Source organism: Canis aureus, chromosome 16 (assembly GCF_053574225.1).
Source record: "Canis aureus isolate CA01 chromosome 16, VMU_Caureus_v.1.0, whole genome shotgun sequence".
Classification (NCBI taxonomy): domain Eukaryota; kingdom Metazoa; phylum Chordata; class Mammalia; order Carnivora; family Canidae; genus Canis; species Canis aureus.
The window spans coordinates 67,672,104-67,744,192 of NC_135626.1; positions in this window are offsets into that span (position 1 = coordinate 67,672,104).

The window sequence follows — 72,089 nt, forward strand, 5'->3', positions numbered from 1 at the left end:
ACCTAGCTACACTCCTATTGAAGAAGGATGTTGGAAATCGCTGTATTCAACTCAGATACACGGGAGTTCAGGCCCAATGGTTTCACATGCTTTTCCCACAACCTATCCCAGCCACTAACATAAGGAGGTTAGCAGGTAGGTCTACAGTCAGGCAGGGTGCGGGAGGGTTCTGCCCTGTCCTCAGCTCTCACAGGGAAGCATGCCTAGAAGCCAGCTCTCAACTAGCTGCATTCTTATGACAGTGTGAAGGTAGCAGTATTCTGAGTAAGGAGGTTCCCAGATTACCACTCTACTGCACCTGGAGATACCCTCCAGGTCTGCATTGTTAACTTGCGTCTCAGAGGCCTCTGGCAAAAGTCTCTGGTGAAGACGTGGGAAACCTACTCTGCAGGCAGTGTGGAACTGTGAGGGACTGAGGGTGAGCTCAACTCTCAGCAGTAAGATGATTTTGGACAAGGCGTTCATCTACCTTCTCACATATGGAACTTAGTATGTAGCACCAGTCTACCCCAGGAATTACTGGGAAAGCGCTGGATTGAGCTTGGAGGCACTAGTCTTGTGTGCCGGGAGATTCCAGTTACCTCTCCCAACACTTCGGTGAAGCAGCGAGCCTAGGCCTTTTGGAAGCGAAAGGTAGCTGCTGGCAGGAGGTAGGGTTACAGGCCATAAGCTCAACTCTCAGAAGTGGGTATGCATGGGAGGCAGATGTCTGCTACCCACTCGTACATGCGAGTGGGAACCTAGCTACACTCTGATGAAGAAGGACTTTGGAAATCGCTGTATTCAACTCAGATACACGTGGCTTCAGGGACAACGATTCCACATGCTTTTCGCACAACCTTTCCCTGCCACTAACATGAGGACGTTAGCAGCTCCTTCTACAGTCAAGCAGGATGCGGGAGGGTTGTGCCCTGTCCTTAGCTCTCACAGGGAAGCATGCCTTGAAGCCAGCTGTCAACTAGCTGCATTCTTATGGCAGGGTGAAGGTAGCAGTATTCTGAGACAGGAGGTTCCCAGATTACCACTCTACTGCACCTGGAGATACCCTCCAGGTCTACGTTGTTAACTTGAGTCTCAGAAGCCTCTGGCAAACGTCTCTGGTGAAGACGTGCGAACCTCACTCTGCAGGCAGTGTGGAACTGTGAGGGACTGAGGGCGAGCTCAACTCTCAGAAGTAAGATGTTTTTGGACAAGGCGTTCAAGTACCTACTCACGTATGGAACTTAGTACGTATCACCAGTCTACCCCAGGAATTACTAGGAAATCGCTTGATTGAGCTTGGAGGCACTCGTCTTGTGTGCCGGGAGATTCCAGTTACCTCTCACAACACTTGCGTCAAGCTGCGAGCCTAGGCCTTTTGGAAGCAAAAGGTAGCGGCAGGCAGGATATAGGGTTACAGGCCATAAGCTCAACTCTCAGAAGTGTGTATGCATGGGAGGCAGATGTCTGCTACCCACTCGGACATGGGAGTTGGAACCTAGCTACACTCCTATTGAAGAAGGATGTTGGAAATCGCTGTATTCAACTCAGATACACGGGAGTTCAGGCCCAATGCTTACACATGCTTTTCCCACAACCTATCCCAGCCACTAACATAAGGAGGTTAGCAGGTACGTCTACAGTCAGGCAGGGTGCGGGAGGGTTCTGCCCTGTCCTCAGCTCTCACAGGGAAGCATGCCTAGAAGCCAGCTCTCAACTAGCTGCATTCTTATGACAGTGTGAAGGTAGCAGTATTCTGAGTAAGGAGGTTCCCAGATTACCACTCTACTGCACCTGGAGATACCCTCCAGGTCTGCATTGTTAACTTGCGTCTCAGAAGCCTCTGGCAAAAGTCTCTGGTGAAGACGTGGGAAACCTACTCTGCAGGCAGTGTGGAACTGTGAGGGACTGAGGGTGAGCTCAACTCTCAGCAGTAAGATGATTTTGGACAAGGCGTTCAGCTACCTTCTCACATATGGAACTTAGTATGTAGCACCAGTCTACCCCAGGAATTACTGGGAAATCGCTGGATTGAGCTTGGAGGCACTAGTCTTGTGTGCCGGGAGATTCCAGTTACCTCTCCCAACACTTCGGTGAAGCAGCGAGCCTAGGCCTTTTGGAAGCGAAAGGTAGCTGCTGGCAGGAGGTAGGGTTACAGGCCATAAGCTCAACTCTCAGAAGTGGGTATGCATGGGAGGCAGATGTCTGCTACCCACTCGTACATGCGAGTGGGAACCTAGCTACACTCTGATGAAGAAGGACTTTGGAAATCGCTGTATTCAACTCAGATACACGTGGGTTCAGGCACAACGATTCCACATGCCTTTCGCACAACCTTTCCCTGCCACTAACATGAGGACGTTAGCAGCTCCTTCTACAGTCAAGCAGGATGCGGGAGGGTTGTGCCCTGTCCTTAGCTCTCACAGGGAAGCATGCCTTGAAGCCAGCTCTCAACTAGCTGCATACTTATGACAGTGTGAAGGTAGCAGTATTCAGAGTAAGGAGGTTCCCAGATTACCATTCTACTGCACCTGGAGATACCCTCCAGGTCTGCATTGTTAACTTGCGTCTCAGAAGCCTCTGGCAAACGACGCTGGTAAAGACGTGGGAAACCTACTCTGCAGGCAGTATGGAACTGTGAGGGACTGAGGGTGAGCTCAACTCTCAGCAGAAAGATGATTTTGGACAAGGCGTTCAAGTACCTACTCACGTATGGAACTTAGTATATAGCACCAGTCTACCCAAGGAATTACTGGGAAAGCGCTGCATTGAGCTTGGAGGCACTAGTCTTGTGTGCCGGGAGATTCCAGTTACCTCTCCCAACACTTGCGTCAAGCAGCGAGCCTAGGTCTTTTGGAAGCGAAAGGTAGCGGCAGGCAGGATGTAGGGTTACAGGCCATAAGCTCAACTCTCAGAAGTGTGTATGCATGGGAGGCAGATGTCTGCTACCCACTCGGACATGGGAGTTGGAACCTAGCTACACTCCTATTGAAGAAGGATGTTGGAAATCGCTGTATTCAACTCAGATACACGGGAGTTCAGGCCCAATGCTTACACATGCTTTTCCCACAACCTATCCCAGCCACTAACATAAGGAGGTTTGCAGGTACGTCTACAGTCAGGCAGGGTGCGGGAGGGTTCTGCCCTGTCCTCAGCTCTCACAGGGAAGCATGCCTAGAAGCCAGCTCTCAACTAGCTGCATTCTTATGACAGTGTGAAGGTAGCAGTATTCTGAGTAAGGAGGTTCCCAGATTACCACTCTACTGCACCTGGAGATACCCTCCAGGTCTGCATTGTTAACTTGCGTCTCAGAAGCGTCTGGCAAAAGTCTCTGGTGAAGACGTGCGAAACCTACTCTGCAGGCAGTGTGGAACTGTGAGGGACTGAGGGTGAGCTCAACTCTCAGCAGTAAGATGATTTTGGACAAGGCTTTCAGCTACCTTCTCACATATGGAACTTAGTATGTAGCACCAGTCTACCCCAGGAATTACTGGGAAAGCGCTGGATTGAGCTTGGAGGCACTAGTCTTGTGTGCCGGGAGATTCCAGTTACCTCTCCCAACACTTCGGTGAAGCAGCGAGCCTAGGCCTTTTGGAAGAGAAAGGTAGCTGCAGGCAGGAGGTAGGGTTACAGGCCATAAGCTCAACTCTCAGAAGTGGGTATGCATGGGAGGCAGATGTCTGCTACCCACTCGTACATGCGAGTGGGACCCTAGCTACACTCTGATGAAGAAGGACTTTGGAAATCGCTGTATTCAACTCAGATACACGTGGGTTCAGGCACAACGATTCCACATGCTTTTCGCACAACCTTTCCCTGCCACTAACATGAGGACGTTAGCAGCTCCTTCTACAGTCAAGCAGGATGCGGGAGGGTTGTGCTCTGTCCTTAGCTCTCACAGGGAAGCATGCCTTGAAGCCAGCTGTCAACTAGCTGCATTCTTATGGCAGGGTGAAGGTAGCAGTATTCTGAGACAGGAGGTTCCCAGATTACCACTCTACTGCACCTGGAGATACCCTCCAGGTCTGCATTGTTAACTTGCGTCTCAGAAGCCTCTGGCAAACGTCTCTGGTGAAGACGTGCGAAACTCACTCTGCAGGCAGTGTGGAACTGTGAGGGACTGAGGGTGAGCTCAACTCTCAGAAGTAAGATGTTTTTGGACAAGGCGTTCACCTACCTACTCACGTATGGAACTTAGTACGTAGCACCAGTCTACCCCAGGAATTACTAGGAAATCGCTTGATTGAGCTTGGAGGCACTCGTCTTGTGTGCCGGGAGATTCCAGTTACCTCTCCCAACACTTGCGTCAAGCAGCGAGCCTAGGCCTTTTGGAAGCGAAAGGTAGCGGCAGGCAGGATGTAGGGTTACAGGCCATAAGCTCAACTCTCAGAAGTGTGTATGCATGGGAGGCAGATGTCTGCTACCCACTCGGACATGGGAGTTGGAACCTAGCTACACTCCTATTGAAGAAGGATGTTGGATATCGCTGTATTCAACTCAGATACACGGGAGTTCAGGCCCAATGGTTTCACATGCTTTTCCCACAACCTATCCCAGCCACTAACATAAGGAGGTTAGCAGGTACGTCTACAGTCAGGCAGGGTGCGGGAGGGTTCTGCCCTGTCCTCAGCTCTCACAGGAAGCATGCCTAGAAGCCAGCTCTCAACTAGCTGCATTCTTATGACAGTGTGAAGGTAGCAGTATTCTGAGTAAGGAGGTTCCCAGATTACCACTCTACTGCACCTGGAGATACTCTCCAGGTCTGCATTGTTAACTTGCGTCTCAGAGGCCTCTGGCAAAAGTCTCTGGTGAATACGTGGGAAACCTACTCTGCAGGCAGTGTGGAACTGTGAGGGACTGAGGGTGAGCTCAACTCTCAGCAGTAAGATGATTTTGGACAAGGCGTTCAGCTACCTTCTCACATATGGAACTTAGTATGTAGCACCAGTCTACCCCAGGAATTACTGGGAAAGCGCTGGATTGAGCTTGGAGGCACTAGTCTTGTGTGCCGGGAGATTCCAGTTACCTCTCCCAACACTTCGGTGAAGCAGCGAGCCTAGGCCTTTTGGAAGCGAAAGGTAGCTGCTGGCAGGAGGTAGGGTTACAGGCCATAAGCTCAACTCTCAGAAGTGGGTATGCATGGGAGGCAGATGTCTGGTACCCACTCGTACATGCGAGTGGGAACCTAGCTACACTCTGATGAAGAAGGACTTTGGAAATCGCTGTATTCAACTCAGATACACGTGGCTTCAGGGACAACGATTCCACATGCTTTTCGCACAACCTTTCCCTGCCACTAACATGAGGACGTTAGCAGCTCCTTCTACACTCAAGCAGGATGCGGGAGGGTTGTGCCCTGTCCTTAGCTCTCACAGGGAAGCATGCCTTGAAGCCAGCTGTCAACTAGCTGCATTCTTATGGCAGGGTGAAGGTAGCAGTATTCTGAGACAGGAGGTTCCCAGATTACCACTCTACTGCACCTGGAGATACCCTCCAGGTCTGCATTGTTAACTTGCGTCTCAGAAGCCTCTGGCAAACGTCTCTGGTGAAGACGTGCGAACCTCACTCTGCAGGCAGTGTGGAACTGTGAGGGACTGAGGGCGAGCTCAACTCTCAGAAGTAAGATGTTTTTGGACAAGGCGTTCAAGTACCTACTCACGTATGGAACTTAGTATGTATCACCAGTCTACCCCAGGAATTACTAGGAAATCGCTTGATTGAGCTTGGAGGCACTCGTCTTGTGTGTCGGGAGATTCCAGTTACCTCTCCCAACACTTGCGTCAAGCAGCGAGCCTAGGCCTTTTGGAAGCGAAAGGTAGCGGCAGGCAGGATGTAGGGTTACAGGCCATAAGCTCAACTCTCAGGAGTGTGTATGCATGGGAGGCAGATGTCTACTACCCACTCGGACATGGGAGTTGGAACCTAGCTACACTCCTATTGAAGAAGGATGTTGGAAATCGCTGTATTCAACTCAGATACACGGGAGTTCAGGCCCAATGGTTTCACATGCTTTTCCAACAACCTATCCCAGCCACTAACATAAGGAGGTTAGCAGGTACGTCTACAGTCAGGCAGGGTGCGGGAGGGTTCTGCCCTGTCCTCAGCTCTCACAGGGAAGCATGCCTAGAAGCCAGCTCTCAACTAGCTGCATTCTTATGACAGTGTGAAGGTAGCAGTATTCTGAGTAAGGAGGTTCCCAGATTACCACTCTACTACACCTGGAGATACCCTCCAGGTCTGCATTGTTAACTTGCATCTCAGAAGCCGCTGGCAAAAGTCTCTGTTGAAGACGTGGGAAACCTACTCTGCAGGCAGTGTGGAACTGTGAGGGACTGAGGGTGAGCTCAACTCTCAGCAGTAAGATGATTTTGGACAAGGCGTTCAGCTACCTTCTCACTTATGGAACTTAGTATGTAGCACCAGTCTACCCCAGGAATTACTGGGAAAGCGCTGGATTGAGCTTGGAGGCACTAGTCTTGTGTGCCGGGAGATTCCAGTTACCTCTCCCAACACTTCGGTGAAGCAGCGAGCCTAGGCCTTTTGGAAGCGAAAGGTAGCTTCAGGCAGGAGGTAGGGTTATATGCCATAAGCTCAACTCTCAGAAGTGGGTATGCATGGGCGGCAGATGTCTGCTACCCACTCGTACATGCGAGTGGGAACCTAGCTACACTCTGATGAAGAAGGACTTTGGAAATCGCTGTATTCAACTCAGAAACACGTGGGTTCAGGCACAACGATTCCACATGCTTTTCGCACAACCTTTCCCTGCCACTAACATGAGGACGATAGCAGCTCCTTCTACAGTCAAGCAGGATGCGGGAGGGTTGTGCCCTGTCCTCATCTCTCACAGGGAAGCATGCCTTGAAGCCAGCTGTCAACTAGCTGCATTCTTATGGCAGGGTGAAGGTAGCAGTATTCTGAGACAGGAGGTTCCCAGATTACCACTCTACTGCACCTGGAGATACCCTCCAGGTCTGCATTGTTAACTTGCGTCTCAGAAGCCTCTGGCAAACGTCTCTGGTGAAGAAGTGGGAAACCTACTCTGCAGGCAGTGTGGAACTGTGAGGGACTGAGGGTGAGCTCAACTCTCAGAAGTAAGATGATTTTGGACAAGGCGTTCAGCTACCTTCTCACATATGGAACTTAGCATGTAGCACCAGTCTACCCCAGGAATTACTGGGAAGGGCTGGATTGAGCTTGGAGGCACTCGTCTTGTGTGCCGGGAGATTCCAGTTACCTCTCCCAACACTTGCGTCAAGCTGCGAGCCTAGGCCTTTTGGAAGCGAAAGGTAGCGGCAGGCAGGATGTAGGGTTACAGGCCATAAGCTCAATTCTCAGAAGTGTGTATGCATGGGAGGCAGATGTCTGCTACCCACTCGGACATGGGAGTTGGAACCTAGCTACACTCCTATTGAAGAAGGATGTTGGAAATCGCTGTATTCAACTCAGATACACGGGAGTTCAGGCCCAATGCTTACACATGCTTTTCCCACAACCTATCCCAGCCACTAACATAAGGAGGTTTGCAGGTACGTCTACAGTCAGGCAGGGTGCGGGAGGGTTCTGCCCTGTCCTCAGCTCTCACAGGGAAGCATGCCTAGAAGCCAGCTCTCAACTAGCTGCATTCTTATGACAGTGTGAAGGTAGCAGTATTCTGAGTAAGGAGGTTCCCAGATTACCACTCTACTGCACCTGGAGATACCCTCCAGGTCTGCATTGTTAACTTGCGTCTCAGAAGCGTCTGGCAAAAGTCTCTGGTGAAGACGTGGGAAACCTACTCTGCAGGCAGTGTGGAACTGTGAGGGACTGAGGGTGAGCTCAACTCTCAGCAATAAGATGATTTTGGACAAGGCGTTCAGCTACCTTCTCACATATGGAACTTAGTATGTAGCACCAGTCTACCCCAGGAATTACTGGGAAAGCGCTGGATTGAGCTTGGAGGCACTAGTCTTGTGTGCCGGGAGATTCCAGTTACCTCTCCCAACACTTCGGTGAAGCAGCGAGCCTAGGCCTTTTGGAAGAGAAAGGTAGCTGCAGGCAGGAGGTAGGGTTACAGGCCATAAGCTCAACTCTCAGAAGTGGGTATGCATGGGAGGCAGATGTCTGCTACCCACTCGTACATGCGAGTGGGACCCTAGCTACACTCTGATGAAGAAGGACTTTGGAAATCGCTGTATTCAACTCAGATACACGTGGGTTCAGGCACAACGATTCCACATGCTTTTCGCACAACCTTTCCCTGCCACTAACATGAGGACGTTAGCAGCTCCTTCTACAGTCAAGCAGGATGCGGGACGGTTGTGCCCTGTCCTTAGCTCTCACAGGGAAGCATGCCTTGAAGCCAGCTGTCAACTAGCTGCATTCTTATGACAGTGTGAAGGTAGCAGTATTCTGAGTAAGGAGGTTCCCAGATTACCACTCTACTGCACCTGGAGATACCCTCCAGGTCTGCATTGTTAACTTGCGTCTCAGAAGCGTCTGGCAAAAGTCTCTGGTGAAGACGTGGGAAACCTACTCTGCAGGCAGTGTGGAACTGTGAGGGACTGAGGGTGAGCTCAACTCTCAGCAGTAAGATGATTTTGGACAAGGCGTTCTGCTACCTTCTCACATATGGAACTTAGTATGTAGCACCAGTCTACCCCAGGAATTACTGGGAAAGCGCTGGATTGAGCTTGGAGGCACTAGTCTTGTGTGCCGGGAGATTCCAGTTACCTCTCCCAACACTTCGGTGAAGCAGCGAGCCTAGGCCTTTTGGAAGAGAAAGGTAGATGCAGGCAGGAGGTAGGGTTACAGGCCATAAGCTCAACTCTCAGAAGTGGGTATGCATGGGAGGCAGATGTCTGCTACCCACTCGTACATGCGAGTGGGACCCTAGCTACACTCTGATGAAGAAGGACTTTGGAAATCGCTGTATTCAACTCAGATACACGTGGGTTCAGGCACAACGATTCCACATGCTTTTCGCACAACCTTTCCCTGCCACTAACATGAGGACGTTAGCAGCTCCTTCTACAGTCAAGGAGGATGCGGGAGGGTTGTGCTCTGTCCTTAGCTCTCACAGGGAAGCATGCCTTGAAGCCAGCTGTCAACTAGCTGCATTCTCATGGCAGGGTGAAGGTAGCAGTATTCTGAGACAGGAGGTTCCCAGATTACCACTCTACTGCACCTGGAGATACCCTCCAGGTCTGCATTGTTAACTTGCGTCTCAGAAGCCTCTGGCAAACGTCTCTGGTGAAGACGTGCGAAACTCACTCTGCAGGCAGTGTGGAACTGTGAGGGACTGAGGGTGAGCTCAACTCTCAGAAGTAAGATGTTTTTGGACAAGGCGTTCACCTACCTACTCACGTATGGAACTTAGTAAGTAGCACCAGTCTACCCCAGGAATTACTAGGAAATCGCTTGATTGAGCTTGGAGGCACTCGTCTTGTGTGCCGGGAGATTCCAGTTACCTCTCCCAACACTTGCGTCAAGCAGCGAGCCTAGGCCTTTTGGAAGCGAAAGGTAGCGGCAGGCAGGATGTAGGGTTACAGGCCATAAGCTCAACTCTCAGAAGTGTGTATGCATGGGAGGCAGATGTCTGCTACCCACTCGGACATGGGAGTTGGAACCTAGCTACACTCCTATTGAAGAAGGATGTTGGAAATCGCTGTATTCAACTCAGATACACGGGAGTTCAGGCCCAATGGTTTCACATGCTTTTCCCACAACCTATCCCAGCCACTAACATAAGGAGGTTAGCAGGTACGTCTACAGTCAGGCAGGGTGCGGGAGGGTTCTGCCCTGTCCTCAGCTCTCACAGGGAAGCATGCCTAGAAGCCAGCTCTCAACTAGCTGCATTCTTATGACAGTGTGAAGGTAGCAGTATTCTGAGTAAGGAGGTTCCCAGATTACCACTCTACTGCACCTGGAGATACTCTCCAGGTCTGCATTGTTAACTTGCGTCTCAGAGGCCTCTGGCAAAAGTCTCTGGTGAATACGTGGGAAACCTACTCTGCAGGCAGTGTGGAACTGTGAGGGACTGAGGGTGAGCTCAACTCTCAGCAGTAAGATGATTTTGGACAAGGCGTTCAGCTACCTTCTCATATATGGAACTTAGTATGTAGCACCAGTCTACCCCAGGAATTACTGGGAAAGCGCTGGATTGAGCTTGGAGGCACTAGTCTTGTGTGCCGGGAGATTCCAGTTACCTCTCCCAACACTTCGGTGAAGCAACGAGCCTAGGCCTTTTGGAAGCGAAAGGTAGCTGCAGGCAGGAGGTAGGGTTACAGGCCATAAGCTCAACTCTCAGAAGTGGGTATGCATGGGAGGCAGATGTCTGCTACCCACTCGTACATGCGAGTGGGAACGTAGCTATACTCTGATGAAGAAGGACTTTGGAAATCGCTGTATTCAACTCAGATACACGTGGCTTCAGGCACAACGATTCCACATGCTTTTCGCACAACCTTTCCCTGCCACTAACATGAGGACGTTAGCAGCTCCTTCTACAGTCAAGCAGGATGCGGGAGGGTTGTGCCCTGTCCTCAGCTCTCACAGGGAAGCATGCCTTGAAGCCAGCTGTCAACTAGCTGCATTCTTATGGCAGGGTGAAGGTAGCAGTATTCTGAGACAGGAGGTTCCCAGATTACCACTCTACTGCACCTGGAGATACCCTCCAGGTCTGCATTGTTAACTTGCGTCTCAGAAGCCTCTGGCAAACGTCTCTGGTGAAGACGTGCGAAACTCACTCTGCAGGCAGTGTGGAACTGTGAGGGACTGAGGGTGAGCTCAACTCTCAGAAGTAAGATGTTTTTGGACAAGGCGTTCAACTACCTACTCACGTATGGAACTTAGTACGTAGCACCAATCTACCCCAGGAATTACTAGGAAATCGCTTGATTGAGCTTGGAGGCACTCGTCTTGTGTGTCGGGAGATTCCAGTTACCTCTCCCAACACTTGCGTCAAGCAGCGAGCCTAGGCCTTTTGGAAGCGAAAGGTAGCGGCAGGCAGGATGTAGGGTTACAGGCCATAAGCTCAACTCTCAGAAGTGTGTATGCATGGGAGGCAGATGTCTGCTACCCACTCGGACATGGGAGTTGGAACCTAGCTACACTCCTATTGAAGAAGGATGTTGGAAATCGCTGTATTCAACTCAGATACACGGGAGTTCAGGCCCAATGGTTTCACATGCTTTTCCCACAACCTATCCCAGCCACTAACATAAGGAGGTTAGCAGGTACGTCTACAGTCAGGCAGGGTGCGGGAGGGTTCTGCCCTGTCCTCAGCTCTCACAGGGAAGCATGCCTAGAAGCCAGCTCTCAACTAGCTGCATTCTTATGACAGTGTGAAGGTAGCAGTATTCTGAGTAAGGAGGTTCCCAGATTACCACTCTACTGCACCTGGAGATACCCTCCAGGTCTGCATTGTTAACTTGCGTCTCAGAGGCCTCTGGCAAAAGTCTCTGGTGAAGACGTGGGAAACCTACTCTGCAGGCAGTGTGGAACTGTGAGGGACTGAGGGTGAGCTCAACTCTCAGCAGTAAGATGATTTTGGACAAGGCGTTCAGCTACCTTCTCACATATGGAACTTAGTATGTAGCACCAGTCTACCCCAGGAATTACTGGGAAATCGCTGGATTGAGCTTGGAGGCACTAGTCTTGTGTGCCGGGAGATTCCAGTTACCTCTCCCAACACTTCGGTGAAACAGCGAGCCTAGGCCTTTTGGAAGCGAAAGGTAGCTGCAGGCAGGAGGTAGGGTTACAGGCCATAAGCTCAACATCAGAAGTGGGTATGCATGGGAGGCAGATGTCTGCTACCCACTCGTACATGCGAGTGGGAACCTAGCTACACTCTGATGAAGAAGGACTTTGGAAATCGCTGTATTCAACTCAGATACACGTGGGTTCAGGCACAAAGATTCCACATGCCTTTCGCACAACCTTTCCCTGCCACTAACATGAGGACGTTAGCAGCTCCTTCTACAGTCAAGCAGGATGCGGGAGGGTTGTGCCCTGTCCTTAGCTCTCACAGGGAAGCATGCCTTGAAGCCAGCTCTCAACTAGCTGCATTCTTATGACAGTGTGAAGGTAGCAGTATTCAGAGTAAGGAGGTTCCCAGATTACCATTCTACTGCACCTGGAGATACCCTCCAGGTCTGCATTGTTAACTTGCGTCTCAGAAGCCTCTGGCAAACGACGCTGGTAAAGACGTGGGAAACCTACTCTGCAGGCAGTATGGAACTGTGAGGGACTGAGGGTGAGCTCAGCTCTCAGCAGAAAGATGATTTTGGACAAGGCGTTCAAGTACCTACTCACGTATGGAACTTAGTATATAGCACCAGTCTACCCCAGGAATTACTGGGAAAGCGCTGCATTGAGCTTGGAGGCACTAGTCTTGTGTGCCGGGAGATTCCAGTTACCTCTCCCAACACTTCGGTGAAGCAGCGAGCCTAGGCCTTTTGGAAGCGAAAGGTAGCTGCAGGCAGGAGGTAGGGTTACAGGCCATAAGCTCAACTCTCAGAAGTGGGTATGCATGGGAGGCAGATGTCTGCTACCCACTCGTACATGCGAGTGGGAACCTAGCTACACTCTGATGAAGAAGGACTTTGGAAATCGCTGTATTCAACTCAGATACACGTGGCTTCAGGCACAACGATTCCACATGCTTTTCGCACAACCTTTCCCTGCCACTAACATGAGGACGTTAGCAGCTCCTTCTACAGTCAAGCAGGATGCGGGAGGGTTGTGCCCTGTCCTCAGCTCTCACAGGGAAGCATGCCTTGAAGCCAGCTGTCAACTAGCTGCATTCTTATGGCAGGGTGAAGGTAGCAGTATTCTGAGACAGGAGGTTCCCAGATTACCACTCTACTGCACCTGGAGATACCCTCCAGGTCTGCATTGTTAACTTGCGTCTCAGAAGCCTCTGGCAAACGTCTCTGGTGAAGACGTGCGAAACTCACTCTGCAGGCAGTGTGGAACTGTGAGGGACTGAGGGTGAGCTCAACTCTCAGAAGTAAGATGTTTTTGGACAAGGCGTTCAACTACCTACTCACGTATGGAACTTAGTACGTAGCACCAGTCTACCCCAGGAATTACTAGGAAATCGCTTGATTGAGCTTGGAGGCACTAGTCTTGTGTGCCGGGAGATTCCAGTTACCTCTCCCAACACTTGCGTCAAGCAGCGAGCCTAGGCCTTTTGGAAGCGAAAGGTAGCGGCAGGCAGGATGTAGGGTTACAGGCCATAAGCTCAACTCTCAGAAGTGTGTATGCATGGGAGGCAGATGTCTGCTACCCACTCGGACATGGGAGTTGGAACCTAGCTACACTCCTATTGAAGAAGAATATTGGAAATCGCTGTATTCAACTCAGATACACGGGAGTTCAGGCCCAATGGTTTCACATGCTTTTCCCACAACCTATCCCAGCCACTAACATAAGGAGGTTAGCAGGTACGTCTACAGTCAGGCAGGGTGCGGGAGGGTTCTGCCCTGTCCTCAGCTCTCACAGGGAAGCATGCCTAGAAGCCAGCTCTCAACTAGCTGCATTCTTATGACAGTGTGAAGGTAGCAGTATTCTGACTAAGGAGGTTCCCAGATTACCACTCTACTGCACCTGGAGATACTCTCCAGGTCTGCATTGTTAACTTGCGTCTCAGAGGCCTCTGGCAAAAGTCTCTGGTGAAGACGTGGGAAACCTACTCTGCAGGCAGTGTGGAACTGTGAGGGACTGAGGGTGAGCTCAACTCTCAGCAGTAAGATGATTTTGGACAAAGCGTTCAGCTACCTTCTCACATATGGAACTTAGCATGTAGCACCAGTCTACCCCAGGAATTACTGGGAAGCGCTGGATTGAGCTTGGAGGCACTCGTCTTGTGTGCCGGGAGATTCCAGTTACCTCTCCCAACACTTGCGTCAAGCTGCGAGCCTAGGCCTTTTGGAAGCGAAAGGTAGCGGCAGGCAGGATGTAGGGTTACAGGCCATAAGCTCAACTCTCAGAAGTGTGTATGCATGGGAGGCAGATGTCTGCTACCCACTCGGACATGGGAGTTGGAACCTAGCTACACTCCTATTGAAGAAGGATGTTGGAAATCGCTGTATTCAACTCAGATACACGGGAGTTCATGCCCAATGCTTACACATGCTTTTCCCACAACCTATCCCAGCCACTAACATAAGGAGGTTTGCAGGTACGTCTACAGTCAGGCAGGGTGCGGGAGGGTTCTGCCCTGTCCTCAGCTCTCACAGGGAAGCATGCCTAGAAGCCAGCTCTCAACTAGCTGCATTCTTATGACAGTGTGAAGGTAGCAGTATTCTGAGTAAGGAGGTTCCCAGATTACCACTCTACTGCACCTGGAGATACCCTCCAGGTCTGCATTGTTAACTTGCGTCTCAGAAGCGTCTGGCAAAAGTCTCTGGTGAAGACGTGGGAAACCTACTCTGCAGGCAGTGTGGAACTGTGAGGGACTGAGGGTGAGCTCAACTCTCAGCAGTAAGATGATTTTGGACAAGGCGTTCAGCTACCTTCTCACATATGGAACTTAGTATGTAGCACCAGTCTACCCCAGGAATTACTGGGAAAGCGCTGGATTGAGCTTGGAGGCACTAGTCTTGTGTGCCGGGAGATTCCAGTTACCTCTCCCAACACTTCGGTTTAGCAGCGAGCCTAGGCCTTTTGGAAGAGAAAGGTAGATGCAGGCAGGAGGTAGGGTTACAGGCCATAAGCTCAACTCTCAGAAGTGGGTATGCATGGGAGGCAGATGTCTGCTACCCACTCGTACATGCGAGTGGGACCCTAGCTACACTCTGATGAAGAAGGACTTTGGAAATCGCTGTATTCAACTCAGATACACGTGGGTTCAGGCACAACGATTCCACATGCTTTTCGCACAACCTTTCCCTGCCACTAACATGAGGACGTTAGCAGCTCCTTCTACAGTCAAGCAGGATGCGGGAGGGTTGTGCTCTGTCCTTAGCTCTCACAGGGAAGCATGCCTTGAAGCCAGCTGTCAACTAGCTGCATTCTTATGGCAGGGTGAAGGTAGCAGTATTCTGAGACAGGAGGTTCCCAGATTACCACTCTACTGCACCTGGAGATACCCTCCAGGTCTGCATTGTTAACTTGGGTCTCAGAAGCCTCTGGCAAACGTCTCTGGTGAAGACGTGCGAAACTCACTCTGCAGGCAGTGTGGAACTGTGAGGGACTGAGGGTGAGCTCAACTCTCAGAAGTAAGATGTTTTTGGACAAGGCGTTCAACTACCTACTCACGTATGGAACTTTGTACGTAGCACCAGTCTACCCCAGGAATTACTAGGAAATCGCTTGATTGAGCTTGGAGGCACTTGTCTTGTGTGTCGGGAGATTCCAGTTACCTCTCCCAACACTTGCGTCAAGCAGCGAGCCTAGGCCTTTTGGAAGCGAAAGGTAGCGGCAGGCAGGATGTAGGGTTACAGGCCATAAGCTCAACTCTCAGAAGTGTGTATGCATGGGAGGCAGATGTCTGCTACCCACTCGGACATGGGAGTTGGAACCTAGCTACACTCCTATTGAAGAAGGATGTTGGAAATCGCTGTATTCAACTCAGATACACGGGAGTTCAGGCCCAATGGTTTCACATGCTTTTCCCACAACCTATCCCAGCCACTAACATAAGGAGGTTAGCAGGTACGTCTACAGTCAGGCAGGGTGCGGGAGGGTTCTGCCCTGTCCTCAGCTCTCACAGGGAAGCATGCCTAGAAGCCAGCTCTCAACTAGCTGCATTCTTATGACAGTGTGAAGGTAGCAGTATTCTGAGTAAGGAGGTTCCCAGATTACCACTCTACTGCACCTGGAGATACCCTCCAGGTCTGCATTGTTAACTTGCGTCTCAGAGGCCTCTGGCAAAAGTCTCTGTTGAAGACGTGGGAAACCTACTCTGCAGGCAGTGTGGAACTGTGAGGGACTGAGGGTGAGCTCAACTCTCAGCAGTAAGATGATTTTGGACAAGGCGTTCAGCTACCTTCTCACATATGGAACTTAGTATGTAGCACCAGTCTACCCCAGGAATTACTGGGAAATCGCTGGATTGAGCTTGGAGGCACTAGTCTTGTGTGCCGGGAGATTCCAGTTACCTCTCCCAACACTTCGGTGAAGCAGCGATCCTAGGCCTTTTGGAAGCGAAAGGTAGCTGCAGGCAGGAGGTAGGGTTACAGGCCATAAGCTCAACTCTCAGAAGTGGGTATGCATGGGAGGCAGATGTCTGCTACCCACTCGTACATGCGAGTGGGAACCTAGCTACACTCTGATGAAGAAGGACTTTGGAAATCGCTGTATTCAACTCAGATACACGTGGCTTCAGGCACAACGATTCCACATGCTTTTCGCACAACATTTCCCTGCCACTAACATGAGGACGTTAGCAGCTCCTTCTACAGTCAAGCAGGATGCGGGAGGGTTGTGCCCTGTCCTCAGCTCTCACAGGGAAGCATGCCTTGAAGCCAGCTGTCAACTAGCTGCATTCTTATGGCAGGGTGAAGGTAGCAGTATTCTGAGACAGGAGGTTCCCAGATTACCACTCTACTGCACCTGGAGATACCCTCCAGGTCTGCATTGTTAACTTGCGTCTCAGAAGCCTCTGGCAAACGTCTGTGGTGAAGACGTGCGAAACTCACTCTGCAGGCAGTGTGGAACTGTGAGGGACTGAGGGTGAGCTCAACTCTCAGAAGTAAGATGTTTTTGGACAAGGCGTTCAACTACCTACTCACGTATGGAACTTAGTACGTAGCACCAGTCTACCCCAGGAATTACTAGGAAATCGCTTGATTGAGCTTGGAGGCACTAGTCTTGTGTGCCGGGAGATTCCAGTTACCTCTCCCAACACTTGCGTCAAGCAGCGAGCCTAGGCCTTTTGGAAGCGAAAGGTAGCGGCAGGCAGGATGTAGGGTTACAGGCCATAAGCTCAACTCTCAGAAGTGTGTATGCATGGGAGGCAGATGTCTGCTACCCACTCGGACATGGGAGTTGGAACCTAGCTACACTCCTATTGAAGAAGAATATTGGAAATCGCTGTATTCAACTCAGATACACGGGAGTTCAGGCCCAATGGTTTCACATGCTTTTCCCACAACCTATCCCAGCCACTAACATAAGGAGGTTAGCAGGTACGTCTACAGTCAGGCAGGGTGCGGGAGGGTTCTGCCCTGTCCTCAGCTCTCACAGGGAAGCATGCCTAGAAGCCAGCTCTCAACTAGCTGCATTCTTATGACAGTGTGAAGGTAGCAGTATTCTGACTAAGGAGGTTCCCAGATTACCACTCTACTGCACCTGGAGATACTCTCCAGGTCTGCATTGTTAACTTGCGTCTCAGAGGCCTCTGGCAAAAGTCTCTGGTGAAGAAGTGGGAAACCTACTCTGCAGGCAGTGTGGAACTGTGAGGGACTGAGGGTGAGCTCAACTCTCAGCAGTAAGATGATTTTGGACAAGGCGTTCAGCTACCTTCTCACATATGGAACTTAGCATGTAGCACCAGTCTACCCCAGGAATTACTGGGAAGCGCTGGATTGAGCTTGGAGGCACTCGTCTTGTGTGCCGGGAGATTCCAGTTACCTCTCCCAACACTTGCGTCAAGCTGCGAGCCTAGGCCTTTTGGAAGCGAAAGGTAGCGGCAGGCAGGATGTAGGGTTACAGGCCATAAGCTCAACTCTCAGAAGTGTGTATGCATGGGAGGCAGATGTCTGCTACCCACTCGGACATGGGAGTTGGAACCTAGCTACACTCCTATTGAAGAAGGATGTTGGAAATCGCTGTATTCAACTCAGATACACGGGAGTTCATGCCCAATGCTTACACATGCTTTTCCCACAACCTATCCCAGCCACTAACATAAGGAGGTTTGCAGGTACGTCTACAGTCAGGCAGGGTGCGGGAGGGTTCTGCCCTGTCCTCAGCTCTCACAGGGAAGCATGCCTAGAAGCCAGCTCTCAACTAGCTGCATTCTTATGACAGTGTGAAGGTAGCAGTATTCTGACTAAGGAGGTTCCCAGATTACCACTCTACTGCACCTGGAGATACCCTCCAGGTCTGCATTGTTAACTTGCGTCTCAGAAGCGTCTGGCAAAAGTCTCTGGTGAAGACGTGGGAAACCTACTCTGCAGGCAGTGTGGAACTGTGAGGGACTGAGGGTGAGCTCAACTCTCAGCAGTAAGATGATTTAGGACAAGGCGTTCAGCTACCTTCTCACCTATGGAACTTAGTATGTAGCACCAGTCTACCCCAGGAATTACTGGGAAAGCGCTGGATTGAGCTTGGAGGCACTAGTCTTGTGTGCCGGGAGATTCCAGTTACCTCTCCCAACACTTCGGTTTAGCAGCGAGCCTAGGCCTTTTGGAAGAGAAAGGTAGATGCAGGCAGGAGGTAGGGTTACAGGCCATAAGCTCAACTCTCAGAAGTGGGTATGCATGGGAGGCAGATGTCTGCTACCCACTCGTACATGCGAGTGGGACCCTAGCTACACTCTGATGAAGAAGGACTTTGGAAATCGCTGTATTCAACTCAGATACACGTGGGTTCAGGCACAACGATTCCACATGCTTTTCGCACAACCTTTCCCTGCCACTAACATGAGGACGTTAGCAGCTCCTTCTACAGTCAAGCAGGATGCGGGAGGGTTGTGCTCTGTCCTTAGCTCTCACAGGGAAGCATGCCTTGAAGCCAGCTGTCAACTAGCTGCATTCTTATGGCAGGGTGAAGGTAGCAGTATTCTGAGACAGGAGGTTCCCAGATTACCACTCTACTGCACCTGGAGATACCCTCCAGGTCTGCATTGTTAACTTGCGTCTCAGAAGCCTCTGGCAAACGTCTCTGGTGAAGACGTGCGAAACTCACTCTGCAGGCAGTGTGGAACTGTGAGGGACTGAGGGTGAGCTCAACTCTCAGAAGTAAGATGTTTTTGGACAAGGCGTTCACCTACCTACTCACGTATGGAACTTAGTACGTAGCACCAGTCTACCCCAGGAATTACTAGGAAATCGCTTGATTGAGCTTGGAGGCACTCGTCTTGTGTGCCGGGAGATTCCAGTTACCTCTCCCAACACTTGCGTCAAGCAGCGAGCCTAGGCCTTTTGGAAGCGAAAGGTAGCGGCAGGCAGGATGTAGGGTTACAGGCCATAAGCTCAACTCTCAGAAGTGTGTATGCATGGGAGGCAGATGTCTGCTACCCACTCGGACATGGGAGTTGGAACCTAGCTACACTCCTATTGAAGAAGGATGTTGGAAATCGCTGTATTCAACTCAGATACACGGGAGTTCAGGCCCAATGGTTTCACATGCTTTTCCCACAACCTATCCCAGCCACTAACATAAGGAGGTTAGCAGGTACGTCTACAGTGAGGCAGGGTGCGGGAGGGTTCTGCCCTGTCCTCAGCTCTCACAGGGAAGCATGCCTAGAAGCCAGCTCTCAACTAGCTGCATTCTTATGACAGTGTGAAGGTAGCAGTATTCTGAGTAAGGAGGTTCCCAGATTACCACTCTACTGCACCTGGAGATACTCTCCAGGTCTGCATTGTTAACTTGCGTCTCAGAAGCCTCTGGCAAAAGTCTCTGGTGAATACGTGGGAAAACTACTCTGCAGGCAGTGTGGAACTGTGAGGGACTGAGGGTGAGCTCAACTCTCAGCAGTAAGATGATTTGGGACAAGGCGTTCAGCTACCTTCTCACAAATGGAACTTAGTATGTAGCACCAGTCTACCCCAGGAATTACTGGGAAAGCGCTGGATTGAGCTTGGAGGCACTAGTCTTGTGTGCCGGGAGATTCCAGTTACCTCTCCCAACTCTTCGGTGAAGCAACGAGCCTAGGCCTTTTGGAAGCGAAAGGTAGCTGCAGGCAGGAGGTAGGGTTACAGGCCATAAGCTCAACTCTCAGAAGTGGGTATGCATGGGAGGCAGATGTCTGCTACCCACTCGTACATGCGAGTGGGAACGAAGCTATACTCTGATGAAGAAGGACTTTGGAAATCGCTGTATTCAACTCAGATACACGTGGCTTCAGGCACAACGATTCCACATGCTTTTCGCACAACCTTTCCCTGCCACTAACATGAGGACGTTAGCAGCTCCTTCTACAGTCAAGCAGGATGCGGGAGGGTTGTGCCCTGTCCTCAGCTCTCACAGGGAAGCATGCCTTGAAGCCAGCTGTCAACTAGCTGCATTCTTATGGCAGGGTGAAGGTAGCAGTATTCTGAGACAGGAGGTTCCCAGATTACCACTCTACTGCACCTGGAGATACCCTCCAGGTCTGCATTGTTAACTTGCGTCTCAGAAGCCTCTGGCAAACGTCTCTGGTGAAGACGTGCGAAACTCACTCTGCAGGCAGTGTGGAACTGTGAGGGACTGAGGGTGAGCTCAACTCTCAGAAGTAAGATGTTTTTGGACAAGGCGTTCAACTACCTACTCACGTATGGAACTTAGTACGTAGCACCAGTCTACCCCAGGAATTACTAGGAAATCGCTTGATTGAGCTTGGAGGCACTCGTCTTGTGTGTCGGGAGATTCCAGTTACCTCTCCCAACACTTGAGTCAAGCAGCGAGCCTAGGCCTTTTGGAAGCGAAAGGTAGCGGCAGGCAGGATGTAGGGTTACAGGCCATAAGCTCAACTCTCAGAAGTGTGTATGCATGGGAGGCAGATGTCTGCTACCCACTCGGACATGGGAGTTGGAACCTAGCTACACTCCTATTGAAGAAGGATGTTGGAAATCGCTGTATTCAACTCAGATACACGGGAGTTCAGGCCCAATGGTTTCACATGCTTTTCCCACAACCTATCCCAGCCACTAACATAAGGAGGTTAGCAGGTACGTCTACAGTCAGGCAGGGTGCGGGAGGGTTCTGCCCTGTCCTCAGCTCTCACAGGGAAGCATGCCTAGAAGCCAGCTCTCAACTAGCTGCATTCTTATGACAGTGTGAAGGTAGCAGTATTCTGAGTAAGGAGGTTCCCAGATTACCACTCTACTGCACCTGGAGATACCCTCCAGGTCTGCATTGTTAACTTGCGTCTCAGAGGCCTCTGGCAAAAGTCTCTGGTGAAGACGTGGGAAACCTACTCTGCAGGCAGTGTGGAACTGTGAGGGACTGAGGGTGAGCTCAACTCTCAGCAGTAAGATGATTTTGGACAAGGCGTTCAGCTACCTTCTCACATATGGAACTTAGTATGTAGCACCAGTCTACCCCAGGAATTACTGGGAAATCGCTGGATTGAGCTTGGAGGCACTAGTCTTGTGTGCCGGGAGATTCCAGTTACCTCTCCCAACACTTCGGTGAAGCAGCGAGCCTAGGCCTTTTGGAAGCGAAAGGTAGCTGCAGGCAGGAGGTAGGGTTACAGGCCATAAGCTCAACATCAGAAGTGGGTATGCATGGGAGGCAGATGTCTGCTACCCACTCGTACATGCGAGTGGGAACCTAGCTACACTCTGATGAAGAAGGACTTGGAAATCGCTGTATTCAACTCAGATACACGTGGGTTCAGGCACAACGATTCCACATGCCTTTCGCACAACCTTTCCCTGCCACTAACATGAGGACGTTAGCAGCTCCTTCTACAGTCAAGCAGGATGCGGGAGGGTTGTGCCCTGTCCTTAGCTCTCACAGGGAAGCATGCCTTGAAGCCAGCTGTCAACTAGCTGCATTCTTATGGCAGGGTGAAGGTAGCAGTATTCTGAGACAGGAGGTTCCCAGATTACCACTCTACTGCACCTGGAGATACCCTCCAGGTCTGCATTGTTAACTTGCGTCTCAGAAGCCTCTGGCAAACGTCTCTGGTGAAGACGTGCGAAACTCACTCTGCAGGCAGTGTGGAACTGTGAGGGACTGAGGGTGAGCTCAACTCTCAGAAGTAAGATGTTTTTGGACAAGGCGTTCAACTACCTACTCACGTATGGAACTTAGTACGTAGCACCAGTCTACCCCAGGAATTACTAGGAAATCGCTTGATTGAGCTTGGAGGCACTCGTCTTGTGTGTCGGGAGATTCCAGTTACCTCTCCCAACACTTGCGTCAAGCAGCGAGCCTAGGCCTTTTGGAAGCGAAAGGTAGCGGCAGGCAGGATGTAGGGTTACAGGCCATAAGCTCAACTCTCAGGAGTGTGTATGCATGGGAGGCAGATGTCTACTACCCACTCGGACATGGGAGTTGGAACCTAGCTACACTCCTATTGAAGAAGGATGTTGGAAATCGCTGTATTCAACTCAGATACACGGGAGTTCAGGCCCAATGGTTTCACATGCTTTTCCAACAACCTATCCCAGCCACTAACATAAGGAGGTTAGCAGGTACGTCTACAGTCAGGCAGGGTGCGGGAGGGTTCTGCCCTGTCCTCAGCTCTCACAGGGAAGCATGCCTAGAAGCCAGCTCTCAACTAGCTGCATTCTTATGACAGTGTGAAGGTAGCAGTATTCTGAGTAAGGAGGTTCCCAGATTACCACTCTACTGCACCTGGAGATACCATCCAGGTCTGCATTGTTAACTTGCGTCTCAGAGGCCTCTGGCAAAAGTCTCTGGTGAAGACGTGGGAAACCTACTCTGCAGGCAGTGTGGAACTGTGAGGGACTGAGGGTGAGCTCAACTCTCAGCAGTAAGATGATTTTGGACAAGGCGTTCAGCTACCTTCTCACATATGGAACTTAGTATGTAGCACCAGTCTACCCCAGGAATTACTGGGAAAGCGCTGGATTGAGCTTGGAGGCACTAGTCTTGTGTGCCGGGAGATTCCAGTTACCTCTCCCAACACTTCGGTGAAGCAGCGATCCTAGGCCTTTTGGAAGCGAAAGGTAGCTGCAGGCAGGAGGTAGGGTTACAGGCCATAAGCTCAACTCTCAGAAGTGGGTATGCATGGGAGGCAGATGTCTGCTACCCACTCGTACATGCGAGTGGGAACCTAGCTACACTCTGATGAAGAAGGACTTTGGAAATCGCTGTATTCAACTCAGATACACGTGGCTTCAGGCACAACGATTCCACATGCTTTTCGCACAACATTTCCCTGCCACTAACATGAGGACGTTAGCAGCTCCTTCTACAGTCAAGCAGGATGCGGGAGGGTTGTGCCCTGTCCTCAGCTCTCACAGGGAAGCATGCCTTGAAGCCAGCTGTCAACTAGCTGCATTCTTATGGCAGGGTGAAGGTAGCAGTATTCTGAGACAGGAGGTTCCCAGATTACCACTCTACTGCACCTGGAGATACCCTCCAGGTCTGCATTGTTAACTTGCGTCTCAGAAGCCTCTGGCAAACGTCTCTGGTGAAGACGTGCGAAACTCACTCTGCAGGCAGTGTGGAACTGTGAGGGACTGAGGGTGAGCTCAACTCTCAGAAGTAAGATGTTTTTGGACAAGGCGTTCAACTACCTACTCACGTATGGAACTTAGTACGTAGCACCAGTCTACCCCAGGAATTACTAGGAAATCGCTTGATTGAGCTTGGAGGCACTAGTCTTGTGTGCCGGGAGATTCCAGTTACCTCTCCCAACACTTGCGTCAAGCAGCGAGCCTAGGCCTTTTGGAAGCGAAAGGTAGCGGCAGGCAGGATGTAGGGTTACAGGCCATAAGCTCAACTCTCAGAAGTGTGTATGCATGGGAGGCAGATGTCTGCTACCCACTCGGACATGGGAGTTGGAACCTAGCTACACTCCTATTGAAGAAGAATATTGGAAATCGCTGTATTCAACTCAGATACACGGGAGTTCAGGCCCAATGGTTTCACATGCTTTTCCCACAACCTATCCCAGCCACTAACATAAGGAGGTTAGCAGGTACGTCTACAGTCAGGCAGGGTGCGGGAGGGTTCTGCCCTGTCCTCAGCTCTCACAGGGAAGCATGCCTAGAAGCCAGCTCTCAACTAGCTGCATTCTTATGACAGTGTGAAGGTAGCAGTATTCTGACTAAGGAGGTTCCCAGATTACCACTCTACTGCACCTGGAGATACTCTCCAGGTCTGCATTGTTAACTTGCGTCTCAGAGGCCTCTGGCAAAAGTCTCTGGTGAAGAAGTGGGAAACCTACTCTGCAGGCAGTGTGGAACTGTGAGGGACTGAGGGTGAGCTCAACTCTCAGCAGTAAGATGATTTTGGACAAGGCGTTCAGCTACCTTCTCACATATGGAACTTAGCATGTAGCACCAGTCTACCCCAGGAATTACTGGGAAGCGCTGGATTGAGCTTGGAGGCACTCGTCTTGTGTGCCGGGAGATTCCAGTTACCTCTCCCAACACTTGCGTCAAGCTGCGAGCCTAGGCCTTTTGGAAGCGAAAGGTAGCGGCAGGCAGGATGTAGGGTTACAGGCCATAAGCTCAACTCTCAGAAGTGTGTATGCATGGGAGGCAGATGTCTGCTACCCACTCGGACATGGGAGTTGGAACCTAGCTACACTCCTATTGAAGAAGGATGTTGGAAATCGCTGTATTCAACTCAGATACACGGGAGTTCATGCCCAATGCTTACACATGCTTTTCCCACAACCTATCCCAGCCACTAACATAAGGAGGTTTGCAGGTACGTCTACAGTCAGGCAGGGTGCGGGAGGGTTCTGCCCTGTCCTCAGCTCTCACAGGGAAGCATGCCTAGAAGCCAGCTCTCAACTAGCTGCATTCTTATGACAGTGTGAAGGTAGCAGTATTCTGACTAAGGAGGTTCCGAGATTACCACTCTACTGCACCTGGAGATACCCTCCAGGTCTGCATTGTTAACTTGCGTCTCAGAAGCGTCTGGCAAAAGTCTCTGGTGAAGACGTGGGAAACCTACTCTGCAGGCAGTGTGGAACTGTGAGGGACTGAGGGTGAGCTCAACTCTCAGCAGTAAGATGATTTAGGACAAGGCGTTCAGCTACCTTCTCACATATGGAACTTAGTATGTAGCACCAGTCTACCCCAGGAATTACTGGGAAAGCGCTGGATTGAGCTTGGAGGCACTAGTCTTGTGTGCCGGGAGATTCCAGTTACCTCTCCCAACACTTCGGTTTAGCAGCGAGCCTAGGCCTTTTGGAAGAGAAAGGTAGATGCAGGCAGGAGGTAGGGTTACAGGCCATAAGCTCAACTCTCAGAAGTGGGTATGCATGGGAGGCAGATGTCTGCTACCCACTCGTACATGCGAGTGGGACCCTAGCTACACTCTGATGAAGAAGGACTTTGGAAATCGCTGTATTCAACTCAGATACACGTGGGTTCAGGCACAACGATTCCACATGCTTTTCGCACAACCTTTCCCTGCCACTAACATGAGGACGTTAGCAGCTCCTTCTACAGTCAAGCAGGATGCGGGAGGGTTGTCCTCTGTCCTTAGCTCTCACAGGGAAGCATGCCTTGAAGCCAGCTGTCAACTAGCTGCATTCTTATGGCAGGGTGAAGGTAGCAGTATTCTGAGACAGGAGGTTCCCAGATTACCACTCTACTGCACCTGGAGATACCCTCCAGGTCTGCATTGTTAACTTGCGTCTCAGAAGCCTCTGGCAAACGTCTCTGGTGAAGACGTGCGAAACTCACTCTGCAGGCAGTGTGGAACTGTGAGGGACTGAGGGTGAGCTCAACTCTCAGAAGTAAGATGTTTTTGGACAAGGCGTTCACCTACCTACTCACGTATGGAACTTAGTACGTAGCACCAGTCTACCCCAGGAATTACTAGGAAATCGCTTGATTGAGCTTGGAGGCACTCGTCTTGTGTGCCGGGAGATTCCAGTTACCTCTCCCAACACTTGCGTCAAGCAGCGAGCCTAGGCCTTTTGGAAGCGAAAGGTAGCGGCAGGCAGGATGTAGGGTTACAGGCCATAAGCTCAACTCTCAGAAGTGTGTATGCATGGGAGGCAGATGTCTGCTACCCACTCGGACATGGGAGTTGGAACCTAGCTACACTCCTATTGAAGAAGGATGTTGGAAATCGCTGTATTCAACTCAGATACACGGGAGTTCAGGCCCAATGGTTTCACATGCTTTTCCCACAACCTATCCCAGCCACTAACATAAGGAGGTTAGCAGGTACGTCTACAGTCAGGCAGGGTGCGGGAGGGTTCTGCCCTGTCCTCAGCTCTCACAGGGAAGCATGCCTAGAAGCCAGCTCTCAACTAGCTGCATTCTTATGACAGTGTGAAGGTAGCAGTATTCTGAGTAAGGAGGTTCCCAGATTACCACTCTACTGCACCTGGAGATACTCTCCAGGTCTGCATTGTTAACTTGCGTCTCAGAGGCCTCTGGCAAAAGTCTCTGGTGAATACGTGGGAAACCTACTCTGCAGGCAGTGTGGAACTGTGAGGGACTGAGGGTGAGCTCAACTCTCAGCAGTAAGATGATTTGGGACAAGGCGTTCAGCTACCTTCTCACAAATGGAACTTAGTATGTAGCACCAGTCTACCCCAGGAATTACTGGGAAAGCGCTGGATTGAGCTTGGAGGCACTAGTCTTGTGTGCCGGGAGATTCCAGTTACCTCTCCCAACTCTTCGGTGAAGCAACGAGCCTAGGCCTTTTGGAAGCGAAAGGTAGCTGCAGGCAGGAGGTAGGGTTACAGGCCATAAGCTCAACTCTCAGAAGTGGGTATGCATGGGAGGCAGATGTCTGCTACCCACTCGTACATGCGAGTGGGAACGTAGCTATACTCTGATGAAGAAGGACTTTGGAAATCGCTGTATTCAACTCAGATACACGTGGCTTCAGGCACAACGATTCCACATGCTTTTCGCACAACCTTTCCCTGCCACTAACATGAGGACGTTAGCAGCTCCTTCTACAGTCAAGCAGGATGCGGGAGGGTTGTGCCCTGTCCTCAGCTCTCACAGGGAAGCATGCCTTGAAGCCAGCTGTCAACTAGCTGCATTCTTATGGCAGGGTGAAGGTAGCAGTATTCTGAGACAGGAGGTTCCCAGATTACCACTCTACTGCACCTGGAGATACCCTCCAGGTCTGCATTGTTAACTTGCGTCTCAGAAGCCTCTGGCAAACGTCTCTGGTGAAGACGTGCGAAACTCACTCTGCAGGCAGTGTGGAACTGTGAGGGACTGAGGGTGAGCTCAACTCTCAGAAGTAAGATGTTTTTGGACAAGGCGTTCAACTACCTACTCACGTATGGAACTTAGTACGTAGCACCAGTCTACCCCAGGAATTACTAGGAAATCGCTTGATTGAGCTTGGAGGCACTCGTCTTGTGTGTCGGGAGATTCCAGTTACCTCTCCCAACACTTGAGTCAAGCAGCGAGCCTAGGCCTTTTGGAAGCGAAAGGTAGCGGCAGGCAGGATGTAGGGTTACAGGCCATAAGCTCAACTCTCAGAAGTGTGTATGCATGGGAGGCAGATGTCTGCTACCCACTCGGACATGGGAGTTGGAACCTAGCTACACTCCTATTGAAGAAGGATGTTGGAAATCGCTGTATTCAACTCAGATACACGGGAGTTCAGGCCCAATGGTTTCACATGCTTTTCCCACAACCTATCCCAGCCACTAACATAAGGAGGTTAGCAGGTACGTCTACAGTCAGGCAGGGTGCGGGAGGGTTCTGCCCTGTCCTCAGCTCTCACAGGGAAGCATGCCTAGAAGCCAGCTCTCAACTAGCTGCATTCTTATGACAGTGTGAAGGTAGCAGTATTCTGAGTAAGGAGGTTCCGAGATTACCACTCTACTGCACCTGGAGATACCCTCCAGGTCTGCATTGTTAACTTGCGTCTCAGAGGCCTCTGGCAAAAGTCTCTGTTGAAGACGTGGGAAACCTACTCTGCAGGCAGTGTGGAACTGTGAGGGACTGAGGGTGAGCTCAACTCTCAGCAGTAAGATGATTTTGGACAAGGCGTTCAGCTACCTTCTCACATATGGAACTTAGTATGTAGCACCAGTCTACCCCAGGAATTACTGGGAAATCGCTGGATTGAGCTTGGAGGCACTAGTCTTGTGTGCCGGGAGATTCCAGTTACCTCTCCCAACACTTCGGTGAAGCAGCGAGCCTAGGCCTTTTGGAAGCGAAAGGTAGCTGCAGGCAGGAGGTAGGGTTACAGGCCATAAGCTCAACATCAGAAGTGGGTATGCATGGGAGGCAGATGTCTGCTACCCACTCGTACATGCGAGTGGGAACCTAGCTACACTCTGATGAAGAAGGACTTGGAAATCGCTGTATTCAACTCAGATACACGTGGGTTCAGGCACAACGATTCCACATGCCTTTCGCACAACCTTTCCCTGCCACTAACATGAGGACGTTAGCAGCTCCTTCTACAGTCAAGCAGGATGCGGGAGGGTTGTGCCCTGTCCTTAGCTCTCACAGGGAAGCATGCCTTGAAGCCAGCTGTCAACTAGCTGCATTCTTATGGCAGGGTGAAGGTAGCAGTATTCTGAGACAGGAGGTTCCCAGATTACCACTCTACTGCACCTGGAGATACCCTCCAGGTCTGCATTGTTAACTTGCGTCTCAGAAGCCTCTGGCAAACGTCTCTGGTGAAGACGTGCGAAACTCACTCTGCAGGCAGTGTGGAACTGTGAGGGACTGAGGGTGAGCTCAACTCTCAGAAGTAAGATGTTTTTGGACAAGGCGTTCAAGTACCTACTCACGTATGGAACTTAGTACGTAGCACCAGTCTACCCCAGGAATTACTAGGAAATCGCTTGATTGAGCTTGGAGGCACTCGTCTTGTGTGTCGGGAGATTCCAGTTACCTCTCCCAACACTTGCGTCAAGCAGCGAGCCTAGGCCTTTTGGAAGCGAAAGGTAGCGGCAGGCAGGATGTAGGGTTACAGGCCATAAGCTCAACTCTCAGGAGTGTGTATGCATGGGAGGCAGATGTCTACTACCCACTCGGACATGGGAGTTGGAACCTAGCTACACTCCTATTGAAGAAGGATGTTGGAAATCGCTGTATTCAACTCAGATACACGGGAGTTCAGGCCCAATAGTTTCACATGCTTTTCCAACAACCTATCCCAGCCACTAACATAAGGAGGTTAGCAGGTACGTCTACAGTCAGGCAGGGTGCGGGAGGGTTCTGCCCTGTCCTCAGCTCTCACAGGGAAGCATGCCTAGAAGCCAGCTCTCAACTAGCTGCATTCTTATGACAGTGTGAAGGTAGCAGTATTCTGAGTAAGGAGGTTCCCAGATTACCACTCTACTGCACCTGGAGATACCATCCAGGTCTGCATTGTTAACTTGCGTCTCAGAGGCCTCTGGCAAAAGTCTCTGGTGAAGACGTGGGAAACCTACTCTGCAGGCAGTGTGGAACTGTGAGGGACTGAGGGTGAGCTCAACTCTCAGCAGTAAGATGATTTTGGACAAGGCGTTCAGCTACCTTCTCACATATGGAACTTAGTATGTAGCACCAGTCTACCCCAGGAATTACTGGGAAAGCGCTGGATTGAGCTTGGAGGCACTAGTCTTGTGTGCCGGGAGATTCCAGTTACCTCTCCCAACACTTCGGTGAAGCAGCGAGCCTAGGCCTTTTGGAAGCGAAAGGTAGCTGCAGGCAGGAGGTAGGGTTACAGGCCATAAGCTCAACATCAGAAGTGGGTATGCATGGGAGGCAGATGTCTGCTACCCACTCGTACATGCGAGTGGGAACCTAGCTACACTCTGATGAAGAAGGACTTGGAAATCGCTGTATTCAACTCAGATACACGTGGGTTCAGGCACAACGATTCCACATGCCTTTCGCACAACCTTTCCCTGCCACTAACATGAGGACGTTAGCAGCTCCTTCTACAGTCAAGCAGGATGCGGGAGGGTTGTGCCCTGTCCTTAGCTCTCACAGGGAAGCATGCCTTGAAGCCAGCTGTCAACTAGCTGCATTCTTATGGCAGGGTGAAGGTAGCAGTATTCTGAGACAGGAGGTTCCCAGATTACCACTCTACTGCACCTGGAGATACCCTCCAGGTCTGCATTGTTAACTTGCATCTCAGAAGCCTCTGGCAAACGTCTCTGGTGAAGACGTGCGAAACTCACTCTGCAGGCAGTGTGGAACTGTGAGGGACTGAGGGTGAGCTCAACTCTCAGAAGTAAGATGTTTTTGGACAAGGCGTTCAACTACCTACTCACGTATGGAACTTAGTACGTAGCACCAGTCTACCCCAGGAATTACTAGGAAATCGCTTGATTGAGCTTGGAGGCACTCGTCTTGTGTGTCGGGAGATTCCAGTTACCTCTCCCAACACTTGCGTCAAGCAGCGAGCCTAGGCCTTTTGGAAGCGAAAGGTAGCGGCAGGCAGGATGTAGGGTTACAGGCCATAAGCTCAACTCTCAGGAGTGTGTATGCATGGGAGGCAGATGTCTACTACCCACTCGGACATGGGAGTTGGAACCTAGCTACACTCCTATTGAAGAAGGATGTTGGAAATCGCTGTATTCAACTCAGATACACGGGAGTTCAGGCCCAATGGTTTCACATGCTTTTCCAACAACCTATCCCAGCCACTAACATAAGGAGGTTAGCAGGTACGTCTACAGTCAGGCAGGGTGCGGGAGGGTTCTGCCCTGTCCTCAGCTCTCACAGGGAAGCATGCCTAGAAGCCAGCTCTCAACTAGCTGCATTCTTATGACAGTGTGAAGGTAGCAGTATTCTGAGTAAGGAGGTTCCCAGATTACCACTCTACTGCACCTGGAATACCATCCAGGTCTGCATTGTTAACTTGCGTCTCAGAAGCCTCTGGCAAAAGTCTCTGGTGAAGACGTGGGAAACCTACTCTGCAGGCAGTGTGGAACTGTGAGGGACTGAGGGTGAGCTCAACTCTCAGCAGTAAGATGATTTTGGACAAGGCGTTCAGCTACCTTCTCACATATGGAACTTAGTATGTAGCACCAGTCTACCCCAGGAATTACTGGGAAAGCGCTGGATTGAGCTTGGAGGCACTAGTCTTGTGTGCCGGGAGATTCCAGTTACCTCTCCCAACACTTCGGTGAAGCAGCGAGCCTAGGCCTTTTGGAAGCGAAAGGTAGCTGCAGGCAGGAGGTAGGGTTACAGGCCATAAGCTCAACTCTCAGAAGTGGGTATGCATGGGAGGCAGATGTCTGCTACCCACTCGTACATGCGAGTGGGAACCTAGCTACACTCTGATGAAGAAGGACTTTGGAAATCGCTGTATTCAACTCAGAAACACGTGGGTTCAGGCACAACGATTCCACATGCCTTTCGCACAACCTTTCCCTGCCACTAACATGAGGACGATAGCAGCTCCTTCTACAGTCAAGCAGGATGCGGGAGGGTTGTGCCCTGTCCTCAGCTCTCACAGGGAAGCATGCCTTGAAGCCAGCTGTCAACTAGCTGCATTCTTATGGCAGGGTGAAGGTAGCAGTATTCTGAGACAGGAGGTTCCCAGATTACCACTCTACTGCACCTGGAGATACCCTCCAGGTCTGCATTGTTAACTTGCGTCTCAGAAGCCTCTGGCAAACGTCTCTGGTGAAGACGTGCGAAACTCACTCTGCAGGCAGTGTGGAACTGTGAGGGACTGAGGGTGAGCTCAACTCTCAGAAGTAAGATGTTTTTGGACAAGGCGTTCAACTACCTACTCACGTATGGAACTTAGTACGTAGCACCAGTCTACCCCAGGAATTACTAGGAAATCGCTTGATTGAGCTTGGAGGCACTCTTCTTGTGTGTCGGGAAATTCCAGTTACCTCTCCCAACACTTGCGTCAAGCAGCGAGCCTAGGCCTTTTGGAAGCGAAAGGTAGCGGCAGGCAGGATGTAGGGTTACAGGCCATAAGCTCAACTCTCAGAAGTGTGTATGCATGGGAGGCAGATGTCTGCTACCCACTCGGACATGGGAGTTGGAACCTAGCTACACTCCTATTGAAGAAGGATGTTGGAAATCGCTGTATTCAACTCAGATACACGGGAGTTCAGGCCCAATGGTTTCACATGCTTTTCCCACAACCTATCCCAGCCACTAACATAAGGAGGTTAGCAGGTACGTCTACAGTCAGGCAGGGTGCGGGAGGGTTCTGCCCTGTCCTCAGCTCTCACAGGGAAGCATGCCTAGAAGCCAGCTCTCAACTAGCTGCATTCTTATGACAGTGTGAAGGTAGCAGTATTCTGAGTAAGGAGGTTCCCAGATTACCACTCTACTGCACCTGGAGATACCCTCCAGGTCTGCATTGTTAACTTGCGTCTCAGAGGCCTCTGGCAAAAGTCTCTGGTGAAGACGTGGGAAACCTACTCTGCAGGCAGTGTGGAACTGTGAGGGACTGAGGGTGAGCTCAACTCTCAGCAGTAAGATGATTTTGGACAAAGCGTTCAACTACCTACTCACGTATGGAACTTAGTACGTAGCACCAGTCTACCCCAGGAATTACTAGGAAATCGCTTGATTGAGCTTGGAGGCACTAGTCTTGTGTGCCGGGAGATTCCAGTTACCTCTCCCAACACTTGCGTCAAGCAGCGAGCCTAGGCCTTTTGGAAGCGAAAGGTAGCGGCAGGCAGGATGTAGGGTTACAGGCCATAAGCTCAACTCTCAGAAGTGTGTATGCATGGGAGGCAGATGTCTGCTACCCACTCGGACATGGGAGTTGGAACCTAGCTACACTCCTATTGAAGAAGGATATTGGAAATCGCTGTATTCAACTCAGATACACGGGAGTTCAGGCCCAATGGTTTCACATGCTTTTCCCACAACCTATCCCAGCCACTAACATAAGGAGGTTAGCAGGTACGTCTACAGTCAGGCAGGGTGCGGGAGGGTTCTGCCCTGTCCTCAGCTCTCACAGGGAAGCATGCCTAGAAGCCAGCTCTCAACTAGCTGCATTCTTATGACAGTGTGAAGGTAGCAGTATTCTGAGTAAGGAGGTTCCCAGATTACCACTCTACTGCACCTGGAGATACCCTCCAGGTCTGCATTGTTAACTTGCGTCTCAGAGGCCTCTGGCAAAAGTCTCTGTTGAAGACGTGGGAAACCTACTCTGCAGGCAGTGTGGAACTGTGAGGGACTGAGGGTGAGCTCAACTCTCAGCAGTAAGATGATTTTGGACAAGGCGTTCAGCTACCTTCTCACATATGGAACTTAGTATGTAGCACCAGTCTACCCCAGGAATTACTGGGAAATCGCTGGATTGAGCTTGGAGGCACTAGTCTTGTGTGCCGGGAGATTCCAGTTACCTCTCCCAACACTTCGGTGAAGCAGCGATCCTAGGCCTTTTGGAAGCGAAAGGTAGCTGCAGGCAGGAGGTAGGGTTACAGGCCATAAGCTCAACTCTCAGAAGTGGGTATGCATGGGAGGCAGATGTCTGCTACCCACTCGTACATGCGAGTGGGAACCTAGCTACACTCTGATGAAGAAGGACTTTGGAAATCGCTGTATTCAACTCAGATACACGTGGCTTCAGGCACAACGATTCCACATGCTTTTCGCACAACATTTCCCTGCCACTAACATGAGGACGTTAGCAGCTCCTTCTACAGTCAAGCAGGATGCGGGAGGGTTGTGCCCTGTCCTCAGCTCTCACAGGGAAGCATGCCTTGAAGCCAGCTGTCAACTAGCTGCATTCTTATGGCAGGGTGAAGGTAGCAGTATTCTGAGACAGGAGGTTCCCAGATTACCACTCTACTGCACCTGGAGATACCCTCCAGGTCTGCATTGTTAACTTGCGTCTCAGAAGCCTCTGGCAAACGTCTCTGGTGAAGACGTGCGAAACTCACTCTGCAGGCAGTGTGGAACTGTGAGGGACTGAGGGTGAGCTCAACTCTCAGAAGTAAGATGTTTTTGGACAAGGCGTTCAACTACCTACTCACGTATGGAACTTAGTACGTAGCACCAGTCTACCCCAGGAATTACTAGGAAATCGCTTGATTGAGCTTGGAGGCACTAGTCTTGTGTGCCGGGAGATTCCAGTTACCTCTCCCAACACTTGCGTCAAGCAGCGAGCCTAGGCCTTTTGGAAGCGAAAGGTAGCGGCAGGCAGGATGTAGGGTTACAGGCCATAAGCTCAACTCTCAGAAGTGTGTATGCATGGGAGGCAGATGTCTGCTACCCACTCGGACATGGGAGTTGGAACCTAGCTACACTCCTATTGAAGAAGAATATTGGAAATCGCTGTATTCAACTCAGATACACGGGAGTTCAGGCCCAATGGTTTCACATGCTTTTCCCACAACCTATCCCAGCCACTAACATAAGGAGGTTAGCAGGTACGTCTACAGTCAGGCAGGGTGCGGGAGGGTTCTGCCCTGTCCTCAGCTCTCACAGGGAAGCATGCCTAGAAGCCAGCTCTCAACTAGCTGCATTCTTATGACAGTGTGAAGGTAGCAGTATTCTGACTAAGGAGGTTCCCAGATTACCACTCTACTGCACCTGGAGATACTCTCCAGGTCTGCATTGTTAACTTGCGTCTCAGAGGCCTCTGGCAAAAGTCTCTGGTGAAGAAGTGGGAAACCTACTCTGCAGGCAGTGTGGAACTGTGAGGGACTGAGGGTGAGCTCAACTCTCAGCAGTAAGATGATTTTGGACAAGGCGTTCAGCTACCTTCTCACATATGGAACTTAGCATGTAGCACCAGTCTACCCCAGGAATTACTGGGAAGCGCTGGATTGAGCTTGGAGGCACTCGTCTTGTGTGCCGGGAGATTCCAGTTACCTCTCCCAACACTTGCGTCAAGCTGCGAGCCTAGGCCTTTTGGAAGCGAAAGGTAGCGGCAGGCAGGATGTAGGGTTACAGGCCATAAGCTCAACTCTCAGAAGTGTGTATGCATGGGAGGCAGATGTCTGCTACCCACTCGGACATGGGAGTTGGAACCTAGCTACACTCCTATTGAAGAAGGATGTTGGAAATCGCTGTATTCAACTCAGATACACGGGAGTTCATGCCCAATGCTTACACATGCTTTTCCCACAACCTATCCCAGCCACTAACATAAGGAGGTTTGCAGGTACGTCTACAGTCAGGCAGGGTGCGGGAGGGTTCTGCCCTGTCCTCAGCTCTCACAGGGAAGCATGCCTAGAAGCCAGCTCTCAACTAGCTGCATTCTTATGACAGTGTGAAGGTAGCAGTATTCTGACTAAGGAGGTTCCCAGATTACCACTCTACTGCACCTGGAGATACCCTCCAGGTCTGCATTGTTAACTTGCGTCTCAGAAGCGTCTGGCAAAAGTCTCTGGTGAAGACGTGGGAAACCTACTCTGCAGGCAGTGTGGAACTGTGAGGGACTGAGGGTGAGCTCAACTCTCAGCAGTAAGATGATTTAGGACAAGGCGTTCAGCTACCTTCTCACATATGGAACTTAGTATGTAGCACCAGTCTACCCCAGGAATTACTGGGAAAGCGCTGGATTGAGCTTGGAGGCACTAGTCTTGTGTGCCGGGAGATTCCAGTTACCTCTCCCAACACTTCGGTTTAGCAGCGAGCCTAGGCCTTTTGGAAGAGAAAGGTAGATGCAGGCAGGAGGTAGGGTTACAGGCCATAAGCTCAACTCTCAGAAGTGGGTATGCATGGGAGGCAGATGTCTGCTACCCACTCGTACATGCGAGTGGGACCCTAGCTACACTCTGATGAAGAAGGACTTTGGAAATCGCTGTATTCAACTCAGATACACGTGGGTTCAGGCACAACGATTCCACATGCTTTTCGCACAACCTTTCCCTGCCACTAACATGAGGACGTTAGCAGCTCCTTCTACAGTCAAGCAGGATGCGGGAGGGTTGTGCTCTGTCCTTAGCTCTCACAGGGAAGCATGCCTTGAAGCCAGCTGTCAACTAGCTGCATTCTTATGGCAGGGTGAAGGTAGCAGTATTCTGAGACAGGAGGTTCCCAGATTACCACTCTACTGCACCTGGAGATACCCTCCAGGTCTGCATTGTTAACTTGCGTCTCAGAAGCCTCTGGCAAACGTCTCTGGTGAAGACGTGCGAAACTCACTCTGCAGGCAGTGTGGAACTGTGAGGGACTGAGGGTGAGCTCAACTCTCAGAAGTAAGATGTTTTTGGACAAGGCGTTCACCTACCTACTCACGTATGGAACTTAGTACGTAGCACCAGTCTACCCCAGGAATTACTAGGAAATCGCTTGATTGAGCTTGGAGGCACTCGTCTTGTGTGCCGGGAGATTCCAGTTACCTCTCCCAACACTTGCGTCAAGCAGCGAGCCTAGGCCTTTTGGAAGCGAAAGGTAGCGGCAGGCAGGATGTAGGGTTACAGGCCATAAGCTCAACTCTCAGAAGTGTGTATGCATGGGAGGCAGATGTCTGCTACCCACTCGGACATGGGAGTTGGAACCTAGCTACACTCCTATTGAAGAAGGATGTTGGAAATCGCTGTATTCAACTCAGATACACGGGAGTTCAGGCCCAATGGTTTCACATGCTTTTCCCACAACCTATCCCAGCCACTAACATAAGGAGGTTAGCAGGTACGTCTACAGTGAGGCAGGGTGCGGGAGGGTTCTGCCCTGTCCTCAGCTCTCACAGGGAAGCATGCCTAGAAGCCAGCTCTCAACTAGCTGCATTCTTATGACAGTGTGAAGGTAGCAGTATTCTGAGTAAGGAGGTTCCCAGATTACCACTCTACTGCACCTGGAGATACTCTCCAGGTCTGCATTGTTAACTTGCGTCTCAGAAGCCTCTGGCAAAAGTCTCTGGTGAATACATGGGAAAACTACTCTGCAGGCAGTGTGGAACTGTGAGGGACTGAGGGTGAGCTCAACTCTCAGCAGTAAGATGATTTGGGACAAGGCGTTCAGCTACCTTCTCACAAATGGAACTTAGTATGTAGCACCAGTCTACCCCAGGAATTACTGGGAAAGCGCTGGATTGAGCTTGGAGGCACTAGTCTTGTGTGCCGGGAGATTCCAGTTACCTCTCCCAACTCTTCGGTGAAGCAACGAGCCTAGGCCTTTTGGAAGCGAAAGGTAGCTGCAGGCAGGAGGTAGGGTTACAGGCCATAAGCTCAACTCTCAGAAGTGGGTATGCATGGGAGGCAGATGTCTGCTACCCACTCGTACATGCGAGTGGGAACGAAGCTATACTCTGATGAAGAAGGACTTTGGAAATCGCTGTATTCAACTCAGATACACGTGGCTTCAGGCACAACGATTCCACATGCTTTTCGCACAACCTTTCCCTGCCACTAACATGAGGACGTTAGCAGCTCCTTCTACAGTCAAGCAGGATGCGGGAGGGTTGTGCCCTGTCCTCAGCTCTCACAGGGAAGCATGCCTTGAAGCCAGCTGTCAACTAGCTGCATTCTTATGGCAGGGTGAAGGTAGCAGTATTCTGAGACAGGAGGTTCCCAGATTACCACTCTACTGCACCTGGAGATACCCTCCAGGTCTGCATTGTTAACTTGCGTCTCAGAAGCCTCTGGCAAACGTCTCTGGTGAAGACGTGCGAAACTCACTCTGCAGGCAGTGTGGAACTGTGAGGGACTGAGGGTGAGCTCAACTCTCAGAAGTAAGATGTTTTTGGACAAGGCGTTCAACTACCTACTCACGTATGGAACTTAGTACGTAGCACCAGTCTACCCCAGGAATTACTAGGAAATCGCTTGATTGAGCTTGGAGGCACTCGTCTTGTGTGTCGGGAGATTCCAGTTACCTCTCCCAACACTTGAGTCAAGCAGCGAGCCTAGGCCTTTTGGAAGCGAAAGGTAGCGGCAGGCAGGATGTAGGGTTACAGGCCATAAGCTCAACTCTCAGAAGTGTGTATGCATGGGAGGCAGATGTCTGCTACCCACTCGGACATGGGAGTTGGAACCTAGCTACACTCCTATTGAAGAAGGATGTTGGAAATCGCTGTATTCAACTCAGATACACGGGAGTTCAGGCCCAATGGTTTCACATGCTTTTCCCACAACCTATCCCAGCCACTAACATAAGGAGGTTAGCAGGTACGTCTACAGTCAGGCAGGGTGCGGGAGGGTTCTGCCCTGTCCTCAGCTCTCACAGGGAAGCATGCCTAGAAGCCAGCTCTCAACTAGCTGCATTCTTATGACAGTGTGAAGGTAGCAGTATTCTGAGTAAGGAGGTTCCCAGATTACCACTCTACTGCACCTGGAGATACCCTCCAGGTCTGCATTGTTAACTTGCGTCTCAGAGGCCTCTGGCAAAAGTCTCTGGTGAAGACGTGGGAAACCTACTCTGCAGGCAGTGTGGAACTGTGAGGGACTGAGGGTGAGCTCAACTCTCAGCAGTAAGATGATTTTGGACAAGGCGTTCAGCTACCTTCTCACATATGGAACTTAGTATGTAGCACCAGTCTACCCCAGGAATTACTGGGAAATCGCTGGATTGAGCTTGGAGGCACTAGTCTTGTGTGCCGGGAGATTCCAGTTACCTCTCCCAACACTTCGGTGAAGCAGCGAGCCTAGGCCTTTTGGAAGCGAAAGGTAGCTGCAGGCAGGAGGTAGGGTTACAGGCCATAAGCTCAACATCAGAAGTGGGTATGCATGGGAGGCAGATGTCTGCTACCCACTCGTACATGCGAGTGGGAACCTAGCTACACTCTGATGAAGAAGGACTTGGAAATCGCTGTATTCAACTCAGATACACGTGGGTTCAGGCACAACGATTCCACATGCCTTTCGCACAACCTTTCCCTGCCACTAACATGAGGACGTTAGCAGCTCCTTCTACAGTCAAGCAGGATGCGGGAGGGTTGTGCCCTGTCCTTAGCTCTCACAGGGAAGCATGCCTTGAAGCCAGCTGTCAACTAGCTGCATTCTTATGGCAGGGTGAAGGTAGCAGTATTCTGAGACAGGAGGTTCCCAGATTACCACTCTACTGCACCTGGAGATACCCTCCAGGTCTGCATTGTTAACTTGCGTCTCAGAAGCCTCTGGCAAACGTCTCTGGTGAAGACGTGCGAAACTCACTCTGCAGGCAGTGTGGAACTGTGAGGGACTGAGGGTGAGCTCAACTCTCAGAAGTAAGATGTTTTTGGACAAGGCGTTCAACTACCTACTCACGTATGGAACTTAGTACGTAGCACCAGTCTACCCCAGGAATTACTAGGAAATCGCTTGATTGAGCTTGGAGGCACTCGTCTTGTGTGTCGGGAGATTCCAGTTACCTCTCCCAACACTTGCGTCAAGCAGCGAGCCTAGGCCTTTTGGAAGCGAAAGGTAGCGGCAGGCAGGATGTAGGGTTACAGGCCATAAGCTCAACTCTCAGGAGTGTGTATGCATGGGAGGCAGATGTCTACTACCCACTCGGACATGGGAGTTGGAACCTAGCTACACTCCTATTGAAGAAGGATGTTGGAAATCGCTGTATTCAACTCAGATACACGGGAGTTCAGGCCCAATGGTTTCACATGCTTTTCCAACAACCTATCCCAGCCACTAACATAAGGAGGTTAGCAGGTACGTCTACAGTCAGGCAGGGTGCGGGAGGGTTCTGCCCTGTCCTCAGCTCTCACAGGGAAGCATGCCTAGAAGCCAGCTCTCAACTAGCTGCATTCTTATGACAGTGTGAAGGTAGCAGTATTCTGAGTAAGGAGGTTCCCAGATTACCACTCTACTGCACCTGGAGATACCATCCAGGTCTGCATTGTTAACTTGCGTCTCAGAGGCCTCTGGCAAAAGTCTCTGGTGAAGACGTGGGAAACCTACTCTGCAGGCAGTGTGGAACTGTGAGGGACTGAGGGTGAGCTCAACTCTCAGCAGTAAGATGATTTTGGACAAGGCGTTCAGCTACCTTCTCACATATGGAACTTAGTATGTAGCACCAGTCTACCCCAGGAATTACTGGGAAAGCGCTGGATTGAGCTTGGAGGCACTAGTCTTGTGTGCCGGGAGATTCCAGTTACCTCTCCCAACACTTCGGTGAAGCAGCGATCCTAGGCCTTTTGGAAGCGAAAGGTAGCTGCAGGCAGGAGGTAGGGTTACAGGCCATAAGCTCAACTCTCAGAAGTGGGTATGCATGGGAGGCAGATGTCTGCTACCCACTCGTACATGCGAGTGGGAACCTAGCTACACTCTGATGAAGAAGGACTTTGGAAATCGCTGTATTCAACTCAGATACACGTGGCTTCAGGCACAACGATTCCACATGCTTTTCGCACAACATTTCCCTGCCACTAACATGAGGACGTTAGCAGCTCCTTCTACAGTCAAGCAGGATGCGGGAGGGTTGTGCCCTGTCCTCAGCTCTCACAGGGAAGCATGCCTTGAAGCCAGCTGTCAACTAGCTGCATTCTTATGGCAGGGTGAAGGTAGCAGTATTCTGAGACAGGAGGTTCCCAGATTACCACTCTACTGCACCTGGAGATACCCTCCAGGTCTGCATTGTTAACTTGCGTCTCAGAAGCCTCTGGCAAACGTCTCTGGTGAAGACGTGCGAAACTCACTCTGCAGGCAGTGTGGAACTGTGAGGGACTGAGGGTGAGCTCAACTCTCAGAAGTAAGATGTTTTTGGACAAGGCGTTCAACTACCTACTCACGTATGGAACTTAGTACGTAGCACCAGTCTACCCCAGGAATTACTAGGAAATCGCTTGATTGAGCTTGGAGGCACTAGTCTTGTGTGCCGGGAGATTCCAGTTACCTCTCCCAACACTTGCGTCAAGCAGCGAGCCTAGGCCTTTTGGAAGCGAAAGGTAGCGGCAGGCAGGATGTAGGGTTACAGGCCATAAGCTCAACTCTCAGAAGTGTGTATGCATGGGAGGCAGATGTCTGCTACCCACTCGGACATGGGAGTTGGAACCTAGCTACACTCCTATTGAAGAAGAATATTGGAAATCGCTGTATTCAACTCAGATACACGGGAGTTCAGGCCCAATGGTTTCACATGCTTTTCCCACAACCTATCCCAGCCACTAACATAAGGAGGTTAGCAGGTACGTCTACAGTCAGGCAGGGTGCGGGAGGGTTCTGCCCTGTCCTCAGCTCTCACAGGGAAGCATGCCTAGAAGCCAGCTCTCAACTAGCTGCATTCTTATGACAGTGTGAAGGTAGCAGTATTCTGACTAAGGAGGTTCCCAGATTACCACTCTACTGCACCTGGAGATACTCTCCAGGTCTGCATTGTTAACTTGCGTCTCAGAGGCCTCTGGCAAAAGTCTCTGGTGAAGAAGTGGGAAACCTACTCTGCAGGCAGTGTGGAACTGTGAGGGACTGAGGGTGAGCTCAACTCTCAGCAGTAAGATGATTTTGGACAAGGCGTTCAGCTACCTTCTCACATATGGAACTTAGCATGTAGCACCAGTCTACCCCAGGAATTACTGGGAAGCGCTGGATTGAGCTTGGAGGCACTCGTCTTGTGTGCCGGGAGATTCCAGTTACCTCTCCCAACACTTGCGTCAAGCTGCGAGCCTAGGCCTTTTGGAAGCGAAAGGTAGCGGCAGGCAGGATGTAGGGTTACAGGCCATAAGCTCAACTCTCAGAAGTGTGTATGCATGGGAGGCAGATGTCTGCTACCCACTCGGACATGGGAGTTGGAACCTAGCTACACTCCTATTGAAGAAGGATGTTGGAAATCGCTGTATTCAACTCAGAAACACGGGAGTTCATGCCCAATGCTTACACATGCTTTTCCCACAACCTATCCCAGCCACTAACATAAGGAGGTTTGCAGGTACGTCTACAGTCAGGCAGGGTGCGGGAGGGTTCTGCCCTGTCCTCAGCTCTCACAGGGAAGCATGCCTAGAAGCCAGCTCTCAACTAGCTGCATTCTTATGACAGTGTGAAGGTAGCAGTATTCTGACTAAGGAGGTTCCCAGATTACCACTCTACTGCACCTGGAGATACCCTCCAGGTCTGCATTGTTAACTTGCGTCTCAGAAGCGTCTGGCAAAAGTCTCTGGTGAAGACGTGGGAAACCTACTCTGCAGGCAGTGTGGAACTGTGAGGGACTGAGGGTGAGCTCAACTCTCAGCAGTAAGATGATTTAGGACAAGGCGTTCAGCTACCTTCTCACATATGGAACTTAGTATGTAGCACCAGTCTACCCCAGGAATTACTGGGAAAGCGCTGGATTGAGCTTGGAGGCACTAGTCTTGTGTGCCGGGAGATTCCAGTTACCTCTCCCAACACTTCGGTTTAGCAGCGAGCCTAGGCCTTTTGGAAGAGAAAGGTAGATGCAGGCAGGAGGTAGGGTTACAGGCCATAAGCTCAACTCTCAGAAGTGGGTATGCATGGGAGGCAGATGTCTGCTACCCACTCGTACATGCGAGTGGGACCCTAGCTACACTCTGATGAAGAAGGACTTTGGAAATCGCTGTATTCAACTCAGATACACGTGGGTTCAGGCACAACGATTCCACATGCTTTTCGCACAACCTTTCCCTGCCACTAACATGAGGACGTTAGCAGCTCCTTCTACAGTCAAGCAGGATGCGGGAGGGTTGTCCTCTGTCCTTAGCTCTCACAGGGAAGCATGCCTTGAAGCCAGCTGTCAACTAGCTGCATTCTTATGGCAGGGTGAAGGTAGCAGTATTCTGAGACAGGAGGTTCCCAGATTACCACTCTACTGCACCTGGAGATACCCTCCAGGTCTGCATTGTTAACTTGCGTCTCAGAAGCCTCTGGCAAACGTCTCTGGTGAAGACGTGCGAAACTCACTCTGCAGGCAGTGTGGAACTGTGAGGGACTGAGGGTGAGCTCAACTCTCAGAAGTAAGATGTTTTTGGACAAGGCGTTCACCTACCTACTCACGTATGGAACTTAGTACGTAGCACCAGTCTACCCCAGGAATTACTAGGAAATCGCTTGATTGAGCTTGGAGGCACTCGTCTTGTGTGCCGGGAGATTCCAGTTACCTCTCCCAACACTTGCGTCAAGCAGCGAGCCTAGGCCTTTTGGAAGCGAAAGGTAGCGGCAGGCAGGATGTAGGGTTACAGGCCATAAGCTCAACTCTCAGAAGTGTGTATGCATGGGAGGCAGATGTCTGCTACCCACTCGGACATGGGAGTTGGAACCTAGCTACACTCCTATTGAAGAAGGATGTTGGAAATCGCTGTATTCAACTCAGATACACGGGAGTTCAGGCCCAATGGTTTCACATGCTTTTCCCACAACCTATCCCAGCCACTAACATAAGGAGGTTAGCAGGTACGTCTACAGTCAGGCAGGGTGCGGGAGGGTTCTGCCCTGTCCTCAGCTCTCACAGGGAAGCATGCCTAGAAGCCAGCTCTCAACTAGCTGCATTCTTATGACAGTGTGAAGGTAGCAGTATTCTGAGTAAGGAGGTTCCCAGATTACCACTCTACTGCACCTGGAGATACTCTCCAGGTCTGCATTGTTAACTTGCGTCTCAGAGGCCTCTGGCAAAAGTCTCTGGTGAATACGTGGGAAACCTACTCTGCAGGCAGTGTGGAACTGTGAGGGACTGAGGGTGAGCTCAACTCTCAGCAGTAAGATGATTTGGGACAAGGCGTTCAGCTACCTTCTCACAAATGGAACTTAGTATGTAGCACCAGTCTACCCCAGGAATTACTGGGAAAGCGCTGGATTGAGCTTGGAGGCACTAGTCTTGTGTGCCGGGAGATTCCAGTTACCTCTCCCAACTCTTCGGTGAAGCAACGAGCCTAGGCCTTTTGGAAGCGAAAGGTAGCTGCAGGCAGGAGGTAGGGTTACAGGCCATAAGCTCAACTCTCAGAAGTGGGTATGCATGGGAGGCAGATGTCTGCTACCCACTCGTACATGCGAGTGGGAACGTAGCTATACTCTGATGAAGAAGGACTTTGGAAATCGCTGTATTCAACTCAGATACACGTGGCTTCAGGCACAACGATTCCACATGCTTTTCGCACAACCTTTCCCTGCCACTAACATGAGGACGTTAGCAGCTCCTTCTACAGTCAAGCAGGATGCGGGAGGGTTGTGCCCTGTCCTCAGCTCTCACAGGGAAGCATGCCTTGAAGCCAGCTGTCAACTAGCTGCATTCTTATGGCAGGGTGAAGGTAGCAGTATTCTGAGACAGGAGGTTCCCAGATTACCACTCTACTGCACCTGGAGATACCCTCCAGGTCTGCATTGTTAACTTGCGTCTCAGAAGCCTCTGGCAAACGTCTCTGGTGAAGACGTGCGAAACTCACTCTGCAGGCAGTGTGGAACTGTGAGGGACTGAGGGTGAGCTCAACTCTCAGAAGTAAGATGTTTTTGGACAAGGCGTTCAACTACCTACTCACGTATGGAACTTAGTACGTAGCACCAGTCTACCCCAGGAATTACTAGGAAATCGCTTGATTGAGCTTGGAGGCACTCGTCTTGTGTGTCGGGAGATTCCAGTTACCTCTCCCAACACTTGAGTCAAGCAGCGAGCCTAGGCCTTTTGGAAGCGAAAGGTAGCGGCAGGCAGGATGTAGGGTTACAGGCCATAAGCTCAACTCTCAGAAGTGTGTATGCATGGGAGGCAGATGTCTGCTACCCACTCGGACATGGGAGTTGGAACCTAGCTACACTCCTATTGAAGAAGGATGTTGGAAATCGCTGTATTCAACTCAGATACACGGGAGTTCAGGCCCAATGGTTTCACATGCTTTTCCCACAACCTATCCCAGCCACTAACATAAGGAGGTTAGCAGGTACGTCTACAGTCAGGCAGGGTGCGGGAGGGTTCTGCCCTGTCCTCAGCTCTCACAGGGAAGCATGCCTAGAAGCCAGCTCTCAACTAGCTGCATTCTTATGACAGTGTGAAGGTAGCAGTATTCTGAGTAAGGAGGTTCCGAGATTACCACTCTACTGCACCTGGAGATACCCTCCAGGTCTGCATTGTTAACTTGCGTCTCAGAGGCCTCTGGCAAAAGTCTCTGTTGAAGACGTGGGAAACCTACTCTGCAGGCAGTGTGGAACTGTGAGGGACTGAGGGTGAGCTCAACTCTCAGCAGTAAGATGATTTTGGACAAGGCGTTCAGCTACCTTCTCACATATGGAACTTAGTATGTAGCACCAGTCTACCCCAGGAATTACTGGGAAATCGCTGGATTGAGCTTGGAGGCACTAGTCTTGTGTGCCGGGAGATTCCAGTTACCTCTCCCAACACTTCGGTGAAGCAGCGAGCCTAGGCCTTTTGGAAGCGAAAGGTAGCTGCAGGCAGGAGGTAGGGTTACAGGCCATAAGCTCAACATCAGAAGTGGGTATGCATGGGAGGCAGATGTCTGCTACCCACTCGTACATGCGAGTGGGAACCTAGCTACACTCTGATGAAGAAGGACTTGGAAATCGCTGTATTCAACTCAGATACACGTGGGTTCAGGCACAACGATTCCACATGCCTTTCGCACAACCTTTCCCTGCCACTAACATGAGGACGTTAGCAGCTCCTTCTACAGTCAAGCAGGATGCGGGAGGGTTGTGCCCTGTCCTTAGCTCTCACAGGGAAGCATGCCTTGAAGCCAGCTGTCAACTAGCTGCATTCTTATGGCAGGGTGAAGGTAGCAGTATTCTGAGACAGGAGGTTCCCAGATTACCACTCTACTGCACCTGGAGATACCCTCCAGGTCTGCATTGTTAACTTGCGTCTCAGAAGCCTCTGGCAAACGTCTCTGGTGAAGACGTGCGAAACTCACTCTGCAGGCAGTGTGGAACTGTGAGGGACTGAGGGTGAGCTCAACTCTCAGAAGTAAGATGTTTTTGGACAAGGCGTTCAACTACCTACTCACGTATGGAACTTAGTACGTAGCACCAGTCTACCCCAGGAATTACTAGGAAATCGCTTGATTGAGCTTGGAGGCACTCGTCTTGTGTGTCGGGAGATTCCAGTTACCTCTCCCAACACTTGCGTCAAGCAGCGAGCCTAGGCCTTTTGGAAGCGAAAGGTAGCGGCAGGCAGGATGTAGGGTTACAGGCCATAAGCTCAACTCTCAGGAGTGTGTATGCATGGGAGGCAGATGTCTACTACCCACTCGGACATGGGAGTTGGAACCTAGCTACACTCCTATTGAAGAAGGATGTTGGAAATCGCTGTATTCAACTCAGATACACGGGAGTTCAGGCCCAATAGTTTCACATGCTTTTCCAACAACCTATCCCAGCCACTAACATAAGGAGGTTAGCAGGTACGTCTACAGTCAGGCAGGGTGCGGGAGGGTTCTGCCCTGTCCTCAGCTCTCACAGGGAAGCATGCCTAGAAGCCAGCTCTCAACTAGCTGCATTCTTATGACAGTGTGAAGGTAGCAGTATTCTGAGTAAGGAGGTTCCCAGATTACCACTCTACTGCACCTGGAGATACCATCCAGGTCTGCATTGTTAACTTGCGTCTCAGAGGCCTCTGGCAAAAGTCTCTGGTGAAGACGTGGGAAACCTACTCTGCAGGCAGTGTGGAACTGTGAGGGACTGAGGGTGAGCTCAACTCTCAGCAGTAAGATGATTTTGGACAAGGCGTTCAGCTACCTTCTCACATATGGAACTTAGTATGTAGCACCAGTCTACCCCAGGAATTACTGGGAAATCGCTGGATTGAGCTTGGAGGCACTAGTCTTGTGTGCCGGGAGATTCCAGTTACCTCTCCCAACACTTCGGTGAAGCAGCGATCCTAGGCCTTTTGGAAGCGAAAGGTAGCTGCAGGCAGGAGGTAGGGTTACAGGCCATAAGCTCAACTCTCAGAAGTGGGTATGCATGGGAGGCAGATGTCTGCTACCCACTCGTACATGCGAGTGGGAACCTAGCTACACTCTGATGAAGAAGGACTTTGGAAATCGCTGTATTCAACTCAGATACACGTGGCTTCAGGCACAACGATTCCACATGCTTTTCGCACAACATTTCCCTGCCACTAACATGAGGACGTTAGCAGCTCCTTCTACAGTCAAGCAGGATGCGGGAGGGTTGTGCCCTGTCCTCAGCTCTCACAGGGAAGCATGCCTTGAAGCCAGCTGTCAACTAGCTGCATTCTTATGGCAGGGTGAAGGTAGCAGTATTCTGAGACAGGAGGTTCCCAGATTACCACTCTACTGCACCTGGAGATACCCTCCAGGTCTGCATTGTTAACTTGCGTCTCAGAAGCCTCTGGCAAACGTCTCTGGTGAAGACGTGCGAAACTCACTCTGCAGGCAGTGTGGAACTGTGAGGGACTGAGGGTGAGCTCAACTCTCAGAAGTAAGATGTTTTTGGACAAGGCGTTCAACTACCTACTCACGTATGGAACTTAGTACGTAGCACCAGTCTACCCCAGGAATTACTAGGAAATCGCTTGATTGAGCTTGGAGGCACTAGTCTTGTGTGCCGGGAGATTCCAGTTACCTCTCCCAACACTTGCGTCAAGCAGCGAGCCTAGGCCTTTTGGAAGCGAAAGGTAGCGGCAGGCAGGATGTAGGGTTACAGGCCATAAGCTCAACTCTCAGAAGTGTGTATGCATGGGAGGCAGATGTCTGCTACCCACTCGGACATGGGAGTTGGAACCTAGCTACACTCCTATTGAAGAAGAATATTGGAAATCGCTGTATTCAACTCAGATACACGGGAGTTCAGGCCCAATGGTTTCACATGCTTTTCCCACAACCTATCCCAGCCACTAACATAAGGAGGTTAGCAGGTACGTCTACAGTCAGGCAGGGTGCGGGAGGGTTCTGCCCTGTCCTCAGCTCTCACAGGGAAGCATGCCTAGAAGCCAGCTCTCAACTAGCTGCATTCTTATGACAGTGTGAAGGTAGCAGTATTCTGACTAAGGAGGTTCCCAGATTACCACTCTACTGCACCTGGAGATACTCTCCAGGTCTGCATTGTTAACTTGCGTCTCAGAGGCCTCTGGCAAAAGTCTCTGGTGAAGAAGTGGGAAACCTACTCTGCAGGCAGTGTGGAACTGTGAGGGACTGAGGGTGAGCTCAACTCTCAGCAGTAAGATGATTTTGGACAAGGCGTTCAGCTACCTTCTCACATATGGAACTTAGCATGTAGCACCAGTCTACCCCAGGAATTACTGGGAAGCGCTGGATTGAGCTTGGAGGCACTCGTCTTGTGTGCCGGGAGATTCCAGTTACCTCTCCCAACACTTGCGTCAAGCTGCGAGCCTAGGCCTTTTGGAAGCGAAAGGTAGCGGCAGGCAGGATGTAGGGTTACAGGCCATAAGCTCAACTCTCAGAAGTGTGTATGCATGGGAGGCAGATGTCTGCTACCCACTCGGACATGGGAGTTGGAACCTAGCTACACTCCTATTGAAGAAGGATGTTGGAAATCGCTGTATTCAACTCAGATACACGGGAGTTCATGCCCAATGCTTACACATGCTTTTCCCACAACCTATCCCAGCCACTAACATAAGGAGGTTTGCAGGTACGTCTACAGTCAGGCAGGGTGCGGGAGGGTTCTGCCCTGTCCTCAGCTCTCACAGGGAAGCATGCCTAGAAGCCAGCTCTCAACTAGCTGCATTCTTATGACAGTGTGAAGGTAGCAGTATTCTGACTAAGGAGGTTCCCAGATTACCACTCTACTGCACCTGGAGATACCCTCCAGGTCTGCATTGTTAACTTGCGTCTCAGAAGCGTCTGGCAAAAGTCTCTGGTGAAGACGTGGGAAACCTACTCTGCAGGCAGTGTGGAACTGTGAGGGACTGAGGGTGAGCTCAACTCTCAGCAGTAAGATGATTTAGGACAAGGCGTTCAGCTACCTTCTCACATATGGAACTTAGTATGTAGCACCAGTCTACCCCAGGAATTACTGGGAAAGCGCTGGATTGAGCTTGGAGGCACTAGTCTTGTGTGCCGGGAGATTCCAGTTACCTCTCCCAACACTTCGGTTTAGCAGCGAGCCTAGGCCTTTTGGAAGAGAAAGGTAGATGCAGGCAGGAGGTAGGGTTACAGGCCATAAGCTCAACTCTCAGAAGTGGGTATGCATGGGAGGCAGATGTCTGCTACCCACTCGTACATGCGAGTGGGACCCTAGCTACACTCTGATGAAGAAGGACTTTGGAAATCGCTGTATTCAACTCAGATACACGTGGGTTCAGGCACAACGATTCCACATGCTTTTCGCACAACCTTTCCCTGCCACTAACATGAGGACGTTAGCAGCTCCTTCTACAGTCAAGCAGGATGCGGGAGGGTTGTGCTCTGTCCTTAGCTCTCACAGGGAAGCATGCCTTGAAGCCAGCTGTCAACTAGCTGCATTCTTATGGCAGGGTGAAGGTAGCAGTATTCTGAGACAGGAGGTTCCCAGATTACCACTCTACTGCACCTGGAGATACCCTCCAGGTCTGCATTGTTAACTTGCGTCTCAGAAGCCTCTGGCAAACGTCTCTGGTGAAGACGTGCGAAACTCACTCTGCAGGCAGTGTGGAACTGTGAGGGACTGAGGGTGAGCTCAACTCTCAGAAGTAAGATGTTTTTGGACAAGGCGTTCACCTACCTACTCACGTATGGAACTTAGTACGTAGCACCAGTCTACCCCAGGAATTACTAGGAAATCGCTTGATTGAGCTTGGAGGCACTCGTCTTGTGTGCCGGGAGATTCCAGTTACCTCTCCCAACACTTGCGTCAAGCAGCGAGCCTAGGCCTTTTGGAAGCGAAAGGTAGCGGCAGGCAGGATGTAGGGTTACAGGCCATAAGCTCAACTCTCAGAAGTGTGTATGCATGGGAGGCAGATGTCTGCTACCCACTCGGACATGGGAGTTGGAACCTAGCTACACTCCTATTGAAGAAGGATGTTGGAAATCGCTGTATTCAACTCAGATACACGGGAGTTCAGGCCCAATGGTTTCACATGCTTTTCCCACAACCTATCCCAGCCACTAACATAAGGAGGTTAGCAGGTACGTCTACAGTGAGGCAGGGTGCGGGAGGGTTCTGCCCTGTCCTCAGCTCTCACAGGGAAGCATGCCTAGAAGCCAGCTCTCAACTAGCTGCATTCTTATGACAGTGTGAAGGTAGCAGTATTCTGAGTAAGGAGGTTCCCAGATTACCACTCTACTGCACCTGGAGATACTCTCCAGGTCTGCATTGTTAACTTGCGTCTCAGAAGCCTCTGGCAAAAGTCTCTGGTGAATACATGGGAAAACTACTCTGCAGGCAGTGTGGAACTGTGAGGGACTGAGGGTGAGCTCAACTCTCAGCAGTAAGATGATTTGGGACAAGGCGTTCAGCTACCTTCTCACAAATGGAACTTAGTATGTAGCACCAGTCTACCCCAGGAATTACTGGGAAAGCGCTGGATTGAGCTTGGAGGCACTAGTCTTGTGTGCCGGGAGATTCCAGTTACCTCTCCCAACTCTTCGGTGAAGCAACGAGCCTAGGCCTTTTGGAAGCGAAAGGTAGCTGCAGGCAGGAGGTAGGGTTACAGGCCATAAGCTCAACTCTCAGAAGTGGGTATGCATGGGAGGCAGATGTCTGCTACCCACTCGTACATGCGAGTGGGAACGAAGCTATACTCTGATGAAGAAGGACTTTGGAAATCGCTGTATTCAACTCAGATACACGTGGCTTCAGGCACAACGATTCCACATGCTTTTCGCACAACCTTTCCCTGCCACTAACATGAGGACGTTAGCAGCTCCTTCTACAGTCAAGCAGGATGCGGGAGGGTTGTGCCCTGTCCTCAGCTCTCACAGGGAAGCATGCCTTGAAGCCAGCTGTCAACTAGCTGCATTCTTATGGCAGGGTGAAGGTAGCAGTATTCTGAGACAGGAGGTTCCCAGATTACCACTCTACTGCACCTGGAGATACCCTCCAGGTCTGCATTGTTAACTTGCGTCTCAGAAGCCTCTGGCAAACGTCTCTGGTGAAGACGTGCGAAACTCACTCTGCAGGCAGTGTGGAACTGTGAGGGACTGAGGGTGAGCTCAACTCTCAGAAGTAAGATGTTTTTGGACAAGGCGTTCAACTACCTACTCACGTATGGAACTTAGTACGTAGCACCAGTCTACCCCAGGAATTACTAGGAAATCGCTTGATTGAGCTTGGAGGCACTCGTCTTGTGTGTCGGGAGATTCCAGTTACCTCTCCCAACACTTGAGTCAAGCAGCGAGCCTAGGCCTTTTGGAAGCGAAAGGTAGCGGCAGGCAGGATGTAGGGTTACAGGCCATAAGCTCAACTCTCAGAAGTGTGTATGCATGGGAGGCAGATGTCTGCTACCCACTCGGACATGGGAGTTGGAACCTAGCTACACTCCTATTGAAGAAGGATGTTGGAAATCGCTGTATTCAACTCAGATACACGGGAGTTCAGGCCCAATGGTTTCACATGCTTTTCCCACAACCTATCCCAGCCACTAACATAAGGAGGTTAGCAGGTACGTCTACAGTCAGGCAGGGTGCGGGAGGGTTCTGCCCTGTCCTCAGCTCTCACAGGGAAGCATGCCTAGAAGCCAGCTCTCAACTAGCTGCATTCTTATGACAGTGTGAAGGTAGCAGTATTCTGAGTAAGGAGGTTCCCAGATTACCACTCTACTGCACCTGGAGATACCCTCCAGGTCTGCATTGTTAACTTGCGTCTCAGAGGCCTCTGGCAAAAGTCTCTGGTGAAGACGTGGGAAACCTACTCTGCAGGCAGTGTGGAACTGTGAGGGACTGAGGGTGAGCTCAACTCTCAGCAGTAAGATGATTTTGGACAAGGCGTTCAGCTACCTTCTCACATATGGAACTTAGTATGTAGCACCAGTCTACCCCAGGAATTACTGGGAAATCGCTGGATTGAGCTTGGAGGCACTAGTCTTGTGTGCCGGGAGATTCCAGTTACCTCTCCCAACACTTCGGTGAAGCAGCGAGCCTAGGCCTTTTGGAAGCGAAAGGTAGCTGCAGGCAGGAGGTAGGGTTACAGGCCATAAGCTCAACATCAGAAGTGGGTATGCATGGGAGGCAGATGTCTGCTACCCACTCGTACATGCGAGTGGGAACCTAGCTACACTCTGATGAAGAAGGACTTGGAAATCGCTGTATTCAACTCAGATACACGTGGGTTCAGGCACAACGATTCCACATGCCTTTCGCACAACCTTTCCCTGCCACTAACATGAGGACGTTAGCAGCTCCTTCTACAGTCAAGCAGGATGCGGGAGGGTTGTGCCCTGTCCTTAGCTCTCACAGGGAAGCATGCCTTGAAGCCAGCTGTCAACTAGCTGCATTCTTATGGCAGGGTGAAGGTAGCAGTATTCTGAGACAGGAGGTTCCCAGATTACCACTCTACTGCACCTGGAGATACCCTCCAGGTCTGCATTGTTAACTTGCGTCTCAGAAGCCTCTGGCAAACGTCTCTGGTGAAGACGTGCGAAACTCACTCTGCAGGCAGTGTGGAACTGTGAGGGACTGAGGGTGAGCTCAACTCTCAGAAGTAAGATGTTTTTGGACAAGGCGTTCAACTACCTACTCACGTATGGAACTTAGTACGTAGCACCAGTCTACCCCAGGAATTACTAGGAAATCGCTTGATTGAGCTTGGAGGCACTCGTCTTGTGTGTCGGGAGATTCCAGTTACCTCTCCCAACACTTGCGTCAAGCAGCGAGCCTAGGCCTTTTGGAAGCGAAAGGTAGCGGCAGGCAGGATGTAGGGTTACAGGCCATAAGCTCAACTCTCAGGAGTGTGTATGCATGGGAGGCAGATGTCTACTACCCACTCGGACATGGGAGTTGGAACCTAGCTACACTCCTATTGAAGAAGGATGTTGGAAATCGCTGTATTCAACTCAGATACACGGGAGTTCAGGCCCAATGGTTTCACATGCTTTTCCAACAACCTATCCCAGCCACTAACATAAGGAGGTTAGCAGGTACGTCTACAGTCAGGCAGGGTGCGGGAGGGTTCTGCCCTGTCCTCAGCTCTCACAGGGAAGCATGCCTAGAAGCCAGCTCTCAACTAGCTGCATTCTTATGACAGTGTGAAGGTAGCAGTATTCTGAGTAAGGAGGTTCCCAGATTACCACTCTACTGCACCTGGAGATACCATCCAGGTCTGCATTGTTAACTTGCGTCTCAGAGGCCTCTGGCAAAAGTCTCTGGTGAAGACGTGGGAAACCTACTCTGCAGGCAGTGTGGAACTGTGAGGGACTGAGGGTGAGCTCAACTCTCAGCAGTAAGATGATTTTGGACAAGGCGTTCAGCTACCTTCTCACATATGGAACTTAGTATGTAGCACCAGTCTACCCCAGGAATTACTGGGAAAGCGCTGGATTGAGCTTGGAGGCACTAGTCTTGTGTGCCGGGAGATTCCAGTTACCTCTCCCAACACTTCGGTGAAGCAGCGATCCTAGGCCTTTTGGAAGCGAAAGGTAGCTGCAGGCAGGAGGTAGGGTTACAGGCCATAAGCTCAACTCTCAGAAGTGGGTATGCATGGGAGGCAGATGTCTGCTACCCACTCGTACATGCGAGTGGGAACCTAGCTACACTCTGATGAAGAAGGACTTTGGAAATCGCTGTATTCAACTCAGATACACGTGGCTTCAGGCACAACGATTCCACATGCTTTTCGCACAACATTTCCCTGCCACTAACATGAGGACGTTAGCAGCTCCTTCTACAGTCAAGCAGGATGCGGGAGGGTTGTGCCCTGTCCTCAGCTCTCACAGGGAAGCATGCCTTGAAGCCAGCTGTCAACTAGCTGCATTCTTATGGCAGGGTGAAGGTAGCAGTATTCTGAGACAGGAGGTTCCCAGATTACCACTCTACTGCACCTGGAGATACCCTCCAGGTCTGCATTGTTAACTTGCGTCTCAGAAGCCTCTGGCAAACGTCTCTGGTGAAGACGTGCGAAACTCACTCTGCAGGCAGTGTGGAACTGTGAGGGACTGAGGGTGAGCTCAACTCTCAGAAGTAAGATGTTTTTGGACAAGGCGTTCAACTACCTACTCACGTATGGAACTTAGTACGTAGCACCAGTCTACCCCAGGAATTACTAGGAAATCGCTTGATTGAGCTTGGAGGCACTAGTCTTGTGTGCCGGGAGATTCCAGTTACCTCTCCCAACACTTGCGTCAAGCAGCGAGCCTAGGCCTTTTGGAAGCGAAAGGTAGCGGCAGGCAGGATGTAGGGTTACAGGCCATAAGCTCAACTCTCAGAAGTGTGTATGCATGGGAGGCAGATGTCTGCTACCCACTCGGACATGGGAGTTGGAACCTAGCTACACTCCTATTGAAGAAGAATATTGGAAATCGCTGTATTCAACTCAGATACACGGGAGTTCAGGCCCAATGGTTTCACATGCTTTTCCCACAACCTATCCCAGCCACTAACATAAGGAGGTTAGCAGGTACGTCTACAGTCAGGCAGGGTGCGGGAGGGTTCTGCCCTGTCCTCAGCTCTCACAGGGAAGCATGCCTAGAAGCCAGCTCTCAACTAGCTGCATTCTTATGACAGTGTGAAGGTAGCAGTATTCTGACTAAGGAGGTTCCCAGATTACCACTCTACTGCACCTGGAGATACTCTCCAGGTCTGCATTGTTAACTTGCGTCTCAGAGGCCTCTGGCAAAAGTCTCTGGTGAAGAAGTGGGAAACCTACTCTGCAGGCAGTGTGGAACTGTGAGGGACTGAGGGTGAGCTCAACTCTCAGCAGTAAGATGATTTTGGACAAGGCGTTCAGCTACCTTCTCACATATGGAACTTAGCATGTAGCACCAGTCTACCCCAGGAATTACTGGGAAGCGCTGGATTGAGCTTGGAGGCACTCGTCTTGTGTGCCGGGAGATTCCAGTTACCTCTCCCAACACTTGCGTCAAGCTGCGAGCCTAGGCCTTTTGGAAGCGAAAGGTAGCGGCAGGCAGGATGTAGGGTTACAGGCCATAAGCTCAACTCTCAGAAGTGTGTATGCATGGGAGGCAGATGTCTGCTACCCACTCGGACATGGGAGTTGGAACCTAGCTACACTCCTATTGAAGAAGGATGTTGGAAATCGCTGTATTCAACTCAGAAACACGGGAGTTCATGCCCAATGCTTACACATGCTTTTCCCACAACCTATCCCAGCCACTAACATAAGGAGGTTTGCAGGTACGTCTACAGTCAGGCAGGGTGCGGGAGGGTTCTGCCCTGTCCTCAGCTCTCACAGGGAAGCATGCCTAGAAGCCAGCTCTCAACTAGCTGCATTCTTATGACAGTGTGAAGGTAGCAGTATTCTGACTAAGGAGGTTCCCAGATTACCACTCTACTGCACCTGGAGATACCCTCCAGGTCTGCATTGTTAACTTGCGTCTCAGAAGCGTCTGGCAAAAGTCTCTGGTGAAGACGTGGGAAACCTACTCTGCAGGCAGTGTGGAACTGTGAGGGACTGAGGGTGAGCTCAACTCTCAGCAGTAAGATGATTTAGGACAAGGCGTTCAGCTACCTTCTCACATATGGAACTTAGTATGTAGCACCAGTCTACCCCAGGAATTACTGGGAAAGCGCTGGATTGAGCTTGGAGGCACTAGTCTTGTGTGCCGGGAGATTCCAGTTACCTCTCCCAACACTTCGGTTTAGCAGCGAGCCTAGGCCTTTTGGAAGAGAAAGGTAGATGCAGGCAGGAGGTAGGGTTACAGGCCATAAGCTCAACTCTCAGAAGTGGGTATGCATGGGAGGCAGATGTCTGCTACCCACTCGTACATGCGAGTGGGACCCTAGCTACACTCTGATGAAGAAGGACTTTGGAAATCGCTGTATTCAACTCAGATACACGTGGGTTCAGGCACAACGATTCCACATGCTTTTCGCACAACCTTTCCCTGCCACTAACATGAGGACGTTAGCAGCTCCTTCTACAGTCAAGCAGGATGCGGGAGGGTTGTCCTCTGTCCTTAGCTCTCACAGGGAAGCATGCCTTGAAGCCAGCTGTCAACTAGCTGCATTCTTATGGCAGGGTGAAGGTAGCAGTATTCTGAGACAGGAGGTTCCCAGATTACCACTCTACTGCACCTGGAGATACCCTCCAGGTCTGCATTGTTAACTTGCGTCTCAGAAGCCTCTGGCAAACGTCTCTGGTGAAGACGTGCGAAACTCACTCTGCAGGCAGTGTGGAACTGTGAGGGACTGAGGGTGAGCTCAACTCTCAGAAGTAAGATGTTTTTGGACAAGGCGTTCACCTACCTACTCACGTATGGAACTTAGTACGTAGCACCAGTCTACCCCAGGAATTACTAGGAAATCGCTTGATTGAGCTTGGAGGCACTCGTCTTGTGTGCCGGGAGATTCCAGTTACCTCTCCCAACACTTGCGTCAAGCAGCGAGCCTAGGCCTTTTGGAAGCGAAAGGTAGCGGCAGGCAGGATGTAGGGTTACAGGCCATAAGCTCAACTCTCAGAAGTGTGTATGCATGGGAGGCAGATGTCTGCTACCCACTCGGACATGGGAGTTGGAACCTAGCTACACTCCTATTGAAGAAGGATGTTGGAAATCGCTGTATTCAACTCAGATACACGGGAGTTCAGGCCCAATGGTTTCACATGCTTTTCCCACAACCTATCCCAGCCACTAACATAAGGAGGTTAGCAGGTACGTCTACAGTCAGGCAGGGTGCGGGAGGGTTCTGCCCTGTCCTCAGCTCTCACAGGGAAGCATGCCTAGAAGCCAGCTCTCAACTAGCTGCATTCTTATGACAGTGTGAAGGTAGCAGTATTCTGAGTAAGGAGGTTCCCAGATTACCACTCTACTGCACCTGGAGATACTCTCCAGGTCTGCATTGTTAACTTGCGTCTCAGAGGCCTCTGGCAAAAGTCTCTGGTGAATACGTGGGAAACCTACTCTGCAGGCAGTGTGGAACTGTGAGGGACTGAGGGTGAGCTCAACTCTCAGCAGTAAGATGATTTGGGACAAGGCGTTCAGCTACCTTCTCACAAATGGAACTTAGTATGTAGCACCAGTCTACCCCAGGAATTACTGGGAAAGCGCTGGATTGAGCTTGGAGGCACTAGTCTTGTGTGCCGGGAGATTCCAGTTACCTCTCCCAACTCTTCGGTGAAGCAACGAGCCTAGGCCTTTTGGAAGCGAAAGGTAGCTGCAGGCAGGAGGTAGGGTTACAGGCCATAAGCTCAACTCTCAGAAGTGGGTATGCATGGGAGGCAGATGTCTGCTACCCACTCGTACATGCGAGTGGGAACGTAGCTATACTCTGATGAAGAAGGACTTTGGAAATCGCTGTATTCAACTCAGATACACGTGGCTTCAGGCACAACGATTCCACATGCTTTTCGCACAACCTTTCCCTGCCACTAACATGAGGACGTTAGCAGCTCCTTCTACAGTCAAGCAGGATGCGGGAGGGTTGTGCCCTGTCCTCAGCTCTCACAGGGAAGCATGCCTTGAAGCCAGCTGTCAACTAGCTGCATTCTTATGGCAGGGTGAAGGTAGCAGTATTCTGAGACAGGAGGTTCCCAGATTACCACTCTACTGCACCTGGAGATACCCTCCAGGTCTGCATTGTTAACTTGCGTCTCAGAAGCCTCTGGCAAACGTCTCTGGTGAAGACGTGCGAAACTCACTCTGCAGGCAGTGTGGAACTGTGAGGGACTGAGGGTGAGCTCAACTCTCAGAAGTAAGATGTTTTTGGACAAGGCGTTCAACTACCTACTCACGTATGGAACTTAGTACGTAGCACCAGTCTACCCCAGGAATTACTAGGAAATCGCTTGATTGAGCTTGGAGGCACTCGTCTTGTGTGTCGGGAGATTCCAGTTACCTCTCCCAACACTTGAGTCAAGCAGCGAGCCTAGGCCTTTTGGAAGCGAAAGGTAGCGGCAGGCAGGATGTAGGGTTACAGGCCATAAGCTCAACTCTCAGAAGTGTGTATGCATGGGAGGCAGATGTCTGCTACCCACTCGGACATGGGAGTTGGAACCTAGCTACACTCCTATTGAAGAAGGATGTTGGAAATCGCTGTATTCAACTCAGATACACGGGAGTTCAGGCCCAATGGTTTCACATGCTTTTCCCACAACCTATCCCAGCCACTAACATAAGGAGGTTAGCAGGTACGTCTACAGTCAGGCAGGGTGCGGGAGGGTTCTGCCCTGTCCTCAGCTCTCACAGGGAAGCATGCCTAGAAGCCAGCTCTCAACTAGCTGCATTCTTATGACAGTGTGAAGGTAGCAGTATTCTGAGTAAGGAGGTTCCGAGATTACCACTCTACTGCACCTGGAGATACCCTCCAGGTCTGCATTGTTAACTTGCGTCTCAGAGGCCTCTGGCAAAAGTCTCTGTTGAAGACGTGGGAAACCTACTCTGCAGGCAGTGTGGAACTGTGAGGGACTGAGGGTGAGCTCAACTCTCAGCAGTAAGATGATTTTGGACAAGGCGTTCAGCTACCTTCTCACATATGGAACTTAGTATGTAGCACCAGTCTACCCCAGGAATTACTGGGAAATCGCTGGATTGAGCTTGGAGGCACTAGTCTTGTGTGCCGGGAGATTCCAGTTACCTCTCCCAACACTTCGGTGAAGCAGCGAGCCTAGGCCTTTTGGAAGCGAAAGGTAGCTGCAGGCAGGAGGTAGGGTTACAGGCCATAAGCTCAACATCAGAAGTGGGTATGCATGGGAGGCAGATGTCTGCTACCCACTCGTACATGCGAGTGGGAACCTAGCTACACTCTGATGAAGAAGGACTTGGAAATCGCTGTATTCAACTCAGATACACGTGGGTTCAGGCACAACGATTCCACATGCCTTTCGCACAACCTTTCCCTGCCACTAACATGAGGACGTTAGCAGCTCCTTCTACAGTCAAGCAGGATGCGGGAGGGTTGTGCCCTGTCCTTAGCTCTCACAGGGAAGCATGCCTTGAAGCCAGCTGTCAACTAGCTGCATTCTTATGGCAGGGTGAAGGTAGCAGTATTCTGAGACAGGAGGTTCCCAGATTACCACTCTACTGCACCTGGAGATACCCTCCAGGTCTGCATTGTTAACTTGCGTCTCAGAAGCCTCTGGCAAACGTCTCTGGTGAAGACGTGCGAAACTCACTCTGCAGGCAGTGTGGAACTGTGAGGGACTGAGGGTGAGCTCAACTCTCAGAAGTAAGATGTTTTTGGACAAGGCGTTCAACTACCTACTCACGTATGGAACTTAGTACGTAGCACCAGTCTACCCCAGGAATTACTAGGAAATCGCTTGATTGAGCTTGGAGGCACTCGTCTTGTGTGTCGGGAGATTCCAGTTACCTCTCCCAACACTTGCGTCAAGCAGCGAGCCTAGGCCTTTTGGAAGCGAAAGGTAGCGGCAGGCAGGATGTAGGGTTACAGGCCATAAGCTCAACTCTCAGGAGTGTGTATGCATGGGAGGCAGATGTCTACTACCCACTCGGACATGGGAGTTGGAACCTAGCTACACTCCTATTGAAGAAGGATGTTGGAAATCGCTGTATTCAACTCAGATACACGGGAGTTCAGGCCCAATGGTTTCACATGCTTTTCCAACAACCTATCCCAGCCACTAACATAAGGAGGTTAGCAGGTACGTCTACAGTCAGGCAGGGTGCGGGAGGGTTCTGCCCTGTCCTCAGCTCTCACAGGGAAGCATGCCTAGAAGCCAGCTCTCAACTAGCTGCATTCTTATGACAGTGTGAAGGTAGCAGTATTCTGAGTAAGGAGGTTCCCAGATTACCACTCTACTGCACCTGGAGATACCATCCAGGTCTGCATTGTTAACTTGCGTCTCAGAGGCCTCTGGCAAAAGTCTCTGGTGAAGACGTGGGAAACCTACTCTGCAGGCAGTGTGGAACTGTGAGGGACTGAGGGTGAGCTCAACTCTCAGCAGTAAGATGATTTTGGACAAGGCGTTCAGCTACCTTCTCACATATGGAACTTAGTATGTAGCACCAGTCTACCCCAGGAATTACTGGGAAAGCGCTGGATTGAGCTTGGAGGCACTAGTCTTGTGTGCCGGGAGATTCCAGTTACCTCTCCCAACACTTCGGTGAAGCAGCGAGCCTAGGCCTTTTGGAAGCGAAAGGTAGCTGCAGGCAGGAGGTAGGGTTACAGGCCATAAGCTCAACATCAGAAGTGGGTATGCATGGGAGGCAGATGTCTGCTACCCACTCGTACATGCGAGTGGGAACCTAGCTACACTCTGATGAAGAAGGACTTGGAAATCGCTGTATTCAACTCAGATACACGTGGGTTCAGGCACAACGATTCCACATGCCTTTCGCACAACCTTTCCCTGCCACTAACATGAGGACGTTAGCAGCTCCTTCTACAGTCAAGCAGGATGCGGGAGGGTTGTGCCCTGTCCTTAGCTCTCACAGGGAAGCATGCCTTGAAGCCAGCTGTCAACTAGCTGCATTCTTATGGCAGGGTGAAGGTAGCAGTATTCTGAGACAGGAGGTTCCCAGATTACCACTCTACTGCACCTGGAGATACCCTCCAGGTCTGCATTGTTAACTTGCGTCTCAGAAGCCTCTGGCAAACGTCTCTGGTGAAGACGTGCGAAACTCACTCTGCAGGCAGTGTGGAACTGTGAGGGACTGAGGGTGAGCTCAACTCTCAGAAGTAAGATGTTTTTGGACAAGGCGTTCAACTACCTACTCACGTATGGAACTTAGTACGTAGCACCAGTCTACCCCAGGAATTACTAGGAAATCGCTTGATTGAGCTTGGAGGCACTCGTCTTGTGTGTCGGGAGATTCCAGTTACCTCTCCCAACACTTGCGTCAAGCAGCGAGCCTAGGCCTTTTGGAAGCGAAAGGTAGCGGCAGGCAGGATGTAGGGTTACAGGCCATAAGCTCAACTCTCAGGAGTGTGTATGCATGGGAGGCAGATGTCTACTACCCACTCGGACATGGGAGTTGGAACCTAGCTACACTCCTATTGAAGAAGGATGTTGGAAATCGCTGTATTCAACTCAGATACACGGGAGTTCAGGCCCAATGGTTTCACATGCTTTTCCAACAACCTATCCCAGCCACTAACATAAGGAGGTTAGCAGGTACGTCTACAGTCAGGCAGGGTGCGGGAGGGTTCTGCCCTGTCCTCAGCTCTCACAGGGAAGCATGCCTAGAAGCCAGCTCTCAACTAGCTGCATTCTTATGACAGTGTGAAGGTAGCAGTATTCTGAGTAAGGAGGTTCCCAGATTACCACTCTACTGCACCTGGAATACCATCCAGGTCTGCATTGTTAACTTGCGTCTCAGAAGCCTCTGGCAAAAGTCTCTGGTGAAGACGTGGGAAACCTACTCTGCAGGCAGTGTGGAACTGTGAGGGACTGAGGGTGAGCTCAACTCTCAGCAGTAAGATGATTTTGGACAAGGCGTTCAGCTACCTTCTCACATATGGAACTTAGTATGTAGCACCAGTCTACCCCAGGAATTACTGGGAAAGCGCTGGATTGAGCTTGGAGGCACTAGTCTTGTGTGCCGGGAGATTCCAGTTACCTCTCCCAACACTTCGGTGAAGCAGCGAGCCTAGGCCTTTTGGAAGCGAAAGGTAGCTGCAGGCAGGAGGTAGGGTTACAGGCCATAAGCTCAACTCTCAGAAGTGGGTATGCATGGGAGGCAGATGTCTGCTACCCACTCGTACATGCGAGTGGGAACCTAGCTACACTCTGATGAAGAAGGACTTTGGAAATCGCTGTATTCAACTCAGAAACACGTGGGTTCAGGCACAACGATTCCACATGCCTTTCGCACAACCTTTCCCTGCCACTAACATGAGGACGATAGCAGCTCCTTCTACAGTCAAGCAGGATGCGGGAGGGTTGTGCCCTGTCCTCAGCTCTCACAGGGAAGCATGCCTTGAAGCCAGCTGTCAACTAGCTGCATTCTTATGGCAGGGTGAAGGTAGCAGTATTCTGAGACAGGAGGTTCCCAGATTACCACTCTACTGCACCTGGAGATACCCTCCAGGTCTGCATTGTTAACTTGCGTCTCAGAAGCCTCTGGCAAACGTCTCTGGTGAAGACGTGCGAAACTCACTCTGCAGGCAGTGTGGAACTGTGAGGGACTGAGGGTGAGCTCAACTCTCAGAAGTAAGATGTTTTTGGACAAGGCGTTCAACTACCTACTCACGTATGGAACTTAGTACGTAGCACCAGTCTACCCCAGGAATTACTAGGAAATCGCTTGATTGAGCTTGGAGGCACTCTTCTTGTGTGTCGGGAAATTCCAGTTACCTCTCCCAACACTTGCGTCAAGCAGCGAGCCTAGGCCTTTTGGAAGCGAAAGGTAGCGGCAGGCAGGATGTAGGGTTACAGGCCATAAGCTCAACTCTCAGAAGTGTGTATGCATGGGAGGCAGATGTCTGCTACCCACTCGGACATGGGAGTTGGAACCTAGCTACACTCCTGTTGAAGAAGGATGTTGGAAATCGCTGTATTCAACTCAGATACACGGGAGTTCAGGCCCAATGGTTTCACATGCTTTTCCCACAACCTATCCCAGCCACTAACATAAGGAGGTTAGCAGGTACGTCTACAGTCAGGCAGGGTGCGGGAGGGTTCTGCCCTGTCCTCAGCTCTCACAGGGAAGCATGCCTAGAAGCCAGCTCTCAACTAGCTGCATTCTTATGACAGTGTGAAGGTAGCAGTATTCTGAGTAAGGAGGTTCCCAGATTACCACTCTACTGCACCTGGAGATACCCTCCAGGTCTGCATTGTTAACTTGCGTCTCAGAGGCCTCTGGCAAAAGTCTCTGGTGAAGACGTGGGAAACCTACTCTGCAGGCAGTGTGGAACTGTGAGGGACTGAGGGTGAGCTCAACTCTCAGCAGTAAGATGATTTTGGACAAAGCGTTCAACTACCTACTCACGTATGGAACTTAGTACGTAGCACCAGTCTACCCCAGGAATTACTAGGAAATCGCTTGATTGAGCTTGGAGGCACTAGTCTTGTGTGCCGGGAGATTCCAGTTACCTCTCCCAACACTTGCGTCAAGCAGCGAGCCTAGGCCTTTTGGAAGCGAAAGGTAGCGGCAGGCAGGATGTAGGGTTACAGGCCATAAGCTCAACTCTCAGAAGTGTGTATGCATGGGAGGCAGATGTCTGCTACCCACTCGGACATGGGAGTTGGAACCTAGCTACACTCCTATTGAAGAAGGATATTGGAAATCGCTGTATTCAACTCAGATACACGGGAGTTCAGGCCCAATGGTTTCACATGCTTTTCCCACAACCTATCCCAGCCACTAACATAAGGAGGTTAGCAGGTACGTCTACAGTCAGGCAGGGTGCGGGAGGGTTCTGCCCTGTCCTCAGCTCTCACAGGGAAGCATGCCTAGAAGCCAGCTCTCAACTAGCTGCATTCTTATGACAGTGTGAAGGTAGCAGTATTCTGACTAAGGAGGTTCCCAGATTACCACTCTACTGCACCTGGAGATACTCTCCAGGTCTGCATTGTTATCTTGCGTCACAGAGGCCTCTGGCAAAAGTCTCTGGTGAAGAAGTGGGAAACCTACTCTGCAGGCAGTGTGGAACTGTGAGGGACTGAGGGTGAGCTCAACTCTCAGCAGTAAGATGATTTTGGACAAGGCGTTCAGCTACCTTCTCACATATGGAACTTAGCATGTAGCACCAGTCTACCCCAGGAATTACTGGGAAGCGCTGGATTGAGCTTGGAGGCACTCGTCTTGTGTGCCGGGAGATTCCAGTTACCTCTCCCAACACTTGCGTCAAGCCTCGAGCCTAGGCCTTTTGGAAGCGAAAGGTAGCGGCAGGCAGGATGTAGGGTTACAGGCCATAAGCTCAACTCTCAGAAGTGTGTATGCATGGGAGGCAGATGTCTGCTACCCACTCGGACATGGGATTTGGAACCTAGCTACACTCCTATTGAAGAAGGATGTTGGAAATCGCTGTATTCAACTCAGATACACGGGAGTTCAGGCCCAATGCTTACACATGCTTTTCCCACAACCTATCCCAGCCACTAACATAAGGAGGTTTGCAGGTACGTCTACAGTCAGGCAGGGTGCGGGAGGGTTCTGCCCTGTCCTCAGCTCTCACAGGGAAGCATGCCTAGAAGCCAGCTCTCAACTAGCTGCATTCTTATGACAGTGTGAAGGTAGCAGTATTCTGAGTAAGGAGGTTCCCAGATTACCACTCTACTGCACCTGGAGATACCCTCCAGGTCTGCATTGTTAACTTGCGTCTCAGAAGCCTCTGGCAAACGTCTCTGGTGAAGACGTGCGAAACTCACTCTGCAGGCAGTGTGGAACTGTGAGGGACTGAGGGTGAGCTCAACTCTCAGAAGTAAGATGTTTTTGGACAAGGCGTTCACCTACCTACTCACGTATGGAACTTAGTACGTAGCACCAGTCTACCCCAGGAATTACTAGGAAATCGCTTGATTGAGCTTGGAGGCACTCGTCTTGTGTGCCGGGAGATTCCAGTTACCTCTCCCAACAAGTGCGTCAAGCAGCGAGCCTAGGCCTTTTGGAAGCGAAAGGTAGCGGCAGGCAGGATGTAGGGTTACAGGCCATAAGCTCAACTCTCAGAAGTGTGTATGCATGGGAGGCAGATGTCTGCTACCCACTCGGACATGGGAGTTGGAACCTAGCTACACTCCTATTGAAGAAGGATGTTGGAAATCGCTGTATTCAACTCAGATACACGGGAGTTCAGGCCCAATGCTTACACATGCATTTCCCACAACCTATCCCAGCCACTAACATAAGGAGGTTAGCAGGTACGTCTACAGTCAGGCAGGGTGCGGGAGGGTTCTGCCCTGTCCTCAGCTCTCACAGGGAAGCATGCCTAGAAGCCAGCTCTCAACTAGCTGCATTCTTATGACAGTGTGAAGGTAGCAGTATTCTGAGTAAGGAGGTTCCCAGATTACCACTCTACTGCACCTGGAGATACCCTCCAGGTCTGCATTGTTAACTTGCGTCTCAGAGGCCTCTGGCAAAAGTCTCTGGTGAAGACGTGGGAAACCTACTCTGCAGGCAGTGTGGAACTGTGAGGGACTGAGGGTGAGCTCAACTCTCAGCAGTAAGATGATTTTGGACAAGGCGTTCAGCTACCTTCTCACATATGGAACTTAGTATGTAGCACCAGTCTACCCAAGGAATTACTGGGAAAGCGCTGGATTGAGCTTGGAGGCACTAGTCTTGTGTGCCGGGAGATTCCAGTTACCTCTCCCAACACTTCGGTGAAGCAGCGAGCCTAGGCCTTTTGGAAGCGAAAGGTAGCTGCAGGCAGGAGGTAGGGTTACAGGCCATAAGCTCAACTCTCAGAAGTGGGTATGCATGGGAGGCAGATGTCTGCTACCCACTCGTACATGCGAGTGGGAACCTAGCTACACTCTGATGAAGAAGGACTTTGGAAATCGCTGTATTCAACTCAGAAACACGTGGGTTCAGGCACAACGATTCCACATGCTTTTCGCACAACATTTCCCTGCCACTAACATGAGGACGATAGCAGCTCCTTCTACAGTCAAGCAGGATGCGGGAGGGTTGTGCCCTGTCCTCAGCTCTCACAGGGAAGCATGCCTTGAAGCCAGCTGTCAACTAGCTGCATTCTTATGGCAGGGTGAAGGTAGCAGTATTCTGAGACAGGAGGTTCCCAGATTACCACTCTACTGCACCTGGAGATACCCTCCAGGTCTGCATTGTTAACTTGCGTCTCAGAAGCCTCTGGCAAACGTCTCTGGTGAAGACGTGCGAAACTCACTCTGCAGGCAGTGTGGAACTGTGAGGGACTGAGGGTGAGCTCAACTCTCAGCAGTAAGATGATTTTGGACAAGGCGTTCAGCTACCTTCTCACATATGGAACTTAGTATGTAGCACCAGTCTACCCCAGGAATTACTGGGAAAGCGCTGGATTGAGCTTGGAGGCACTCGTCTTGTGTGCCGGGAGTTCCAGTTACCTCTCCCAACACTTCGGTGAAGCAGCGAGCCTAGGCCTTTTGGAAGCGACAGGTAGCTGCAGGCAGGAGGTAGGGTTACAGGCCATAAGCTCAACTCTCAGAAGTGGGTATGCATGGGAGGCAGATGTCTGCTACCCACTCGTACATGCGAGTGGGACCCTAGCTACACTCTGATGAAGAAGGACTTTGGAAATCGCTGTATTCAACTCAGATACACGTGGGTTCAGGCACAACGATTCCACATGCTTTTCGCACAACCTTTCCCTGCCAGTAACATGAGGACGTTAGCAGCTCCTTCTACAGTCAAGCAGGATGCGGGAGGGTTGTGCTCTGTCCTTAGCTCTCACAGGGAAGCATGCCTTGAAGCCAGCTGTCAAGTACCTGTATTCTTATGGCAGGGTGAAGGTAGCAGTATTCTGAGACAGGAGGTTCCCAGATTACCACTCTACTGCACCTGGAGATACCCTCCAGGTCTGCTTTGTTAACTTGCGTCTCAGAAGCCTCTGGCAAACGTCTCTGGTGAAGACGTGCGAAACTCACTCTGCAGGCAGTGTGGAACTGTGAGGGACTGAGGGTGAGCTCAACTCTCAGAAGTAAGATGTTTTTGGACAAGGCGTTCAACTACCTACTCACGTATGGAACTTAGTACGTAGCACCAGTCTACCCCAGGAATTACTAGGAAATCGCTTGATTGAGCTTGGAGGCACTCGTCTTGTGTGCTGGGAGATTCCAGTTACCTCTCCCAACACTTGCGTCAAGCAGCGAGCCTAGGCCTTTTGGAAGCGAAAGGTAGCGGCAGGCAGGATGTAGGGTTACAGGCCATAAGCTCAACTCTCAGAAGTGTGTATGCATGGGAGGCAGATGTCTGCTACCCACTCGGACATGGGAGTTGGAACCTAGCTACACTCCTATTGAAGAAGGATATTGGAAATCGCTGTATTCAACTCAGATACACGGGAGTTCAGGCCCAATGGTTTCACATGCTTTTCCCACAACCTATCCCAGCCACTAACATAAGGAGGTTAGCAGGTACGTCTACAGTCAGGCAGGGTGCGGGAGGGTTCTGCCCTGTCCTCAGCTCTCACAGGGAAGCATGCCTAGAAGCCAGCTCTCAACTAGCTGCATTCTTATGACAGTGTGAAGGTAGCAGTATTCTGAGTAAGGAGGTTCCCAGATTACCACCCTACTGCACCTGGAGATACTCTCCAGGTCTGCATTGTTAACTTGCGTCTCAGAGGCCTCTGGCAAAAGTCTCTGGTGAAGACGTGGGAAACCTACTCTGCAGGCAGTGTGGAACTGTGAGGGACTGAGGGTGAGCTCAACTCTCAGCAGTAAGATGATTTTGGACAAGGCGTTCAGCTACCTTCTCACATATGGAACTTAGTATGTAGCACCAGTCTACCCCAGGAATTACTGGGAAAGCGCTGGATTGAGCTTGGAGGCACTAGTCTTGTGTGCCGGGAGATTCCAGTTACCTCTCCCAACACTTCGGTGAAGCAGCGAGCCTAGGCCTTTTGGAAGCGAAAGGTAGCTGCAGGCAGGAGGTAGGGTTACAGGCCATAAGCTCAACATCAGAAGTGGGTATGCATGGGAGGCAGATGTCTGCTACCCACTCGTACATGCGAGTGGGAACCTAGCTACACTCTGATGAAGAAGGACTTTGGAAATCGCTGTATTCAACTCAGATACACGTGGGTTCAGGCACAACGATTCCACATGCCTTTCGCACAACCTTTCCCTGCCACTAACATGAGGACGTTAGCAGCTCCTTCTACAGTCAAGCAGGATGCGGGAGGGTTGTGCCCTGTCCTTAGCTCTCACAGGGAAGCATGCCTTGAAGCCAGCTGTCAACTAGCTGCATTCTTATGGCAGGGTGAAGGTAGCAGTATTCTGAGACAGGAGGTTCCCAGATTACCACTCTACTGCACCTGGAGATACCCTCCAGGTCTACGTTGTTAACTTGCGTCTCAGAAGCTTCTGGCAAACGTCTCTGGTGAAGACGTGCGAAACTCACTCTGCAGGCAGTGTGGAACTGTGAGGGACTGAGGGTGAGCTCAACTCTCAGAAGTAAGATGTTTTTGGACAAGGCGTTCAACTACCTACTCACGTATGGAACTTAGTACGTAGCACCAGTCTACCCCAGGAATTACTAGGAAATCGCTTGATTGAGCTTGGAGGCACTCGTCTTGTGTGCCGGGAGATTCCAGTTACCTCTCTCAACACTTACGTCAAGCAGCGAGCCTAGGCTTTTTGGAGGCGAAAGGTAGCGGCAGGCAGGATGTAGGGTTACAGGCCATAAGCTCAACTCTCAGAAGTGTGTATGCATGGGAGGCAGATGTCTGCTACCCACTCGGACATGGGAGTTGGAACCTAGCTACACTCCTATTGAAGAAGGATGTTGGAAATCGCTGTATTCAACTCAGATACACGGGAGTTCAGGCCCAATGCTTACACATGCTTTTCCCACAACATATCCCAGCCACTAACATAAGGAGGTTAGCAGGTACGTCTACAGTCAGGCAGGGTGCGGGAGGGTTCTGCCCTCTCCTCAGCTCTCACAGGGAAGCATGCCTAGAAGCCAGCTCTCAACTAGCTGCATTCTTATGACAGTGTGAAGGTAGCAGTATTCTGAGTAAGGAGGTTCCCAGATTACCACTCTACTGCACCTGGAGATACCCTCCAGGTCTGCATTGTTAACTTGCGTCTCAGAAGCCTCTGGCAAAAGTCTCTGGTGAAGACGTGGGAAACCTACTCTGCAGGCAGTGTGGAACTGTGAAGGACTGAGGATGAGCTCAACTCTCAGCAGTAAGATGATTTTGGACAAGGCGTTCAGCTACCTTCTCACATATGGAACTTAGTATGTAGCACCAGTCTACCCCAGGAATTACTGGGAAAGCACTGGATTGAGCTTGGAGGCACTAGTCTTGTGTGCCGGGAGATTCCAGTTACCTCTCCCAACACTTCGGTGAAGCAGCGAGCCTAGGCCTTTTGGAAGCGAAAGGTAGCTGCAGGCAGGAGGTAGGGTTACAGGCCATAAGCTCAACTCTCAGAAGTGGGTATGCATGGGAGGCAGATGTCTGCTACCCACTCGTACATGCGAGTGGGAACCTAGCTACACTCTGATGAAGAAGGACTTTGGAAATCGCTGTATTCAACTCAGATACACGTGGGTTCAGGCACAACGATTCCACATGCTTTTCGCACAACCTTTCCCTGCCAGTAACATGAGGACGTTAACAGCTCCTTCTACAGTCAAGCAGGATGCGGGAGGGTTGTGCTCTGTCCTTAGCTCTCACAGGGAAGCATGCCTTGAAGCCAGCTGTCAACTAGCTGCATTCTTATGGCAGGGTGAAGGTAACAGTATTCTGAGACAGGAGGTTCGCAGATTACCACTCTACTGCACCTGGAGATACCCTCCAGGTCTGCATTGTTAACTTGCGTCTCAGAAGCCTCTGGCAATCGTCTCTGGTGAAGACGTGCGCAACTCACTCTGCAGGCAGTGTGAAACTGTGAGGGACTGAGGGTGAGCTCAACTCTCAGAAGTAAGATGTTTTTGGACAAGGCGTTCAACTACCTACTCACGTATGGAACTTAGTACGTAGCACCAGTCTACCCCAGGAATTACTAGGAAATCGCTTGATTGAGCTTGGAGGCACTCGTCTTGTGTGTCGGATGATTCCAGTTACCTCTCCCAACACTTGCGTCAAGCAGCGAGCCTAGGCCTTTTGGAAGCGAAAGGTAGCGGCAGGCAGGATGTAGGGTTACAGGCCATAAGCTCAACTCTCAGAAGTGTGTATGCATGGGAGGCAGATGTCTGCTACCCACTCGGACATGGGAGTTGGAACCTAGCTACACTCCTATTGAAGAAGGATGTTGGAAATCGCTGTATTCAACTCAGATACACGGGAGTTCAGGCCCAATGGTTTCACATGCTTTTCCCACAACCTATCCCAGCCACTAACATAAGGAGGTTAGCAGGTACGTCTACAGTCAGGCAGGGTGCGGGAGGGTTCTGCCCTGTCCTCAGCTCTCACAGGGAAGCATGCCTAGAAGCCAGCTCTCAACTAGCTGCATTCTTATGACAGTGTGAAGGTAGCAGTATTCTGAGTAAGGAGGTTCCCAGATTACCACTCTACTGCACCTGGAATACCATCCAGGTCTGCATTGTTAACTTGCGTCTCAGAAGCCTCTGGCAAAAGTCTCTGGTGAAGACGTGGGAAACCTACTCTGCAGGCAGTGTGGAACTGTGAGGGACTGAGGGTGAGCTCAACTCTCAGCAGTAAGATGATTTTGGACAAGGCGTTCAGCTACCTTCTCACATATGGAACTTAGTATGTAGCACCAGTCTACCCCAGGAATTACTGGGAAATCGCTGGATTGAGCTTGGAGGCACTAGTCTTGTGTGCCGGGAGATTCCAGTTACCTCTCCCAACACTTCGGTGAAGCAGCGAGCCTAGGCCTTTTGGAAGCGAAAGGTAGCTGCAGGCAGGAGGTAGGGTTACAGGCCATAAGCTCAACATCAGAAGTGGGTATGCATGGGAGGCAGATGTCTGCTACCCACTCGTACATGCGAGTGGGAACCTAGCTACACTCTGATGAAGAAGGACTTTGGAAATCGCTGTATTCAACTCAGATACACGTGGGTTAAGGCACAACGATTCCACATGCCTTTCGCACAACCTTTCCCTGCCACTAACATGAGGACGTTAGCAGCTCCTTCTACAGTCAAGCAGGATGCGGGAGGGTTGTGCCCTGTCCTTAGCTCTCACAGGGAAGCATGCCTTGAAGCCAGCTGTCAACTAGCTGCATTCTTATGGCAGGGTGAAGGTAGCAGTATTCTGAGACAGGAGGTTCCCAGATTACCACTCTAATGCACCTGGAGATACCCTCCAGGTCTGCGTTGTTAACTTGCGTCTCAGAAGCCTCTGGCAAACGACGCTGGTGAAGACGTGGGAAACCTACTCTGCAGGCAGTGTGGAACTGTGAGGGACTGAGGGTGAGCTCAACTCTCAGCAGAAAGATGATTTTGGACAAGGCGTTCAAGTACCTACTCACGTATGGAACTTAGTATATAGCACCAGTCTACCCCAGGAATTACTGGGAAAGCGCTGGATTGAGCTTGGAGGCACTAGTCTTGTGTGCCGGGAGATTCCAGTTACCTCTCCCAACACTTCGGTGAAGCAGCGAGCCTAGGCCTTTTGGAAGCGAAAGGTAGCTGCAGGCAGGAGGTAGGGTTACAGGCCATAAGCTCAACTCTCAGAAGTGGGTATGCATGGGAGGCAGATGTCTGCTACCCTCTCGTACATGCGAGTGGGAACCTAGCTACACTCTGATGAAGAAGGACTTTGGAAAACGCTGTATTCAACTCAGATACACGTGGGTTCAGGCACAACGATTCCACATGCTTTTCGCACAACCTTTCCCTGCCACTAACATGAGGACGTTAGCAGCTCCTTCTACAGTCAAGCAGGATGCGGGAGGGTTCTGCCCTGTCCTCAGCTCTCACAGGGAAGCATGCCTTGAAGCCAGCTGTCAACTAGCTGCATTCTTATGGCAGGGTGAAGGTAGCAGTATTCTGAGACAGGAGGTTCCCAGATTACCACTCTACTGCACCTGGAGATACCCTCCAGGTCTGCATTGTTAACTTGCGTCTCAGAAGCCTCTGGCAAACGTCTCTGGTGAAGACGTGCGCAACTCACTCTGCAGGCAGTGTGGAACTGTGAGGGACTGAGGGTGAGCTCAACTCTCAGAAGTAAGATGTTTTTGGACAAGGCGTTCAACTACCTACTCACGTATGGAACTTAGTACGTAGCACCAGTCTACCACAGGAATTACTAGGAAATCCCTTGATTGAGCTTGGAGGCACTCGTCTTGTGTGCCGGGAGATTCCAGTTACCTCTCCCAACACTTGCGTCAAGCAGCGAGCCTAGGCCTTTTGGAAGCGAAAGGTAGCGGCAGGCAGGATGTAGGGTTACAGGCCATAAGCTCAACTCTCAGAAGTGTGTATGCATGGGAGGCAGATGTCTGCTACCCACTCGGACATGGGAGTTGGAACCTAGCTACACTCCTATTGAAGAAGGATGTTGGAAATCGCTGTATTCAACTCAGATACACGGGAGTTCAGGCCCAATGGTTTCACATGCTTTTCTCACAACCTATCCCAGCCACTAACATAAGGAGGTTAGCAGGTACGTCTACAGTCAGGCAGGGTGCGGGAGGGTTCTGCCCTGTCCTCAGCTCTCACAGGGAAGCATGCCTAGAAGCCAGCTCTCAACTAGCTGCATTCTTATGACAGTGTGAAGGTAGCAGTATTCTGAGTAAGGAGGTTCCCAGATTACCACTCTACTGCACCTGGAGATACCCTCCAGGTCTGCATTATTAACTTGCGTCTCAGAGGCCTCTGGCAAAAGTCTCTGGTGAAGACGTGGGAAACCTACTCTGCAGGCAGTGTGGAACTGTGAGGGACTGAGGGTGAGCTCAACTCTCAGCAGTAAGATGATTTTGGACAAGGCGTTCAGCTACCTTCTCACATATGGAACTTAGTATGTAGCACCAGTCTACCCCAGGAATTACTGGGAAATCGCTGGATTGAGCTTGGAGGCACTAGTCTTGTGTGCCGGGAGATTCCAGTTAC